Here is a 71,669-nt window from a genome sequence, read left to right on the forward strand (position 1 = left end):
AATTGCTTTGAATTTATTCTTATTTTATTTATTTATTATTGGATAGATACAGAGAAGAGTTGAGAGCGGATGGGGCATAAACAGGGAGCGAGATATAGAGAAACCTGCAGCCTTGTTTCACCACTTTTGAAGCTTTCCCCCTGCAAGTGGGGACCAGGCGTTTGAACCTGGGTCATTACACACTGTTATGTTAATGCTTAACCAGGTGCACTACCACCTGGCCCCTTTAAAATTACTTTTGTAAAATCACATTTTTTTTTGTTGAATTTTTCCCTTCAGTTTAAGGCCATGATACAGTGACATTCCCATTATCACTTGAAATTCTCCCCTTATGAAAACAATTGGTAAGCTATTAAAATGAAAATTTTGGCACAATGATATCTTATCATGAAATAATTTTAGAATAAAAATGTGGGGATATGGCAAGTCAAGCAGAGCTGACACCCTAATTGTCTCTCTGAGACCAGTAGGAGTTCACCCAAAAAACCTCCCTGTCCTTCTTCCCTCTCCTAAGACAACTTTGTTGGCAGTATTCTCCACCTGGCTCAAGGGTGGGAGCTGTTAACCAAAACTGCTAGACAGATTATAGTTAGGTTTCCATTTCCCACAGGCAAAAGAGTGTGGAGATTCCCCAAATCACAAATAGGTTAACTGTTGAGATTACATCAGCTTTTGCCCCAGCCTATACCTGGTAAGACCGCAACTTTCTTGTCCCCAGCTTTTTCCCACTTCACGATATTGACCTTTAAAATGATTGGTCCAAGCAACACTTCCTCTTCTCTGCCTGCTTGCTCGAGTATAAGAACACCCCCGTGAATCCCAATAAATGCATTACCCTTTGCCATAATGTCCAGAGTCTTCACTCTGCGTGCTCACCCCCACCGCTGCCTGTTCTCCTCTAGGACACCTCTCTGGTGGCCAACGGAGTGGTGGGCATGGAATGGACAAGGCAGGCCTTCCAGAGCTTTCCCCACATACAAATAATATAGATGATTACATATCAAATACAATATGTTCTCTAAACCTTACTTAACCATTAAAATAGATGAAATCTTCCCATTTGTTAACATGGAAGGACCTTGAGGAAATTATATTAGATAAGTAAGTCAGAAAAAAAAGACAGAACAAGTTCTTATGATTTCAGTCATATGTGGAATACAAAGAAAATAATAATCAGATAAAGAATAAATAAACATTGAAATTCTTACATTAGAGGGGAAGGAAAATGGACAGCTAGAACAGGTGGGAGGGACAATTGATCATTGATTCATGATGACTGTTACTTTGATAGAGTGTGGAGAAAGAAAATTTATTTTGTTTATAGTAAAGCCACAAAGAGTTTCCACTAAACATCCGCAGAAGTGTGAAATTGTATACCTTACAATACAAAGGGCTATACACCATTATGACATTTTATTTATTTATTTTTATTTTTTGTTAATGATTCAATATCGATTTACAAGATTGTAAGGGAGGTATAAATGCCATACAGTTCCCAACACCAGAGTTCTATGTCTCACTCCCTCCATTGGAAATTTCCCTATTGTTTATCCCTCCAGGAATATGAACCAAAATTCATAATGGGGAGCAGAAGGTAGGAATTATGGATTCTTTAATTGATTCTCCACTGTACATGGGCATTGGCAGGTTGATACATACCCCCCCCAGCCTATTCATATATTTCCCTAGTCGGGTAGGGCTTTGGAGAGGTGAAGCTCCAGAATACATTGGTGATATCATCTTCCCAGCTAAGTCGGGATGGAATCATATTAGCATGTGGAACTTGGTGGCTGAAATACAGTAAGACAGAAAATAGCATAAATGTTTAATAAACAAGAACCTTATGAATAGAGATGATGAAATTAGTCATCTTAGGGTAGAAGAAAGCTAGGAAGTTTATTTTAGGAATGTTCCTAGAGGCCTATGTATTTGTAATTTTGTTTGAGCTTGATAGTTAACATAGGGAGTAGATTAGAAATATTGTCTGGAAAGATGGTGTCAGAATTGAAAGTAGAACTAGTAATCAGGATTAGGGCAGAAAATTTCTCAAAAACTTGAAGAAGATATATCAATGAAATTAACTACCACAGTGAATTAACTTGGGACCCATATCCATTCATATTTAGCACAGGAGCCTGTACATCTGAGTCCCTGTTAGGCAGTACACGATCTATAGTCACAGCTGGAAACATTCTAGGCTATGCTCATTTCAGATCTACTTTTCCTTGAGTGTCAGAATAAGATGACAAAGCCTCCCTTCAGAGAGTGGGGCTATCCCTCCCATTGCTATTTTATAGTGAGGGTATGGTCCTGAAGAATCACACAAAAGGGCTTCTTCTTCTTCTAGCGTTTGCCCTTCTTCCGTAGCCAGTCATCAGCGTCAGGTTGAGCCTGATGTAAAGTTTCGAGACCTCCTTTGAATCTGGAGAGGTGGCAGTCGTTGACTATGTGGGTCATAGTCAAAAGGGCTTATAATGATGTTCTCAATGGGTGTGACCAGTGGCGATAGAAAGAAGGATCTATCAGAGTTCTAGGCACATATTATCTATAAAGAAATTTAAGGATGCCCTCTATAAGACCCTGAATAACGGGGTGACTTGATAGTGGCCAAAGAGGCCATTGTTAAGTCATCCAGTCTCTTTCCCTTATCCAGGTTTTGTAGTTACTTCTTTATTTGACAAGCTTAGTCTTTCTCTTTAGTAGTTAGAGTGTCCTTTGTTGTATCCAAACCCAGGCTTACACTATTACCACAATTTAAAAAATCAAAAAACCAGAAAGCCATTATGGAAGTGACTAAATAGGTAGAGCACAGGACTTGAATTCATGAGTCCAGGGCTCAATTCCATGTACTGAATATGCCAGAGTAGAGCTGTAGCCCCTTAATTTTTCAAAAATTATAAAAAGTAATATAAAATGGGCATAAATTCTAAAGACAGGCACATCATTATTTTAAAAATTGCTTGAGTTGGCAGAAAAGCTCACTTGGACTGTGTGTTTGCTTTGCCATCTATGTGACCCCCACCACACTGGAGGATGCTTTCTGTCTCTTTCTCTCTGTATTTACCTCTGTCTTTAAATTTGAAAATACTGGCCTGGCACTTCTGTATCTTTCACTTCAGTAAGTGTATGTATTCAGGATATTCAACTGCCCAGAATTAAGATGTTCATAGGCAAAAATTATTCAAGCTTTTCCTAAATTTCAACATTATTAAAATTAATTTAAATTTTAGGAAATTGTTAGAATATCATATCTGATAAAAAAAATTCGCTACTATAGTTAGAGGAGTACTTTGTAGATTTGACAAAAAAAAGTGTGGCCCATCAATATAGAAAGGTAATATAGCAGACTTCAAAGAAAATTCAACTCTACCAAACACAGTGCATAATGCATGAGCTACAAATTGGAAAGAAATATCTGAATATCACATATATATAAAGACATTCATATCTGTAATATAATTTTCAAGATTTATTTAAATCTTTGTTAATTATACAGAGAGTCAAAGCATCAGTCCGGTCTGGCCTATGTGATGGCAAGGCTCTAACTCTAGAACCTGGGATTGCAAGTCTTGTTCTCTCCTACTGTGCTGCCTACAGATGCTTTTTAAATGTCTGCATCCAACAGAAACACAACAAACAATCCAGTTATAAAATGGAAAGAATCGGGAGTCGGGCTGTAGCGCAGTGGGTTAAGCGCAGGTGGTGCAAAGTACAAAGACCGGCATAAGGATCCCGGTTCGAACCCCGACTCCCCACCTGCAGGGGAGTAGCTTCACAGGCTGTGAAGCAGGTCTACAGGTGTCCGTCTATCTTTCTCTCCTCCTCTCTGTCTTCCCCTCCTCTCCATTTCTCTCTGTCCTATCCAACAACGACAACAACAATAATAATAACTACAACAATAAAACAACAAGGGCAACAAAAGGGAATAAATAAATAAAATAAATATTTAAAATGGAAAGAATCAAAAGAAATTTCATTCAAGAGAATATATAGATGAAATAGGCAAAAGAAAAGATGCTAAATGTTTTAGCTATTAGGGAAAAGCAAGTAAAATATACACTGTGTTATTGCTATATATCTATTAAAATAACTAATGTTGGCAGGAATGTTAAGAAATTGACCCCTCATGTATTGCTTGTGGGAATGTAAAATGGGGCAGTCTGAAATATAATATATATTTTTTTTGGAAAAGTAAGCCGATGACTAAAATATGACTCAGTAATTGTACTCCTGGATATTTGTCATAGAGATATAAAAGCTAATGTCTGCACAAAATTCTGTACAATATTCATAGCCATACTAATTGTTATAGTTGAAAATTGGAAACAAGTCAGATGTCCTCCAACTGGCAAATAAACAAATGGAACATATATACAGTAAAATTTTATTCAGTGATGAAAACCTTGAATTATTGGTGTACTAATATCATGAATGTGTGATAAGGGAATTATACTAATTGAAAAATGTTGATCTCAAAGGTCAAAATATAGGATTATGTTTTTGTAGCAATATTAAGATTATGAAGCTATAGAAAACTTTTTTATGAAAAAAAAAACAATTATTTTATGAGGAACAAACTAATGTTGTTTGGCTTGAGAAGAGAGTAAAATAATTAAGTAGTGTATTAAGTAGTGTTTCCAAGAGAAACAAAGCAGAACAGGTGTGTGTGTGTGTGTGTGTGTGTGTGTGTGTGTGTGTGTGTGTGTGTGTTACTGTGTGTGTTGTATTTATTATGTATCTTCAAGGCCAGAGTGAATAGGAGTCCAAGGACAATGGTTTGCAGGGTCATCATTGTGACTACAGTTTGCCTTGAGACCTACAGATGACAAATTTATTTGACTAGTTATGTTGAATTCCTTCTAGGTTTGTGAATGCACCCTGGGTAGTAAGTGCCATCTTCTATATGGCAGCTGAAATAGATTAGATATGAATTAAAGGGTATTTCAAGATTCTTAGATAAATGGGTGAATGGAATTTCCTCCAAGTACACATATGGATTGTCTCCCATTGCATACCTGTTTGGACTAACCTCTTCCTGGACTATAGTATAGAGGAGATAGTGATGAGTTACAGAGACATTTAATGATCTGCAATTGGGGGTTCAGAGAGCTATCTCACTCACTAGGGCATATACCTTGTTATCTACATGCAGCCTAGGTTCAAGCCCCAGCACCATGTGGGAGGGATCCCTGGTGCTGTGACCTCTTTCCCTTTGTGTGTCTCTCTCTCTGAATATTAAAGCAGTCCAAGAGTATCAGAATTGTACATGGTTAAGATGTCCCAAACACACACGCACACACACACACACACACACACACACACACACACACACACACACACACACACTCAGCAAAGCTCCACAGGAATATCTTTGGGGTACAAATAGATGTTTCTTTTGGTGGATCCCTGGGCTGACAGAACTATTCTTGAACCATGATGGAGGTGGGGAGTTGAAAAAAAAATTAGAGGGATGACACCATACCTACAGACAAATAAAAATGATCAGGGCTATTATCTAAGGCAAAGGCAGATATGACTCTGTCCAGATTCCCTGACAAATGTTGCTGATAGGAGGGTGGAGGTCCACTATAACTAGACCCAAGTCTAAAAGGAGTTGAAGCTGATACTGGAACTGTAGTTGGACCAGAGTTGGTAAATTCCTTACTTGCATATGAGATTGCCTTCTCAAAATGGTCTTGCCGAGATTTTGAGCTTTTATGGTATTTTATAACACTGACCTGGTTATTTTTAGACAGAAGGAAAGAAAGAGAAACAGAGACAGAGACAAAAAGACACATCTGAAGCACTGTTCCACTTCTCATGAAGCTTCCCCATTACAGATATCAAGGGTTTAAACCCTAGTCCTCATACATGGTAACAGGGTTTCCCTAGTAGGAATTTTATTCTGTCTCTGGAACTCTTGTTTCTGGAACAAATACGGAGGATTAGAGGATCTAGTCACTAGAGGGGGCACATTCTTGCCTGAGGATATAACAGTTCCCATTAAAAGTCAAATAGAGCTTCCATCTGATCTGGTTCTTAAAACTACACAAAGACACTACTTCTCATGTGTTTTTATGAACAGAAACAGGTGGATGACTGATCAATTATTATTGCTGAAAGATATGAGTGTACCCATATACACAGAAAATTAAGATCAGTTGTATTTAAAATCTAAGCGTAATTCAAATTAAGAAAGCCTGTTAAAACACATGTTTCTACCTCACACCTCTAACTCCGGATTTTCTGAAGTAGTCAGTTAGGTTTAAATAATTAACAAATATAGGGATGTTGCTTGATACTACTGCTGAAGGGATTATACTTCAAATCCTTAACTAAATTTTCCTTCTACTCCTAGCTATTACAGTATGAAAATATTTCCTAAATGTGGCCTGTTCTGAGCTTTAACATCAGTACCACTAGATCTTTTTTATATTTTATTTATTAATTGGTTTATTGGTAGAGATAAATAGAAATCAAGAGGGAGGGAAGAGGGAGAGAGAAATAGAGACACCTGTAGCCCTGCTTCACCATTTGTGAAGCTTGCTCTCTACAGTTGGGGACTGGGGGCTTGAACCAAAGTCTTTGTTCATGGTTACATGTATGCTCAACCAGCTGTACCACTGACTGACCCCAGCATTACTAGATCTTATAACATAATGAAGACATAAAATGTTTCAGGATTCTTTACTAGAATATTTAATTTTCATTGTTTGACGAAGAAAGCTATTACCAAGACTAGGGGGCAGAAAAACTGGCTAGGGGGAGTGATCTCTTATAAACCTAACCCAACTTCCAATTGAAGAGTGCTATCAGAATTTGATATGACTTTGTTTCCAATACTGTACTAAAACTGCCTACTTAAGGCAAAAACTAAATTGGTCAAGCTCTGATTTACTTTGAAGTAACAGCTTCTTGCACACAATAAATGGTTAGTGTCTGGCTCCAGGATATAATAAAGCTGATCCACACCTCTGCACAAATCAGAGGCGACTCTTGCTAATATATGCATTTGCATTATCAGAGTAAAAGCCAGGTATTTCATTGAATTACAGAACACTTTCTGAGTTTCAGCCTTTGATAGTCAAACACACATTTCCAGTCAGTTATAAATGAAAAGGTTTGCATGTAATCCCAGCATTAACCACACTCAGTAGTCTAGCATCCAGAGTTGATTTCCTCTATTATCTTCTTATTTCTTTAACCTGTGTGTTTTGTTCAATTGACTAAATTCATCTGTATTAGGTATTTACATATAATTGCAAAGGCAAAAAAAAAAACATGTGAATGTAACAAAGAGATTAAAAATATCACCTTCTGAGCAAGTTCTATAAGCCAAGAAAGTGCTGTAGACCATAAATAATGATTCTAATGGGTATAACAAATTTTCCTTGTTGGTACTATTATCACTCATCACATGAGAAAACAGAAACTCAGGTACATTATAGCATTAGATTATGTTTATATACCTACTAACTACTGCATCATTAAGTAAAGTGGGTTTAATGTCTAATCCCATGAACTTTCCTCTACATTGACTTCTCTACGATGCATTCACTATAGTGGATATTTCAGTAGGGAAAATGATAATTGTCAAAAAAATGTCAAATTCATTACATAACTCTTCCTTTATATTCCTGATACTTGTGTCTTGGGTTTTTGTGTTTGTTTGTTATATCCAATGCTTACTGCTCTTTAAATGTAATGAGGGGCTAGCTCAGATTTGGATAATACACACAGCACAATAGTGCAGTACTCAAGTGAACTATTTTACAGGTCTTATTTGTACGTTTTTTAAAAAGATTATTATTTTTTTCTTTTTTCAAATTTCTTTATTGGTGGATTAATGGATTACAGTCAATAGTAAAATATAGTAGTGTGTACATGTATAACATTTCTCAGTTTTCCACATAACAATTCAACCCCCACTAGGTCCTTCTCTGCTATTATGCTCTAGGACCTGAACCCTTCCCCCAACCCCAGTCTTTTACTTTAGTGCAATATACCAACTCCAGTCCAAGTTCTGCTTAGTGCTTTCTTTTCTGATCTTGTTTTTCAACTTCTGTCTATGAGTGAGATCATCCCATATTTATCCTTCTATTTCTTTTTTTTAAATAATTTATTTCTTTACTGGGGAATTAATGTTTTACATTCAACAGTAAACAAAATAGTTTGTACATGCATAACATTCCCCAGATTCTCATTTAACAATACAATCCCCACTATGTCATTCATCATCTTTCATGGACCTATATTCTCCCCACCCATCCACCCACCCCAGAGTCTTTTACTTTGGTGTAATACTCCAATTCCATTTCAGGTTCGACTTGTGTTTTCTTTTCTAATCTTGTTTTTCAACTTCAGCCTGAGACTGAGATCATCCCATATTCATCCTTCTGTTTCTGACTTATTTCACTCAACATGATTTTTTCAAGGTCCATCCAAGATCGGCTGAAAATGGTGAAGTCACCATTTTTTACAGCTGAGTAGTATTCCATTGTGTATATATACCACAACTTGCTCAGCCACTCATCTGTTGTTGGACACCTGGGTTGCTTCCAGGTTTTGGATATTACAAATTGTGCTGCCAAGAACATATGTGTACACAGATCTTTTTGGATGGATGCGTTGGGTTCCTTAGGATATATCCCCAGGAGGGGAATTGCAGGGTCATAGGGTAGGTCCATTTCTAGCCTTCTGAGCGTTCTCCAGACTGTTCTCCACAGAGGTTGGACCAATTTACATTCCCACCAGCAGTGCAGGAGGTTTCCTTTGACCCCACACCCTCTCCAGCATTTGCTGCTGTTACCTTTTCTGATGTATGACATTCTCACAGGAGTGAAGTGATATCTCATTGTTGTCTTGATTTGCATTTCTCTGACAATCAGAGACTTGGAGCATTATTTCATGTGTTTCTCGGCCTTTTGGATCTCTTCTGTGGTGAATATTCTGTCCAAGTCTTCCCCCCATTTTTGGATGGGGTTATTTGTTGTCTTGTTGTTGAGTCTGGCAAGCTCTTTATATATGTTGGTTATTAAACTCTTATCTGATGTATGTCATGTAAAGATCTTCTCCCATTCTGTGAGGGGTCTCTTGGTTTGGGTAGTGGTTTCTTTTGCTGTGAAGAAGCTTTTTAATTTGATATAGTCCCATAGGTTTATACTTGCCTTAGTCTTCCTTGTAATTGGATTCGTTTCATTGTCTTTAAAATTTATGCGGAAAAAAGTTCTGCCAATATTTTACTCTAAGTATCTGTCTAACATAAGTACTCTGGTCTAACATCCAAGTCCTTGATCCACTTGGAATTTACTTTTGTATTTGGTGAAATACAGTGATTCAGTTTCATTCTTCTGCATGTTTCAACCCATTGTTTCCAACACCATTTGTTGAAGAGACTCTGCTTTCCCCATGTAATAGTCTGGGCCCCTTTGTCAAAGATTAGATGTCCATACGTGTGGGGCCTCATTTCTGGGCTCTCAATTCTATTCCACTGGTCAGTGTGTCTGTTCATGTTCCAGTACCAAGCAGTTTTGATGACAATGGCCCTATAATACAGTTTGAGATCTGGAGTGTGATGCCTTTGGTTCTGTTCTTTTTTCTCAAGATTGTTTTGGCAGTTATAGGTCTTTTCTGGTTCCAGATAAACATTTGTAGCATTTTTTCTATTCTCCTAAAAAAATGTGCTTGGGATCTTGATGGGGATAGCATTAAATTTGTAGATGGCTCTGGGTAATATATTCATTTTGATGATGTTAATTCTTCCGTGAACATGGGATATCTTTCCACTCTTTGTGTCTTTTTTGAAACAGTTATCAAAAATCTTCCCAAAAATAAAAGTCCTGGACTAGACGGTTTTACAAATGAATTCTACAAAACTTTCAAAGAAGAACTAATACCTCTACTTTTAAAAGTCTTCCAGAAGATTGAAGACATTGGAATACTCCCTGCCAGCTTCTATGAAGCCAACATCACCCTGATACCAAAAGCAGACAGGGACACAACCAAAAAAGAAAACTACAGACCAATATCTCTGATGAACATAGATGCAAAAATATTGAACAAAATTCTAGCCAACCGGATACAACAGCATATCAAAAATATTGTTCATCGTGACCAAGTGGGGTTTATCCCAGGCATGCAAGGTTGGTTTAATATATGTAAATCAATCAATGTGATCCACCACATCAACAAAAGCAAGACCAAAAACCACATGATCATATCAATAGATGCAGAGAAAGCCTTTGACAAAATACAACATCCCTTTATGATCAAAACACTACAAAAAATGGGAATAGATGGAAAATTCCTGAAGATAGTGGAGTCTATATATAGCAAACCTACAGCCAACATCATACTCAATGGTGAAAAACTAGAAGCGTTTCCCCTCAGATCAGGTACTAGACAGGGCTGCCCACTATCACTATTACTATTCAACATAGTGTTGGAAGTTCTTGCCATAGCAATCAGGCAGGAACAAGGAATTAAAGGCATACAGATTGGAAGAGAAGAAGACAAACTCTCCTAATTTGCAGATGACATGATAGTATACATGGAAAAACCTAAGGAATCCAGCAAGAAGCTTTTGGAAATCATCAGGCAATACAGTAATGTGTCAGGCTATAAAATTAACATTCAAAAATCAGTGGCATTCCTCTATGCAAACACTAAGTTAGAAGAAATTGAAATCCAGAAATCAGTTCCTTTTTCTATAGCAACAAAAACAATAAAATATCTAGGAGTAAACCTAACCAAAGAAGTGAAAGACTTGTATATTGAAAATTATGAGTCACTACTCAAAGAAATTGAAAGAGACACAAAGAAGTGGAAAGATATTCCATGTTCATGGGTTGGAAGAATTAAAAAGATTCTTAACAGGAATTACAGCAAAGAATCCATATAGTCCTTAGTTTCCCAGTATCAGTTTATCATGCAATAATTTATTCCAAAGAAAACATTTTAAGAAACCATAATTTGTGTTGTTATCTTATACATATAGAAGATTGGCAGGTGCGGTCGAGCGTAGACGTGGGAAAAGAACTTAGATGATGCCGCATCCCGACGATTATCTGGCGGGGCGATGTTGCTAAGAACTGGCAGCCATGGAACCGGGGTGGAATGGATGGTTACAGAAATTATCCTCATGGAGGAATATAATTTGGAATCGACTAAGTGGACATGGGGGCTACGGAACCATACTGGGGCACAGTATTCTGCAGTGGAATAGCATAATGCCAGAGATGATGATCGTAGTGTGGAAGCTCTCACGCCCCATGAGGAGCTGGCCAGTCTTGCAATGATGTTATTCCTCACGCCCACCTTTGCCGCAGTTTTTATGAGATGTTCGTGAAATGACAGAGTGCGATCGAGAGTAACACCAAGATAGACTGGCTGGGCTTCATGCCGGATTCTCGTATCGCCAAGCTGCACATTAAGCTCACGCGAGGCCGAGGCATGGTGTAGATGGAAAACAGATGATACCGTTTTTGCAGTGCTACGGATTAGTAGCCATTTTTTACATAATCAGATATCAGAGACATGTCTTTCGTGTTTTCTCGAGGATGTCTAACTTGGATGCCTGAGTTGCACAGCAGATGTTATCGGCGTAGATGTCTTCACCCACCCTGTCCAACGCTTGACGTCTCGTCATCCAATCTGGTCTCCTACGCCTACACTGAATTTCTCTGTTCCGGACTCTTGGAAACAGTGTTGGCAGTCAGCTGAGGTAAAGAACAAACACCTCATCAGAGACCCCTGCACACGTCAACCCGGCTTTGACCTAGCACCTTATGATTGGGCCCTCGTCAATCGCTATTCGAACAGGCCATGGCCTGTGCGCCGCTATGTTCCATCGCTGGGGATCCAGAGAAGACCTGCTCCTGCGGCTCCAGACAGACTATGACCCACATAGTCAACGACTGCCACCTCTCCAGATTCAAGGGAGGTCTCGAAACTTGACATCAGGCTCAACCTGATGCTGTTGACTGACTACGGAAGAAGGGCAAACGCTAGAAGAAGAAGAATCGCTGGGGAGCCAGAGACGAACTGCCCCTGAGGCTACAGACAGACTATGACCCACATAGTCAATGACTGCCACCTCTCCAGATTCAAAGGAGGTCTCGAAACTTTACATCAGGCTCAACCTGACACTGTTAACTGGCTACGGAAGAAGGGCAAACGCTAGTAGAAGAAGAACATATAGAAGATATATTTATGTTCATGTCTAGTTTCCCAAATAAGAGTAATGAGTAGATGATGAAGAAAATGTTCTGTCTCTCTCATCTGTGGTTTCCTTTGACAATGAATTCAAATCTTCACTAGACACAGGGACAGAGAATTGATCTATTAACCAGTTACCTAGTATACTGTATTAACAGGCCATGCACACATCTCGCCTTTCCTCTCTTAAGTAATTTTTCCTTACTTTTCCTTCCTTCCTTCCTTCCTTCCTTCCTTCCTTCCTTCCTTCCTTCTTTTCTTCCTCCTCCGTCCTATTCTTCTCTCTCTCTCTCTCTCTCTCCATCTCTCCCACTCTCCTTCTCTCCCTCCTCTCTCTTGCAGAAAGATTTTTTTTTGTCCAGAGCTAGGAAAGAGCTTGCTTGGATGGCGTGCTGATTTGCCTTATACATGGCTCAAATTCAAGCCACACCTCACTGTACTGATAGAAACTTTGATATTGTGGTCTCTTTCACTATCTTTCTGCCTTTATAACTCTCTGTCTCTATCATTTTTTAAAAACATCTTGTTCAGACAATAGAATTTTAGTTTGGACCTTAATCTTCCATTTGTGTTCCAGACATTGGAGAGTAGTATAGGAGTCAGGTTCATATAACAGAATAACCTATCCTTTGTCATTGAGCAAAATGTATGCATTTAGAAAATATATTATCTTTAATTTTTATTGAATAGAGACATCCAGAAATTGAGAGGGATGAAGGAGGTAGAGAGGGAGGGAGAGAGACAGAGAGACACCTGCATCCCTGCTTCACCACTTGTGAGGCTTTCCCCCTGCAGATGGGGACTGAGGGCTCGAACCTGGGTCCTTGAGCCTTGTAACAGGTGCACCACCACCTGGCCCCCTCATTTTCTGTCAAGGAACTTATGAGAGGTACAGGACTCTGGTAAGATTCTGGATTCTAGCACTTATACATTCTTAATGTAATATTGTCATTATCTTCTAATTATTATCACTGTAATAATCTTCTAATTATTATCAATATTGTAAATATTATCGATGTAATATTGTCATGAATTATTCATGACCTTAATTTTCATTTTTATTTATTTTATTATTTCATGGAGATAGAGAAACAGAGAAAGAAGAAAGAGAGGGAGAGGGATGGAAGGTGGGGGAGAGATAGAGATAGAGAGAGTGAAAGAGTGAGAGAGAGAGGCCATAGCACTTTAACTTCCTTCAATGTGATAAGGGTTGGACTTGAACTTGGGTTGTGCATATGACTAAGCAGTACACTACACAAGTGAGCTATTCCATGAACCCTGTTTTGTATTTTATCCACTATAAGTGGAGCTTCAAATCTGTTCAAGAGAAATAGGCTGTGGGGCACCTGGCTGAGCACACACATCACAATGCACAATGACCAAGGTACAAGCCAATGGTTCAACATGCAGGGAGGAAGATTCTCAAGCCGTGAAATGTTGCTCTAGGTATCTCTCTCCATGTCTCTCTACCCTCTCACCTTACCTCTGTCTCTATCAAAAAAAAACTTTAAAATTTTAAAATAGGTCAGTAATTTTAGTTATTTTAAAAAGATAAAATAGTTACTTTAATTAAATATTTGAAGTGAAGTGGTATATTAATATAAACTATGAATAGTATCCTTACACACCAAAAGTTTACAGTCCAAAAATATCAGCTATATAGAAAAATATATTCCCTCAGAGAGACATTAAACCTTTAATCATGGAGGCTTGATTTAAGTGTTTCTTTGCTATATGATCTTGGGCCCACTATTTGAACTTTTAGAACCCTGATATTCTCTGCAGCATTGACAAGGCTTATAACCCTTTAGTAGATACTTGGGAGAATTAAATGGCATAACGTTATCTTGCTTTGGAGACAGAAATATGTGTATCCCATGGGCATAAAGTAAAAAGTCAATATTGCTAATGAGAATCTGGGGAATGTTATGCATGTAAAAAAAAAAAAAGAAGTAAAAAAAAAAAAGTAAAAAGTCAGAGGATAACAAACCCGGAAAAATGTCTTCTTGTGGTCAGGTTTACTTAGAAATAGGAAGAAATGAATTTTATAATAAAACAAGCATGAATATATTGAGAAGTAGAAAGAAACCCCTACACAGACTTTCAGGGCAAAATAAGAGGCTTCAATCACTTTCTGTTCTTGTAGTGGGCTGCTTCAGGCAACACTTTTGGAAGCCCCAGAGGAATGTGATTTCACTAACCTCTGCCTTATGAGTATTTCAGTGGGAAAGTCACTAGAATGCAATGGAATTTGTGAAAATATCCTTAAACTATTAATATATCATGATGTTATTATTACTTATATCCAAGAAAAATAAATGCCAAAAGAGAGGCAGAAAGTTCCCTAGAGAGGACAACATAAAGAAACAATGTGACTGCAGACTGACAACAGAAGAGAACGCAAGATACTGCATCTGAGATGCTTTCAGGAGACATATGTAATCATCAATTCTTCAGAGCTTTCATTCTCAAACTTGAGTTTATGTACCACTCATCTTGAATACAGGTTTCAGGGACTCACCTTTGAGTATGTATGGAATGAGGTAACCGTTTTTGCAATTTAGTTTAGCCAAGTGATGTATTTGTACCATTTTATTAGGGGATTCATGGTTTTCTGTATAGTTGTTGATGAGTATGATGTTTCATCTCTCTTTGACAGGTGGTTGCAAAAGTTTCACCTACAACTTGGGTAGATACATTTTCACCATCATGCACCATTTTTGTATTATTATTTATAAAAAGGAAACACTGAAAAAAACATAGGATAAGAGGGGTACAACTTCCCACCACCAGAACTCCATATCCCATCCCTTTTCCTGATAGCTTTCCTATTCTTTATCCCTTTGAGAGTATGGACCCAGGGTCATTTTGTAGTGGAAAAGGTGGAAGGTCTGGCTTCTGTAATTGCTTCCCCACTGAACATGGGTGTTGGCAGGTCGATCCATACTCCCAGCCTGTCTCTCTCTTTCCCTAGTGGGGCAGGGCTCTGGGGAAGCGGGGCTCCAGGATACTTTGGTGGGGTCATCTACCCAGGGAAGTCCAGCTGGCATCATGCTAGCATCTGGAACCTGGTGGTTGAAGAAGCGTTAACATATAAAGCCAAACAAATTGTTGACTAATCATTAACCTAAAGGTCGGAATATTGCAGATGAAGATTTGGGGGTCTCTCTTTTGAATCTTTTTATTTTTATTATCTTTATTTACTTATTGGATAGAGACAGGGAGAAATCGAGAGGAAAGGGGGAGCGAGAGAAGGAGAGAGATATAGTGACACCTGCAGCACTGCTTCATCACTCCTGAAGCTCCCACTTCTTGCAGGTGGGGACCAGGGGCTCAAACCTGGGTCATTGCACATTGTAACATGTGCAATCAACCAATTGTTGCCACCACCTGTCACTGGGGTCTCCCATTTGTAGATAGTTAGTAGGCCTATTTTAGTTATATTCCAAAGGGCCCATGAGTATACTAGTTTTTTTTTTTTTTTTTTTTTTCCTGAGCCTGACATCTGATATGCAGGTGGACCCAGGTTATTGTCTGGGGAGATGATGTCATGGTTGGAAAAAGAGCTAGAAAGCTGGAAAAGGGAAGAGAGTAGCTCCCAAATGTGGGAAAGTTGTATAAATATTGTAAACCCCTTTGATTTGATCTGGGGCCTATATTTAGATTAGGATGCTTGTGTTGTTGACTCAAAAAAGCCTATCGTCGTCCCAATATTTCCATTTCAAAAATAAATAAAAGTAAAAAAGCCACCATTATCAGCAATATTTCCTAACTCCAGCTACATTTAAATTATATGATTCTTGGGCCCATGTCTATATTACAATGATTATATTACAAACATAATAACATACCAAAGTGGGGGTTGGTCTATAGCACAGCGTGTAAAGCACACATGATGCCGAGCACAGGGACTGGTGAAAGGATCCCACTTCCAGCACCCGGTTTGCCACCTGCAGGGGGGTCGATTCACAAACGGTGAAGCAGGTGTGCAGGTGTCTATCTTTTTCTCCCCTTCTCTTCCCCTCCTCTCTCAATTTATCTCTTTCCTATCCAACAACAACAGCAATAGCAACAATAAAAACAACAACAAGGACAACAAGAGCAACAAAAATGAGGAAAAAAATGCCTTTACTAGCAGTAAATTCATAGTGCAGGCACCAAGCCCAGTAATAACCCTGGAGGCAAAAAAAAAAAAAAAAGTACCAGAGTTTTTCCTTGTGTAGGTGAAATTATGATGATCAACATTTTTAGTTTTCCTAAGGCTGAGTAAATTTCCTGAGGTATATATTTTTCCCAGAGCATTGCTCTGCTTTATAGCAGTACAAGGCATTGCATCTGGGATCTTACAGCCTTATGCATGAAGTTTTTTTTTTTTTTTTTTGCATAACCATTAAGCTACTTCCCCTATTCATGAGATGAGAGAATTTCAGTCCCACTTAAACTGGGGCAGTTGCTCAACCTATATATGGAGTCCCATAGATCTTCTAGATAAATAAGTCGTTCCATCTATTTGTGTAAGGTGATGGAAAACGAACATAAGTTTTGAGTTTTCTAACCATCTTTTAGCACAAGAAAAGGTTAAAGCCAGAACTAGCTTATTGAATCCACTTTACATTAAAGAGGGGAGATATACCTTTCATAGCACCACTAAGTGCTGCAGATATAACACTATGAAGAATAAACAAAATTTTGGGAGTTATACAATTGGTAATCATGGTTGTTGATCCCTCCATAAATTAGCTATGCAACTTTGGGTAAGGTATTTTGTCTATTTGAAATTTAGTTTATTTTTATGTAAAGTGTGCGAATAAAGTTGAGAGAGCTTTTGTATTAATCCATGAAATAATCACAATCATATCTAATACAATAGTAAAGTTTACATTAATATTAATATGTGTTTCGTGTTTATTTTTTTCAGACAAGCTGGAACCCTAGACATGTATTATTCTAATGCACCCACAACATTTTTTCACTAAAATACTGAGAGAGAGAGAGAGAGAGAGAGAGAGAGAGAACGAGAGAGAGAGAGAGGAGAGTAATTATAGCATCAAAACTGTCATTTTCATGTGGTGCTTGGGCTTGAACAAGGGCTGCTCAACTGACAAGGCATGCATCCTTCCCAGTAAGCTATCCCTCCTCCACTTCCTTTCTTTACTTAAGATAATAATATGATAACACAGAGGCTTTAGGGAGTAGTATTGTTTCAGAAAGGAAAACACTATGCAGAGCTTGGATTGGAGTTGGTGTACTTTATCAAAGTAAAAGAGTCTGGGGTAGGGGGAGGGTTGAGGTCCTGGAACATAATGGCAGAGGAGGACCTAGAGGGGATTGAATACCCTAACCCATTGTTATGTGGAAATGTTATACATATACACACTACTGTATTTTACTGTCAACTGTAAACCATTAATCACCCAATAAAGAAAAACACCAATTATGTCATCTCAAGTCATATTCTCTGATTTACTTTTATTTACAGTGGTTCTTTGTTTCTATAGGTGTGAAAGAATTTCACATTAAAATTGGCATGATACATTTCCTTAATAATAATTTAAAATGTCATGTGAAACTACCTATGTCAGACAATTAAGCGGAGCAACTGTGTGGACACCATTATTATAATATGGATGTTAGCATTATAACTGGATGTTAGCATTATAAATTTTTAATTTCTATTTTTCATATTTTACCTGGATTTTATAGATTACCCTGGGTATTATCAGTTCTCTCAGAGGTAGAAAACTAGTATGATTTAACTGATTAATGTGGTGAACACAGACACATCTGCAGAATAGAGGAGGTGGGGGGGGGTCACCACCAGAAGTTCAGTTACTTGTTGTGTTATCTGTCTTGATGTATGAAAGGAATTATACAAATATTTCTTATAAATATTGACAAAAAAGAAGTGTAGTGAAAAGAAAGAAAATGAGGCCAAAAAAACTTGGGCTGGCCAAAAAAAAAAAACACAACAAAGAAATACATTAAGTTGAACAGTGAGAATCCATCTTAAAGCAATTAGGATGAAAGGTGAAGGTGAAGGTGAATAGTGCAGTTGGAAATACTAACCCTTCAAACATCACAGTTCTAATCAACTTCAGGAAAAAAAAAATACACTGAGTTCCATATGTTTTGTAAACATGTTAGGAAATCATCCTAGAATGGTATTCCATTTTTTTTACCATGTGGTTAAACAAAAATGGAGAGATGTGATATTGTATCCATGAGACAAAAATTTCCTAATAAAAAATAAAATAATAAAAGATATTCTAATAAATAAAATTAAAAGCTCAAGCTAAAAACTGTGAATAGTCCTGAACTATTCCAAATCTTGTAGCTCTTAACTGACAATACATAAACTTACAGGCATGCAATTAGTAGTATTACTTCTAAAAGACTAAAATTCTAGGAAACCCTACTTTGCGTTTTCATTCTCTAAATTTTGGGAATTTCTGTCAGATTCTTCATCCTGGTCTGTCCTTACTCACATGTCTGAAACTGTAAGTTTAGACAAAGAATATGATATCACACTGACAGCCTTAAAAATTAGAGTTTCAATAGACTTAATTTTGTAGATGGTAGATTAGAGTCACACACAGACATTTTTATGGGTATGAGCGTCCAATGTTTGCTGTAAGAAAGTCCTACAAACTAGTAGCTCTGTTTAACAATAGAGTAGTTTAAATTAATGGAGGCATATACTCAGTGTTTTGGAGACTATCATTTCTAAACCAAGGTATTGTCAGGATCGTATCTCTTTTAAAATTTCTAAAATAATATTATTTTTTACTTCTTACAGATTTTTAAGGCACAGAAAAAAATTTTTTATAACCTTTTAACTCCAATATCTGCCCCTGTCATCACATAGTTTCATCTAGTGTGTGTGTCTCACTATTTTTTTTTCATTCATATTCCATCAAGGTCTACCTGAGTAACATTCTCCAAACTTTATTTTATCCCAAAGAATTTATTTTCAAAGAAATAAAATCATGCTCATAGGTACTAAATATTAGAAAATACACACGATTTATAAGGTATATTTCAATCTATAGCATTATACTTCTTTGGAAAGCCTCCATCACTGTGTGGTTTCAGATAAATGTAATTTTGATTCTAAACAAATCTTCTAATTATGGGGGAGGCACAATGCATTGTGTTTAATTAAATTTGGACATAGTACTAATAGATCATTTCATGTGGCTTCTGTTTATATAAAACAAATTTTATATTGACAAGTTCAGTTACCATTGAATGAATTTTGTCTCTCAGTCATAGTTTTTGAAGGCTAACCACAATGTGAAGTGGTACCACAGGTCCTACTAAAGGCATTATGTACCAAGGTATCAGCATTCTTTATAAAATAATTATATATGCAGGGCCAGACAATGGTTAAGCACACGCATTCCAGTGTGCAGGGACCCATGTTCAAGACCTTGTTTCCCACATGCTGGGGGAAAGCTTCATAATGATGAAGCAGGGCTGCAGGTGTCTCTCTCCATCTCTATCTCTCCCTCCTCTCTCAATTTCTCTCTGCCTCTATCCAAGAATAAATAAATAAAACTAAAAAATACAATTATATATATATATATATATATATATATATATATGACATGTTTAGGCTAAACAATATCAAGAAATTATCATTCCTACTTACTGAGTAGAAAAATTATTGAAAAAAATTAATATATAGTAATACAATGCATACTGGATGACTTCCAGTAATTCCTTAAACTATTACTTATTGAATCAAATAATTGCTTATTTCTTATCAGAGTGACTGCCAAATATTTTGATAGGCAAAAATTTGCTTTTTATTTACATAAATTTTGATCACATGTGGTTTTCTCCTTTTGTAATACAAAATAAATAACACACAGACTTGTCTAAGATTTAAAAAATGAGGGGTTTATTCATAAAAAGCACTGTGAAAGTAAGTGAGCTACCTGAGACACCAGACATGAAGATGTCAGGATAAAGATCAATCAGGACATACACCAGCAAGAGAATGACATGAAAGACATGATCCAAAGAGCCTAAACTTTTCCAGGTCCTTGCTTATATAGTCTTTTGTACCCAAATCCTTTGTGAGTTTGCATAAGTCCTAGTCTACTCTGTATTCAGGATAACTTCAGCTGTACGCTAACTATGTCCAGAATCCTATGTGAGGCCCTGTTCTGTGACAGTTCTCAAAAAACAAATTAGGATGGGAGAAAAAGATTTACATGTCTTTTTAAGTACTGAGATTACTGTCAATTCTTCCAAATAAGTCTTCCTAAAGTCATCCATCAAGAACATGATTGAAATGGTTCATATCAATCCTCAAAAACTGACTGTGGATGGAGTAGAAGCAGACTTGTTCTTGCTCTTCCCATCAACACATCAAGTGTATTTTCCAGTAGAAGGTAAGAATTCATGGAGGACTAAAGAAAGCAAAGGTTTTCATTGATGGGCAGAGAGTTTTTCAGATTTTCATTGTTTCACATGGGTGAGGAGTGGACCAAATTTCTACCTACTGTAAATCAAGCAGTTCAAGGTGATTTTGAAATATGTGTCCTGGAGTTTGAAGAATTTCAGGTAATGTTACTTGATTTCCACTTGAAAATAAACTCAGTGGATAAAATTTACCTGGCAAATACAAACAGAACACTTCACTTTGGTAGAAGTACTTCTAGAGCTTTTTGCATGTAAAAATACCTTTCTGTTTGCTGTGCCTCACATGGAGAGAACACAGAAAGGCAGTTTTCTCATTACCATATTAAACACATATATGCATAATTTGAATAGTTCATGTCACGAAGTTTGTATTACTGAAGTCAAAGTACATCTGAGAATATCTAGTGATATAAAATACCTTGTCATTTTTTTTAGCTTTTTAATGACTCAGTTATCTTATACTTTTCTCCTTTTGCTTTCAAAGTATATCAGCCTAAGATTTGGCCTTTACAAACACTGAAATCATTATCAGTACTATAAAGCTGTTCATTCCATTTATATTAGATCATAAAATGGGTACTAATTGGCATTAACATTACTGAAAAGGAAAATGTTTCACTGACCTCCTTTAAAATCAGAACACAAGACTGTGCTCTGAAATTTTAAGTTATATTTTATCTCGTCATAATATTCTATCATAAAGCTGACCTCCAGGTGTTCCAAGTAGGTTTTCTCTACCTATTAAGTTTCTAAAGAGTCACTCATATGCAAGCTTATGATCTGATACATTAGCCACAAGACACTGAAAATATGCTCCCAGGCCCCAGTTTGTAAAGCAAAACATTATATTATCACATCAAGTTCGTCTTTTTCTTTCAAAACAGATGATAAGCATAGACTATCTCATTAATCTTTGTTCTAGTATCTGTTCTACCATCATCTTTGCCATCATTTTTGAAGTAGATTTGCCGGGATAGCCTGAGGGTACTTCTTCCCGAGCTAGTGCTCTCTGGCTTGGAGAGAACTCAACTGGAGCGGATCTAGGCTGCTGCGTGGGAGAGGGATCAGGAACTCGTGCCGCACTAACTTCCGCAAGAGATACACTCTGGAACTCTCAGAGCCGGAAAGCAATTTCCAAGTGTCTTTAATCAGAAGAGCAGCTGTTTTTATACTCTCCAAGTAGGGTGGAAACAGGATGTGACAGAGAGGGTGGAGAGAAAAGTGACTGGTGAAAATCAGAGTGTGACAAGGAGGGGGCAGAACAGGTGAGAATCCTATCACTGAACCACCAATGCCCTGGAGGGAGTGCTTTATGTAAATGTAAAAGTGATTTATGTAAATAGACCAAAGCTTTGGATCAGTAAATCCCTATATAGGCATATGGTTAAGCAGAAGCCAGGGGGAGGTGGCATACTACCCAACAGTAACAAACTATAGAAAGGATCCCCGAAAGTATAGTCTTCCCCTTTAGCTTTCTACCACGTCGCTGTAACCTGGACAAAAAGGGGGCCCCACATGTACTTAATGCAACCCTTCACGGGGGGGGGGGGGGGGGGGGGGGATGGCGGTGGGGAGTGGGATGGGGCTGCCAATGGAGCCGATCGCTAAGCAGACGCACTACTACCCCACGCAGGCCCAGGTTCAAGCCCCCACGCCCCCATCCGCAAGAGCCATGCATCACGGTCAGACAGGCACAGCACGATTGCAGGCCTTTCTCCTTGAACTTCTATCCTACCAACGAACGAGCGCACACCACCCGGCCCCACCCTGACCACCAGCTGGAACAGAGTTCCAGCTGGCAGGAGTTCCGGACCCCATCAATCACCCAAACAAACCCGCATGGAACGGGGTGGAGAGGCCCACCCTCAACCCGATACCCACAGGAGAAATTGTTATGGGCCCCAAAACAGACAACACCACCACATCGTGTCAGCTTTTAATACTTTTACTGAGTAGAGACAAACCAAGAAAAGAGCAGCATGTAAAGGAATGACACCTGTAGCCGTTTCACCACTTGTGAAGATTCCCGCTGCCACTGCCCCCATCCCCACAGCCACATCATTGTCACCAGCTGTTGGCTTGTTACGGCTACACCGCCTCAGAGCTCCTTCATTTTGCCAGCCAGGCAATCTGCAGCTCCTTTAGTTACATCCAGCTCCGCGAAGCTAGAGGCTCTAGCAGGCTCTTGCTCCAGCTGCTGCTCCTGCTCCTCCTCCTGCTCAGGCTGAGGCTTCTGCTCATGCTAATCTGGCTCCAGCTTGGGCTCCTGCTCCAGCTGCTGCTCCTGCCATGAACTCGACCAGCCAACAGCTCACAGACTGGCGGGCTCCTGCGACACAGCCCATGTAGACCACCAGAGGTTTGGGATCCAGCTCCAGCTCCCCCCCGCAGAATACTGCCAGTCAGCAGCTGAGACTCTAGCAGGCTCCGGCTCTGGCCACTGCACAGCTCAGCCTGCCAGGAGCGCCTGCAGATCACCATGGGCTCCAGCTCCAGCTCCCCGGTGAATGCCTAGGCCATCCAACAGCTTGCTCACTCTCGGTGGGCTCAGGTTCAGACTCTTCCTGCGGCACAGCTCAGCCTGGAGCAGCTCACTCGAACTACAGCAGGCTCTGGCTCCTCAAGCAACACAGCTTGGCCTGCAACAGCTTGCTCACTCCAGGGGGCTCACAGCTCTTCACACAGCACAGCCCTGCCTATAACAGCTCGCTCAGACTCTGGCGGGCTCCAGCTCCTTGTGGCAGCACAGCTCAGCCTGCAAAAAGCTCACGCAGACCCCGGCAGGCACCAGCTTCCACTGGGAACTCGGCCTCTAGCTGACAGCTCGCTTTCTCTTGGTGGATTCGGGTTCTGGTTGCCCCTGCGGCACAACTCAGTCTGCAACAGCTCGCTCAGACTCTGGCAGGCTCTGGCTCCCGCTCATCATGCAATACTGTTCGGCCCGCAAAAGCTCGTGCAGACTCTGGCGGTCCCTGACTTACACAGCCCTTACAGGTCAGGCTCGAAGCTCTGTCTGACTCAGTCTCCCTGTGTAACAGCCTCTGTACCAACCCACGGGCCGCCACAAAGAGCCTCCCGGGACATAATGAAGGCTCCTGGAAACACCTGTTCAGAGGTGTCCCAGTAGGAAATGCAATGGCGACTGCCCGCAGGGGAGCCTCTTATATAGGATGAGTGGGCGGGGCTAGCCTCGCTTTATGCAAAGCAGGGATTGGCGAGTGTGCGTGCCTTTGATTGGTGGACACTTCTCTACGCTGATTGGTGACCTTTCCCTCCTGCACCTCCCACTCACGTGGTCCCCACTGCGCCTGCACAGGCCTAGCCAGGCCTGGCCTGCCAAGGAGCCAGTGCATGGACCCTGCTCTCCGTGACGGTCCCCCGTGGAAATGGGGTGTTACCGGACTTGGGGTGGCCCCAGGTCTGCACTTTCCTCCGGTGGCCTCCACCACCCTCTGGACAGGCTGGGTACACGTGTGCCCACAGCTCGCATGGACTGCTGGTGCCTGGGACAGGGGGTGGTGGGGGAAGCAGGAGCGGGGAGGGGAGGGAGAGGGTGTGGTGTGGGGCGGGGCGGGGGGCCCCTCCCACTGCTCTTCTGCGGGTGCCTCTGCACTTCTAGAGGAAGGGGTGGTCTCCCCTCAAAGGTCCAAAGACTGAGATTGGCAAGGACCAGTGAACCCTCAGAGTTGCTGTTGGGACAGACATCCATTGAAGAATAGGCGCTTGAAACACTGCGCATATAGGAGAACAGCAGTGGCAGAGGATAAGGAGAAGCTCAGAAAACGTGAGCTAGAGGAAGTTGAGGCCATACTCAGGAAGCAGTTCTGTTTTGACAGCTCACAAAAAATCAACTGTGCTGGCCACTTGGGAAACCAGCAGAGTTCAACCAACAGCCCTCTACCAGGGTGACCTTGGCCAGGCTGAGCATGGTTGTGGGGGTGGTGCCAACCAAGCTGAGGTGGTGCATGCGTTCCAGGGCACAGCTTGACTCACTCTGGGCTTCTGCCTCATCGATTAGCTTTGGTGTGGCTGCTGCCTCTAGTAGCTCTGAGTTTCCATGTGAAGTCCTCGTGTCCTGCGCAGAGAGGTCCCCATCGACTACCTGGAGATTCTGGGGCAATGTGCCCAGCAAGCACATGCTCTAAGTACAGATCCTTCAGATGCCCAGGTCGCCATGAGGTGCCTGGAAAGAGCACTGAGCAGCCTTTCAGGTTCCCTCTCCCTCCCCACCCTGCTCCTGCTCACCCCCACCCCCGTGTCCCAGGCACCAGCAGTCCATGTGAGCTGTGGGCACACGTGTACCCAGCCTGTCCAGAAGGTGGTGGAGGCCACCGGAGGAAAGTGCAGACCTGGGGCCACCCCAAGTCCGGTAACACCCCATATCCAGGGGGAACGGTCACGGAGAGCAGGGTCCATGCGCTGGCTTCTGGGCAGGCCAGGCCTGCCTAGGCCCCTGCAGGCGCAGTGGGGACAATGTGGGTGGGAGGTGAGGGAGGGAAAGCTCACCAATCAGCATAGAGAAGTGTCCACCAATCACAGGCACGCACACTCGCCAATCCCTGCTTTGCATAAAGCGAGGCTAGCCCCGCCCACTCATCCTATATAAGCGGCTCCCCTGCGGGCAGTCGCCATTGCATTTCCTACTGGGACACCTCTGAACAGGTGTTTCCAGGAGCCTTCATTATGTCCCGGGAGGCTCTTTGGGGCGGCCCGTGGGCCGGTACAAAGGCTGTTACACAGGGAGACTGAGAGTCAGACAGAGCTGCGAGCCTGACCTGTAAGGGCTGTGTAAGTCAGGGACCGCCAGAGTCTGCACGAGCTGTTGCGGGCCGAGCTGTATTGCGTGACGAGCCGGAGCCAGTGCCTGCCAGAGTCTGAGCGAGCTGTTGCCGACCGAGCTGTGCCGCAGGGGGAGCCAGAACCCGAATCCACCAAGAGAAAGCGAGCTGTCAGCTGGAGGCCGAGTTCCCAGTGGAAGCTGGAGCCTGCAGGGGTCTGCGTGAGCTTTTGGCAGGCTGAGCTGTGCTGCCACAAGGAGCTGGAGCCCGCCAGAGTCTGAGAGAGCTGTTACAGGCCGGGCTGTGCTGTGTGAAGAGCTGGAGCCCCCTGGAGTGAGCAAGCTGTGTTGCTTGAGGAGCCAGAGCCTGCCATAGTTCGAGTGAGCTGCTCCAGGCTGAGCTGTGCCACAGGAAGAGCCTGAACCCGAGCCCACCAAGAGTGAGCGAGCTGTTGGATGGCCTAGGCATGGCCTAGGCATTCACGGGGGAGCTGGAGCTGGAGCTGGGGCCCACGGGGATCTGCAGGCGCTCTTGGCAGGCTGAGCTGTGCGGTGGCCAGAGCCTGTGCCCGCTGGAGTCTGAGCTGTTGACTGGCCGAATTCTGCGGGGGGAGCTGGAGCTGGAGCTGGAGCTGGAGCTGGAGCTGGAGCCCGAGCCTGTGGTGGTCTACATGGCTTGTGTCCCAGGAGCAGGAGCACGCCAGTCTGTGAGCTGTTGACTGGTCGAGTTCACGGCAGGAGCAGCAGCCAGAGCAGGAGCCCGAGCCAGAGCAGCAGCTGGAGCAGGAACCTCAGCTGGAGCAGGAGGAGCCGGAGCCCGCCACGCCAGACTCTTGGAGCTGTTGCTGGCTGAGCTGTTCATGGCCGGAACAGGAGGCTGCTGGAGCACTGTGCAGCTCTGACCCTGTGGCGAGATGCTGCCTTTGGGGTTGGGGGAGCAGTGTCCCCACTGCTACAGAGCCTGTAGCCTCGTGGAGCTCCGCGGAGCTGGCTGTAACACTAAAGGAGCTGCTGACTGCCTAGCTGACAAGCTGAAGGAGCTCTGAGGCGGTGTCGCTGAAACAAGCCTACAGCTGTGGACGATGATGTGGCGGTGGGGACGGGGAGGGGGGCAGCGGCAGTAGGGGAAGCTTCACAAGTGGTGAAGCAGGGCTGCAGGTGTCATTCCCTTTACATGCTGCTCTTTTCTTGGTTTGTCTCTACTCAATAAAAAGTATTAAAAGTTGACACGATGTGGTGTTAAGCCTGTTTGGGGGCCCATAACAATTTCTCCTGTGGGTATCGGGTTGAGGGTGGGCCTCTCCACCCCCTTCCATGCGCGTTTGTTTGGGTGATTGATGGGGTCCGGTACTCCTGGCAGCTGGAACTCTGTTCCAGCTGGCACTCGGGGTGTGTGTGTGTGTGTGTGTGTGTGTGTGTGTGTGTGTGTGTGTGCGCGCGCGCTCGTTCGTTGGTAGGATAAAAGTTCAAGGAGAAAGGCCGGCAATCGTGCTGTGCCTGTCCATCCGTGATGCATGGCTCTTGTGGATAGGGGCGTGGGGTTTGAACCTGGGCCTGCTAGGGGTAGTAGTGCGTCTGCTTAGCGATCGACTCCATCGGCAGCCCCATCCCACCTCCCCACTCCCATCCCACCCCACAACCACCCCCTCCCCCGGGAAGGGTTGCATTAAGTACGTGTGGGGCCCCCTTATGTCCAAATTGCAGCGACGTGGTAGAAAGCTGAAGGGGAAGACTATACTTTCGGGGATCCTTTCTATAGTTTGTTACTAGAGAAAGCTAAAGGGGAGTTCCGCTTCCCGACTGTTGGGAGCCCCTGAGCCCAGTTCCTGGGATGTTACAGAAAGGGCCCTGCCAAGTCCCTCATGAGGTCCCACCACATCCTGGCAGCCTGGAAAAGCAGCAGGAGACACGTGGGTGCTCCGTGGGACTCTGCCTTTTGGGGCAGGGTGTGGGGAGTGTCAGGTCTGGCCTGAGGACCGATTGAGTACCTGTTCACACCATTCCAGGAAGGTCCCTACTGGACAGACCGAGAAGCTCCCTGGGGAAGTTGTGGCTCCATGCCCAGTCATTGCAAGAGGCTGCCTCAGTCACTGGGTCTCTATGAAACATTAAACATGTCCTCCGGACTTCACAGGGGAGTGACTCTTCCAGCATCTTTGATACGATACTGCCTGATGAAATGCAGTTCTGCGCAGGAGCAGGGACCGTTAAGTATTGAATTGGTCCAAGGGCAGCAGAGTTCAACCAACAGTCCTCTACCAGGGTGACCTTGGCCAGGCTGAGCATGGTTGTGGGGGTGGTGCCAACCAAGCTGAGGTGGTGCATGCGTTCCAGGGCACAGCTTGACTCACTCTGGGCTTCTGCCTCATCGATTAGCTTTGGTGTGGCTGCTGCCTCTAGTAGCTCTGAGTTTCCATGTGAAGTCCTCGTGTCCTGCGCAGAGAGGTCCCCATCGACTACCTGGAGATTCTGGGGCAATGTGCCCAGCAAGCACATGCTCTAAGTACAGATCCTTCAGATGCCCAGGTCGCCATGAGGTGCCTGGAAAGAGCACTGAGCAGCCTTTCAGGTTCCCTCTCCCTCCCCACCCTGCTCCTGCTCACCCCCACCCCCGTGTCCCAGGCACCAGCAGTCCATGCGAGCTGTGGGCACACGTGTACCCAGCCTGTCCAGAAGGTGGTGGAGGCCACCGGAGGAAAGTGCAGACCTGGGGCCACCCCAAGTCCGGTAACACCCCATATCCAGGGGGAACGGACACGGAGAGCAGGGTCCATGCGCTGGCTTCTGGGCAGGCCAGGCCTGCCTAGGCCCGTGCAGGCGCAGTGGGGACAATGTGGGTGGGAGGTGAGGGAGGGAAAGCTCACCAATCAGCATAGAGAAGTGTCCACCAATCACAGGCACGCACACTCGCCAATCCCTGCTTTGCATAAAGCGAGGCTAGCCCCGCCCACTCATCCTATATAAGCGGCTCCCCTGCGGGCAGTCGCCATTGCATTTCCTACTGGGACACCTCTGAACAGGTGTTTCCAGGAGCCTTCATTATGTCCCGGGAGGCTCTTTGGGGCGGCCCGTGGGCCGGTACAAAGGCTGTTACACAGGGAGACTGAGAGTCAGACAGAGCTGCGAGCCTGACCTGTAAGGGCTGTGTAAGTCAGGGACCGCCAGAGTCTGCACGAGCTGTTGCGGGCCGAGCTGTATTGCGTGACGAGCCGGAGCCAGTGCCTGCCAGAGTCTGAGCGAGCTGTTGCCGACCGAGCTGTGCCGCAGGGGGAGCCAGAACCCGAATCCACCAAGAGAAAGCGAGCTGTCAGCTGGAGGCCGAGTTCCCAGTGGAAGCTGGAGCCTGCAGGGGTCTGCGTGAGCTTTTGGCAGGCTGAGCTGTGCTGCCACAAGGAGCTGGAGCCCGCCAGAGTCTGAGAGAGCTGTTACAGGCCGGGCTGTGCTGTGTGAAGAGCTGGAGCCCCCTGGAGTGAGCAAGCTGTGTTGCTTGAGGAGCCAGAGCCTGCCAGTTCGAGTGAGCTGCTCCAGGCTGAGCTGTGCCACAGGAAGAGCCTGAACCCGAGCCCACCAAGAGTGAGCGAGCTGTTGGATGGCCTAGGCATTCACGGGGGAGCTGGAGCTGGAGCTGGGGCCCACGGGGATCTGCAGGCGCTCTTGGCAGGCTGAGCTGTGCGGTGGCCAGAGCCTGTGCCCGCTGGAGTCTGAGCTGTTGACTGGCCGAATTCTGCGGGGGGAGCTGGAGCTGGAGCTGGAGCTGGAGCTGGAGCTGGAGCCCGAGCCTGTGGTGGTCTACATGGCTTGTGTCCCAGGAGCAGGAGCACGCCAGTCTGTGAGCTGTTGACTGGTCGAGTTCACGGCAGGAGCAGCAGCCAGAGCAGGAGCCCGAGCCAGAGCAGCAGCTGGAGCAGGAACCTCAGCTGGAGCAGGAGGAGCCGGAGCCCGCCACGCCAGACTCTTGGAGCTGTTGCTGGCTGAGCTGTTCATGGCCGGAACAGGAGGCTGCTGGAGCACTGTGCAGCTCTGACCCTGTGGCGAGATGCTGCCTTTGGGGTTGGGGGAGCAGTGTCCCCACTGCTACAGAGCCTGTAGCCTCGTGGAGCTCCGCGGAGCTGGCTGTAACACTAAAGGAGCTGCTGACTGCCTAGCTGACAAGCTGAAGGAGCTCTGAGGCGGTGTCGCTGAAACAAGCCTACAGCTGTGGACGATGATGTGGCGGTGGGGACGGGGAGGGGGGCAGCGGCAGTAGGGGAAGCTTCACAAGTGGTGAAGCAGGGCTGCAGGTGTCATTCCCTTTACATGCTGCTCTTTTCTTGGTTTGTCTCTACTCAATAAAAAGTATTAAAAGTTGACACGATGTGGTGTTAAGCCTGTTTGGGGGCCCATAACAATTTCTCCTGTGGGTATCGGGTTGAGGGTGGGCCTCTCCACCCCCTTCCATGCGCGTTTGTTTGGGTGATTGATGGGGTCCGGTACTCCTGGCAGCTGGAACTCTGTTCCAGCTGGCACTCGGGGTGTGTGTGTGTGTGTGTGTGTGTGTGTGTGTGTGTGTGTGTGCGCGCGCGCGCGCTCGTTCGTTGGTAGGATAAAAGTTCAAGGAGAAAGGCCGGCAATCGTGCTGTGCCTGTCCATCCGTGATGCATGGCTCTTGTGGATAGGGGCGTGGGGTTTGAACCTGGGCCTGCTAGGGGTAGTAGTGCGTCTGCTTAGCGATCGACTCCATCGGCAGCCCCATCCCACCTCCCCACTCCCATCCCACCCCACAACCACCCCCTCCCCCGGGAAGGGTTGCATTAAGTACGTGTGGGGCCCCCTTATGTCCAAATTGCAGCGACGTGGTAGAAAGCTGAAGGGGAAGACTATACTTTCGGGGATCCTTTCTATAGTTTGTTACTAGAGAAAGCTAAAGGGGAGTTCCGCTTCCCGACTGTTGGGAGCCCCTGAGCCCAGTTCCTGGGATGTTACAGAAAGGGCCCTGCCAAGTCCCTCATGAGGTCCCACCACATCCTGGCAGCCTGGAAAAGCAGCAGGAGACACGTGGGTGCTCCGTGGGACTCTGCCTTTTGGGGCAGGGTGTGGGGAGTGTCAGGTCTGGCCTGAGGACCGATTGAGTACCTGTTCACACCATTCCAGGAAGGTCCCTACTGGACAGACCGAGAAGCTCCCTGGGGAAGTTGTGGCTCCATGCCCAGTCATTGCAAGAGGCTGCCTCAGTCACTGGGTCTCTATGAAACATTAAACATGTCCTCCGGACTTCACAGGGGAGTGACTCTTCCAGCATCTTTGATACGATACTGCCTGATGAAATGCAGTTCTGCGCAGGAGCAGGGACCGTTAAGTATTGAATTGGTCCAAGGGCAGCAGAGTTCAACCAACAGTCCTCTACCAGGGTGACCTTGGCCAGGCTGAGCATGGTTGTGGGGGTGGTGCCAACCAAGCTGAGGTGGTGCATGCGTTCCAGGGCACAGCTTGACTCACTCTGGGCTTCTGCCTCATCGATTAGCTTTGGTGTGGCTGCTGCCTCTAGTAGCTCTGAGTTTCCATGTGAAGTCCTCGTGTCCTGCGCAGAGAGGTCCCCATCGACTACCTGGAGATTCTGGGGCAATGTGCCCAGCAAGCACATGCTCTAAGTACAGATCCTTCAGATGCCCAGGTCGCCATGAGGTGCCTGGAAAGAGCACTGAGCAGCCTTTCAGGTTCCCTCTCCCTCCCCACCCTGCTCCTGCTCACCCCCACCCCCGTGTCCCAGGCACCAGCAGTCCATGCGAGCTGTGGGCACACGTGTACCCAGCCTGTCCAGAAGGTGGTGGAGGCCACCGGAGGAAAGTGCAGACCTGGGGCCACCCCAAGTCCGGTAACACCCCATATCCAGGGGGAACGGACACGGAGAGCAGGGTCCATGCGCTGGCTTCTGGGCAGGCCAGGCCTGCCTAGGCCCGTGCAGGCGCAGTGGGGACAATGTGGGTGGGAGGTGAGGGAGGGAAAGCTCACCAATCAGCATAGAGAAGTGTCCACCAATCACAGGCACGCACACTCGCCAATCCCTGCTTTGCATAAAGCGAGGCTAGCCCCGCCCACTCATCCTATATAAGCGGCTCCCCTGCGGGCAGTCGCCATTGCATTTCCTACTGGGACACCTCTGAACAGGTGTTTCCAGGAGCCTTCATTATGTCCCGGGAGGCTCTTTGGGGCGGCCCGTGGGCCGGTACAAAGGCTGTTACACAGGGAGACTGAGAGTCAGACAGAGCTGCGAGCCTGACCTGTAAGGGCTGTGTAAGTCAGGGACCGCCAGAGTCTGCACGAGCTGTTGCGGGCCGAGCTGTATTGCGTGACGAGCCGGAGCCAGTGCCTGCCAGAGTCTGAGCGAGCTGTTGCCGACCGAGCTGTGCCGCAGGGGGAGCCAGAACCCGAATCCACCAAGAGAAAGCGAGCTGTCAGCTGGAGGCCGAGTTCCCAGTGGAAGCTGGAGCCTGCAGGGGTCTGCGTGAGCTTTTGGCAGGCTGAGCTGTGCTGCCACAAGGAGCTGGAGCCCGCCAGAGTCTGAGAGAGCTGTTACAGGCCGGGCTGTGCTGTGTGAAGAGCTGGAGCCCCCTGGAGTGAGCAAGCTGTGTTGCTTGAGGAGCCAGAGCCTGCCATAGTTCGAGTGAGCTGCTCCAGGCTGAGCTGTGCCACAGGAAGAGCCTGAACCCGAGCCCACCAAGAGTGAGCGAGCTGTTGGATGGCCTAGGCATTCACGGGGGAGCTGGAGCTGGAGCTGGGGCCCACGGGGATCTGCAGGCGCTCTTGGCAGGCTGAGCTGTGCGGTGGCCAGAGCCTGTGCCCGCTGGAGTCTGAGCTGTTGACTGGCCGAATTCTGCGGGGGGAGCTGGAGCTGGAGCTGGAGCTGGAGCTGGAGCCCGAGCCTGTGGTGGTCTACATGGCTTGTGTCCCAGGAGCAGGAGCACGCCAGTCTGTGAGCTGTTGACTGGTCGAGTTCACGGCAGGAGCAGCAGCTAGAGCAGGAGCCCGAGCCAGAGCAGCAGCTGGAGCAGGAACCTCAGCTGGAGCAGGAGGAGCCGGAGCCCGCCACGCCAGACTCTTGGAGCTGTTGCTGGCTGAGCTGTTCATGGCCGGAACAGGAGGCTGCTGGAGCACTGTGCAGCTCTGACCCTGTGGCGAGATGCTGCCTTTGGGGTTGGGGGAGCAGTGTCCCCACTGCTACAGAGCCTGTAGCCTCGTGGAGCTCCGCGGAGCTGGCTGTAACACTAAAGGAGCTGCTGACTGCCTAGCTGACAAGCTGAAGGAGCTCTGAGGCGGTGTCGCTGAAACAAGCCTACAGCTGTGGACGATGATGTGGCGGTGGGGACGGGGAGGGGGGCAGCGGCAGTAGGGGAAGCTTCACAAGTGGTGAAGCAGGGCTGCAGGTGTCATTCCCTTTACATGCTGCTCTTTTCTTGGTTTGTCTCTACTCAATAAAAAGTATTAAAAGTTGACACGATGTGGTGTTAAGCCTGTTTGGGGGCCCATAACAATTTCTCCTGTGGGTATCGGGTTGAGGGTGGGCCTCTCCACCCCCTTCCATGCGCGTTTGTTTGGGTGATTGATGGGGTCCGGTACTCCTGGCAGCTGGAACTCTGTTCCAGCTGGCACTCGGGGTGTGTGTGTGTGTGTGTGTGTGTGTGTGTGTGTGTGTGTGCGCGCGCGCTCGTTCGTTGGTAGGATAAAAGTTCAAGGAGAAAGGCCGGCAATCGTGCTGTGCCTGTCCATCCGTGATGCATGGCTCTTGTGGATAGGGGCGTGGGGTTTGAACCTGGGCCTGCTAGGGGTAGTAGTGCGTCTGCTTAGCGATCGACTCCATCGGCAGCCCCATCCCACCTCCCCACTCCCATCCCACCCCACAACCACCCCCTCCCCCGGGAAGGGTTGCATTAAGTACGTGTGGGGCCCCCTTATGTCCAAATTGCAGCGACGTGGTAGAAAGCTGAAGGGGAAGACTATACTTTCGGGGATCCTTTCTATAGTTTGTTACTAGAGAAAGCTAAAGGGGAGTTCCGCTTCCCGACTGTTGGGAGCCCCTGAGCCCAGTTCCTGGGATGTTACAGAAAGGGCCCTGCCAAGTCCCTCATGAGGTCCCACCACATCCTGGCAGCCTGGAAAAGCAGCAGGAGACACGTGGGTGCTCCGTGGGACTCTGCCTTTTGGGGCAGGGTGTGGGGAGTGTCAGGTCTGGCCTGAGGACCGATTGAGTACCTGTTCACACCATTCCAGGAAGGTCCCTACTGGACAGACCGAGAAGCTCCCTGGGGAAGTTGTGGCTCCATGCCCAGTCATTGCAAGAGGCTGCCTCAGTCACTGGGTCTCTATGAAACATTAAACATGTCCTCCGGACTTCACAGGGGAGTGACTCTTCCAGCATCTTTGATACGATACTGCCTGATGAAATGCAGTTCTGCGCAGGAGCAGGGACCGTTAAGTATTGAATTGGTCCAAGGGCAGCAGAGTTCAACCAACAGTCCTCTACCAGGGTGACCTTGGCCAGGCTGAGCATGGTTGTGGGGGTGGTGCCAACCAAGCTGAGGTGGTGCATGCGTTCCAGGGCACAGCTTGACTCACTCTGGGCTTCTGCCTCATCGATTAGCTTTGGTGTGGCTGCTGCCTCTAGTAGCTCTGAGTTTCCATGTGAAGTCCTCGTGTCCTGCGCAGAGAGGTCCCCATCGACTACCTGGAGATTCTGGGGCAATGTGCCCAGCAAGCACATGCTCTAAGTACAGATCCTTCAGATGCCCAGGTCGCCATGAGGTGCCTGGAAAGAGCACTGAGCAGCCTTTCAGGTTCCCTCTCCCTCCCCACCCTGCTCCTGCTCACCCCCACCCCCGTGTCCCAGGCACCAGCAGTCCATGCGAGCTGTGGGCACACGTGTACCCAGCCTGTCCAGAAGGTGGTGGAGGCCACCGGAGGAAAGTGCAGACCTGGGGCCACCCCAAGTCCGGTAACACCCCATATCCAGGGGGAACGGACACGGAGAGCAGGGTCCATGCGCTGGCTTCTGGGCAGGCCAGGCCTGCCTAGGCCCGTGCAGGCGCAGTGGGGACAATGTGGGTGGGAGGTGAGGGAGGGAAAGCTCACCAATCAGCATAGAGAAGTGTCCACCAATCACAGGCACGCACACTCGCCAATCCCTGCTTTGCATAAAGCGAGGCTAGCCCCGCCCACTCATCCTATATAAGCGGCTCCCCTGCGGGCAGTCGCCATTGCATTTCCTACTGGGACACCTCTGAACAGGTGTTTCCAGGAGCCTTCATTATGTCCCGGGAGGCTCTTTGGGGCGGCCCGTGGGCCGGTACAAAGGCTGTTACACAGGGAGACTGAGAGTCAGACAGAGCTGCGAGCCTGACCTGTAAGGGCTGTGTAAGTCAGGGACCGCCAGAGTCTGCACGAGCTGTTGCGGGCCGAGCTGTATTGCGTGACGAGCCGGAGCCAGTGCCTGCCAGAGTCTGAGCGAGCTGTTGCCGACCGAGCTGTGCCGCAGGGGGAGCCAGAACCCGAATCCACCAAGAGAAAGCGAGCTGTCAGCTGGAGGCCGAGTTCCCAGTGGAAGCTGGAGCCTGCAGGGGTCTGCGTGAGCTTTTGGCAGGCTGAGCTGTGCTGCCACAAGGAGCTGGAGCCCGCCAGAGTCTGAGAGAGCTGTTACAGGCCGGGCTGTGCTGTGTGAAGAGCTGGAGCCCCCTGGAGTGAGCAAGCTGTGTTGCTTGAGGAGCCAGAGCCTGCCATAGTTCGAGTGAGCTGCTCCAGGCTGAGCTGTGCCACAGGAAGAGCCTGAACCCGAGCCCACCAAGAGTGAGCGAGCTGTTGGATGGCCTAGGCATTCACGGGGGAGCTGGAGCTGGAGCTGGGGCCCACGGGGATCTGCAGGCGCTCTTGGCAGGCTGAGCTGTGCGGTGGCCAGAGCCTGTGCCCGCTGGAGTCTGAGCTGTTGACTGGCCGAATTCTGCGGGGGGAGCTGGAGCTGGAGCTGGAGCTGGAGCTGGAGCTGGAGCCCGAGCCTGTGGTGGTCTACATGGCTTGTGTCCCAGGAGCAGGAGCACGCCAGTCTGTGAGCTGTTGACTGGTCGAGTTCACGGCAGGAGCAGCAGCCAGAGCAGGAGCCCGAGCCAGAGCAGCAGCTGGAGCAGGAACCTCAGCTGGAGCAGGAGGAGCCGGAGCCCGCCACGCCAGACTCTTGGAGCTGTTGCTGGCTGAGCTGTTCATGGCCGGAACAGGAGGCTGCTGGAGCACTGTGCAGCTCTGACCCTGTGGCGAGATGCTGCCTTTGGGGTTGGGGGAGCAGTGTCCCCACTGCTACAGAGCCTGTAGCCTCGTGGAGCTCCGCGGAGCTGGCTGTAACACTAAAGGAGCTGCTGACTGCCTAGCTGACAAGCTGAAGGAGCTCTGAGGCGGTGTCGCTGAAACAAGCCTACAGCTGTGGACGATGATGTGGCGGTGGGGACGGGGAGGGGGGCAGCGGCAGTAGGGGAAGCTTCACAAGTGGTGAAGCAGGGCTGCAGGTGTCATTCCCTTTACATGCTGCTCTTTTCTTGGTTTGTCTCTACTCAATAAAAAGTATTAAAAGTTGACACGATGTGGTGTTAAGCCTGTTTGGGGGCCCATAACAATTTCTCCTGTGGGTATCGGGTTGAGGGTGGGCCTCTCCACCCCCTTCCATGCGCGTTTGTTTGGGTGATTGATGGGGTCCGGTACTCCTGGCAGCTGGAACTCTGTTCCAGCTGGCACTCGTGTGTGTGTGTGTGTGTGTGTGTGTGTGTGTGTGTGTGTGTGTGCGCGCGCGCTCGTTCGTTGGTAGGATAAAAGTTCAAGGAGAAAGGCCGGCAATCGTGCTGTGCCTGTCCATCCGTGATGCATGGCTCTTGTGGATAGGGGCGTGGGGTTTGAACCTGGGCCTGCTAGGGGTAGTAGTGCGTCTGCTTAGCGATCGACTCCATCGGCAGCCCCATCCCACCTCCCCACTCCCATCCCACCCCACAACCACCCCCTCCCCCGGGAAGGGTTGCATTAAGTACGTGTGGGGCCCCCTTATGTCCAAATTGCAGCGACGTGGTAGAAAGCTGAAGGGGAAGACTATACTTTCGGGGATCCTTTCTATAGTTTGTTACTAGAGAAAGCTAAAGGGGAGTTCCGCTTCCCGACTGTTGGGAGCCCCTGAGCCCAGTTCCTGGGATGTTACAGAAAGGGCCCTGCCAAGTCCCTCATGAGGTCCCACCACATCCTGGCAGCCTGGAAAAGCAGCAGGAGACACGTGGGTGCTCCGTGGGACTCTGCCTTTTGGGGCAGGGTGTGGGGAGTGTCAGGTCTGGCCTGAGGACCGATTGAGTACCTGTTCACACCATTCCAGGAAGGTCCCTACTGGACAGACCGAGAAGCTCCCTGGGGAAGTTGTGGCTCCATGCCCAGTCATTGCAAGAGGCTGCCTCAGTCACTGGGTCTCTATGAAACATTAAACATGTCCTCCGGACTTCACAGGGGAGTGACTCTTCCAGCATCTTTGATACGATACTGCCTGATGAAATGCAGTTCTGCGCAGGAGCAGGGACCGTTAAGTATTGAATTGGTCCAAGGGCAGCAGAGTTCAACCAACAGTCCTCTACCAGGGTGACCTTGGCCAGGCTGAGCATGGTTGTGGGGGTGGTGCCAACCAAGCTGAGGTGGTGCATGCGTTCCAGGGCACAGCTTGACTCACTCTGGGCTTCTGCCTCATCGATTAGCTTTGGTGTGGCTGCTGCCTCTAGTAGCTCTGAGTTTCCATGTGAAGTCCTCGTGTCCTGCGCAGAGAGGTCCCCATCGACTACCTGGAGATTCTGGGGCAATGTGCCCAGCAAGCACATGCTCTAAGTACAGATCCTTCAGATGCCCAGGTCGCCATGAGGTGCCTGGAAAGAGCACTGAGCAGCCTTTCAGGTTCCCTCTCCCTCCCCACCCTGCTCCTGCTCACCCCCACCCCCGTGTCCCAGGCACCAGCAGTCCATGCGAGCTGTGGGCACACGTGTACCCAGCCTGTCCAGAAGGTGGTGGAGGCCACCGGAGGAAAGTGCAGACCTGGGGCCACCCCAAGTCCGGTAACACCCCATATCCAGGGGGAACGGACACGGAGAGCAGGGTCCATGCGCTGGCTTCTGGGCAGGCCAGGCCTGCCTAGGCCCGTGCAGGCGCAGTGGGGACAATGTGGGTGGGAGGTGAGGGAGGGAAAGCTCACCAATCAGCATAGAGAAGTGTCCACCAATCACAGGCACGCACACTCGCCAATCCCTGCTTTGCATAAAGCGAGGCTAGCCCCGCCCACTCATCCTATATAAGCGGCTCCCCTGCGGGCAGTCGCCATTGCATTTCCTACTGGGACACCTCTGAACAGGTGTTTCCAGGAGCCTTCATTATGTCCCGGGAGGCTCTTTGGGGCGGCCCGTGGGCCGGTACAAAGGCTGTTACACAGGGAGACTGAGAGTCAGACAGAGCTGCGAGCCTGACCTGTAAGGGCTGTGTAAGTCAGGGACCGCCAGAGTCTGCACGAGCTGTTGCGGGCCGAGCTGTATTGCGTGACGAGCCGGAGCCAGTGCCTGCCAGAGTCTGAGCGAGCTGTTGCCGACCGAGCTGTGCCGCAGGGGGAGCCAGAACCCGAATCCACCAAGAGAAAGCGAGCTGTCAGCTGGAGGCCGAGTTCCCAGTGGAAGCTGGAGCCTGCAGGGGTCTGCGTGAGCTTTTGGCAGGCTGAGCTGTGCTGCCACAAGGAGCTGGAGCCCGCCAGAGTCTGAGAGAGCTGTTACAGGCCGGGCTGTGCTGTGTGAAGAGCTGGAGCCCCCTGGAGTGAGCAAGCTGTGTTGCTTGAGGAGCCAGAGCCTGCCATAGTTCGAGTGAGCTGCTCCAGGCTGAGCTGTGCCACAGGAAGAGCCTGAACCCGAGCCCACCAAGAGTGAGCGAGCTGTTGGATGGCCTAGGCATTCACGGGGGAGCTGGAGCTGGAGCTGGGGCCCACGGGGATCTGCAGGCGCTCTTGGCAGGCTGAGCTGTGCGGTGGCCAGAGCCTGTGCCCGCTGGAGTCTGAGCTGTTGACTGGCCGAATTCTGCGGGGGGAGCTGGAGCTGGAGCTGGAGCTGGAGCTGGAGCTGGAGCCCGAGCCTGTGGTGGTCTACATGGCTTGTGTCCCAGGAGCAGGAGCACGCCAGTCTGTGAGCTGTTGACTGGTCGAGTTCACGGCAGGAGCAGCAGCCAGAGCAGGAGCCCGAGCCAGAGCAGCAGCTGGAGCAGGAACCTCAGCTGGAGCAGGAGGAGCCGGAGCCCGCCACGCCAGACTCTTGGAGCTGTTGCTGGCTGAGCTGTTCATGGCCGGAACAGGAGGCTGCTGGAGCACTGTGCAGCTCTGACCCTGTGGCGAGATGCTGCCTTTGGGGTTGGGGGAGCAGTGTCCCCACTGCTACAGAGCCTGTAGCCTCGTGGAGCTCCGCGGAGCTGGCTGTAACACTAAAGGAGCTGCTGACTGCCTAGCTGACAAGCTGAAGGAGCTCTGAGGCGGTGTCGCTGAAACAAGCCTACAGCTGTGGACGATGATGTGGCGGTGGGGACGGGGAGGGGGGCAGCGGCAGTAGGGGAAGCTTCACAAGTGGTGAAGCAGGGCTGCAGGTGTCATTCCCTTTACATGCTGCTCTTTTCTTGGTTTGTCTCTACTCAATAAAAAGTATTAAAAGTTGACACGATGTGGTGTTAAGCCTGTTTGGGGGCCCATAACAATTTCTCCTGTGGGTATCGGGTTGAGGGTGGGCCTCTCCACCCCCTTCCATGCGCGTTTGTTTGGGTGATTGATGGGGTCCGGTACTCCTGGCAGCTGGAACTCTGTTCCAGCTGGCACTCGGTGTGTGTGTGTGTGTGTGTGTGTGTGTGTGTGTGTGTGTGTGCGCGCGCGCGCGCTCGTTCGTTGGTAGGATAAAAGTTCAAGGAGAAAGGCCGGCAATCGTGCTGTGCCTGTCCATCCGTGATGCATGGCTCTTGTGGATAGGGGCGTGGGGTTTGAACCTGGGCCTGCTAGGGGTAGTAGTGCGTCTGCTTAGCGATCGACTCCATCGGCAGCCCCATCCCACCTCCCCACTCCCATCCCACCCCACAACCACCCCCTCCCCCGGGAAGGGTTGCATTAAGTACGTGTGGGGCCCCCTTATGTCCAAATTGCAGCGACGTGGTAGAAAGCTGAAGGGGAAGACTATACTTTCGGGGATCCTTTCTATAGTTTGTTACTAGAGAAAGCTAAAGGGGAGTTCCGCTTCCCGACTGTTGGGAGCCCCTGAGCCCAGTTCCTGGGATGTTACAGAAAGGGCCCTGCCAAGTCCCTCATGAGGTCCCACCACATCCTGGCAGCCTGGAAAAGCAGCAGGAGACACGTGGGTGCTCCGTGGGACTCTGCCTTTTGGGGCAGGGTGTGGGGAGTGTCAGGTCTGGCCTGAGGACCGATTGAGTACCTGTTCACACCATTCCAGGAAGGTCCCTACTGGACAGACCGAGAAGCTCCCTGGGGAAGTTGTGGCTCCATGCCCAGTCATTGCAAGAGGCTGCCTCAGTCACTGGGTCTCTATGAAACATTAAACATGTCCTCCGGACTTCACAGGGGAGTGACTCTTCCAGCATCTTTGATACGATACTGCCTGATGAAATGCAGTTCTGCGCAGGAGCAGGGACCGTTAAGTATTGAATTGGTCCAAGGGCAGCAGAGTTCAACCAACAGTCCTCTACCAGGGTGACCTTGGCCAGGCTGAGCATGGTTGTGGGGGTGGTGCCAACCAAGCTGAGGTGGTGCATGCGTTCCAGGGCACAGCTTGACTCACTCTGGGCTTCTGCCTCATCGATTAGCTTTGGTGTGGCTGCTGCCTCTAGTAGCTCTGAGTTTCCATGTGAAGTCCTCGTGTCCTGCGCAGAGAGGTCCCCATCGACTACCTGGAGATTCTGGGGCAATGTGCCCAGCAAGCACATGCTCTAAGTACAGATCCTTCAGATGCCCAGGTCGCCATGAGGTGCCTGGAAAGAGCACTGAGCAGCCTTTCAGGTTCCCTCTCCCTCCCCACCCTGCTCCTGCTCACCCCCACCCCCGTGTCCCAGGCACCAGCAGTCCATGCGAGCTGTGGGCACACGTGTACCCAGCCTGTCCAGAAGGTGGTGGAGGCCACCGGAGGAAAGTGCAGACCTGGGGCCACCCCAAGTCCGGTAACACCCCATATCCAGGGGGAACGGACACGGAGAGCAGGGTCCATGCGCTGGCTTCTGGGCAGGCCAGGCCTGCCTAGGCCCGTGCAGGCGCAGTGGGGACAATGTGGGTGGGAGGTGAGGGAGGGAAAGCTCACCAATCAGCATAGAGAAGTGTCCACCAATCACAGGCACGCACACTCGCCAATCCCTGCTTTGCATAAAGCGAGGCTAGCCCCGCCCACTCATCCTATATAAGCGGCTCCCCTGCGGGCAGTCGCCATTGCATTTCCTACTGGGACACCTCTGAACAGGTGTTTCCAGGAGCCTTCATTATGTCCCGGGAGGCTCTTTGGGGCGGCCCGTGGGCCGGTACAAAGGCTGTTACACAGGGAGACTGAGAGTCAGACAGAGCTGCGAGCCTGACCTGTAAGGGCTGTGTAAGTCAGGGACCGCCAGAGTCTGCACGAGCTGTTGCGGGCCGAGCTGTATTGCGTGACGAGCCGGAGCCAGTGCCTGCCAGAGTCTGAGCGAGCTGTTGCCGACCGAGCTGTGCCGCAGGGGGAGCCAGAACCCGAATCCACCAAGAGAAAGCGAGCTGTCAGCTGGAGGCCGAGTTCCCAGTGGAAGCTGGAGCCTGCAGGGGTCTGCGTGAGCTTTTGGCAGGCTGAGCTGTGCTGCCACAAGGAGCTGGAGCCCGCCAGAGTCTGAGAGAGCTGTTACAGGCCGGGCTGTGCTGTGTGAAGAGCTGGAGCCCCCTGGAGTGAGCAAGCTGTGTTGCTTGAGGAGCCAGAGCCTGCCATAGTTCGAGTGAGCTGCTCCAGGCTGAGCTGTGCCACAGGAAGAGCCTGAACCCGAGCCCACCAAGAGTGAGCGAGCTGTTGGATGGCCTAGGCATTCACGGGGGAGCTGGAGCTGGAGCTGGGGCCCACGGGGATCTGCAGGCGCTCTTGGCAGGCTGAGCTGTGCGGTGGCCAGAGCCTGTGCCCGCTGGAGTCTGAGCTGTTGACTGGCCGAATTCTGCGGGGGGAGCTGGAGCTGGAGCTGGAGCTGGAGCTGGAGCTGGAGCCCGAGCCTGTGGTGGTCTACATGGCTTGTGTCCCAGGAGCAGGAGCACGCCAGTCTGTGAGCTGTTGACTGGTCGAGTTCACGGCAGGAGCAGCAGCCAGAGCAGGAGCCCGAGCCAGAGCAGCAGCTGGAGCAGGAACCTCAGCTGGAGCAGGAGGAGCCGGAGCCCGCCACGCCAGACTCTTGGAGCTGTTGCTGGCTGAGCTGTTCATGGCCGGAACAGGAGGCTGCTGGAGCACTGTGCAGCTCTGACCCTGTGGCGAGATGCTGCCTTTGGGGTTGGGGGAGCAGTGTCCCCACTGCTACAGAGCCTGTAGCCTCGTGGAGCTCCGCGGAGCTGGCTGTAACACTAAAGGAGCTGCTGACTGCCTAGCTGACAAGCTGAAGGAGCTCTGAGGCGGTGTCGCTGAAACAAGCCTACAGCTGTGGACGATGATGTGGCGGTGGGGACGGGGAGGGGGGCAGCGGCAGTAGGGGAAGCTTCACAAGTGGTGAAGCAGGGCTGCAGGTGTCATTCCCTTTACATGCTGCTCTTTTCTTGGTTTGTCTCTACTCAATAAAAAGTATTAAAAGTTGACACGATGTGGTGTTAAGCCTGTTTGGGGGCCCATAACAATTTCTCCTGTGGGTATCGGGTTGAGGGTGGGCCTCTCCACCCCCTTCCATGCGCGTTTGTTTGGGTGATTGATGGGGTCCGGTACTCCTGGCAGCTGGAACTCTGTTCCAGCTGGCACTCGGGGTGTGTGTGTGTGTGTGTGTGTGTGTGTGTGTGTGTGTGTGTGCGCGCGCGCGCGCTCGTTCGTTGGTAGGATAAAAGTTCAAGGAGAAAGGCCGGCAATCGTGCTGTGCCTGTCCATCCGTGATGCATGGCTCTTGTGGATAGGGGCGTGGGGTTTGAACCTGGGCCTGCTAGGGGTAGTAGTGCGTCTGCTTAGCGATCGACTCCATCGGCAGCCCCATCCCACCTCCCCACTCCCATCCCACCCCACAACCACCCCCTCCCCCGGGAAGGGTTGCATTAAGTACGTGTGGGGCCCCCTTATGTCCAAATTGCAGCGACGTGGTAGAAAGCTGAAGGGGAAGACTATACTTTCGGGGATCCTTTCTATAGTTTGTTACTAGAGAAAGCTAAAGGGGAGTTCCGCTTCCCGACTGTTGGGAGCCCCTGAGCCCAGTTCCTGGGATGTTACAGAAAGGGCCCTGCCAAGTCCCTCATGAGGTCCCACCACATCCTGGCAGCCTGGAAAAGCAGCAGGAGACACGTGGGTGCTCCGTGGGACTCTGCCTTTTGGGGCAGGGTGTGGGGAGTGTCAGGTCTGGCCTGAGGACCGATTGAGTACCTGTTCACACCATTCCAGGAAGGTCCCTACTGGACAGACCGAGAAGCTCCCTGGGGAAGTTGTGGCTCCATGCCCAGTCATTGCAAGAGGCTGCCTCAGTCACTGGGTCTCTATGAAACATTAAACATGTCCTCCGGACTTCACAGGGGAGTGACTCTTCCAGCATCTTTGATACGATACTGCCTGATGAAATGCAGTTCTGCGCAGGAGCAGGGACCGTTAAGTATTGAATTGGTCCAAGGGCAGCAGAGTTCAACCAACAGTCCTCTACCAGGGTGACCTTGGCCAGGCTGAGCATGGTTGTGGGGGTGGTGCCAACCAAGCTGAGGTGGTGCATGCGTTCCAGGGCACAGCTTGACTCACTCTGGGCTTCTGCCTCATCGATTAGCTTTGGTGTGGCTGCTGCCTCTAGTAGCTCTGAGTTTCCATGTGAAGTCCTCGTGTCCTGCGCAGAGAGGTCCCCATCGACTACCTGGAGATTCTGGGGCAATGTGCCCAGCAAGCACATGCTCTAAGTACAGATCCTTCAGATGCCCAGGTCGCCATGAGGTGCCTGGAAAGAGCACTGAGCAGCCTTTCAGGTTCCCTCTCCCTCCCCACCCTGCTCCTGCTCACCCCCACCCCCGTGTCCCAGGCACCAGCAGTCCATGCGAGCTGTGGGCACACGTGTACCCAGCCTGTCCAGAAGGTGGTGGAGGCCACCGGAGGAAAGTGCAGACCTGGGGCCACCCCAAGTCCGGTAACACCCCATATCCAGGGGGAACGGACACGGAGAGCAGGGTCCATGCGCTGGCTTCTGGGCAGGCCAGGCCTGCCTAGGCCCGTGCAGGCGCAGTGGGGACAATGTGGGTGGGAGGTGAGGGAGGGAAAGCTCACCAATCAGCATAGAGAAGTGTCCACCAATCACAGGCACGCACACTCGCCAATCCCTGCTTTGCATAAAGCGAGGCTAGCCCCGCCCACTCATCCTATATAAGCGGCTCCCCTGCGGGCAGTCGCCATTGCATTTCCTACTGGGACACCTCTGAACAGGTGTTTCCAGGAGCCTTCATTATGTCCCGGGAGGCTCTTTGGGGCGGCCCGTGGGCCGGTACAAAGGCTGTTACACAGGGAGACTGAGAGTCAGACAGAGCTGCGAGCCTGACCTGTAAGGGCTGTGTAAGTCAGGGACCGCCAGAGTCTGCACGAGCTGTTGCGGGCCGAGCTGTATTGCGTGACGAGCCGGAGCCAGTGCCTGCCAGAGTCTGAGCGAGCTGTTGCCGACCGAGCTGTGCCGCAGGGGGAGCCAGAACCCGAATCCACCAAGAGAAAGCGAGCTGTCAGCTGGAGGCCGAGTTCCCAGTGGAAGCTGGAGCCTGCAGGGGTCTGCGTGAGCTTTTGGCAGGCTGAGCTGTGCTGCCACAAGGAGCTGGAGCCCGCCAGAGTCTGAGAGAGCTGTTACAGGCCGGGCTGTGCTGTGTGAAGAGCTGGAGCCCCCTGGAGTGAGCAAGCTGTGTTGCTTGAGGAGCCAGAGCCTGCCATAGTTCGAGTGAGCTGCTCCAGGCTGAGCTGTGCCACAGGAAGAGCCTGAACCCGAGCCCACCAAGAGTGAGCGAGCTGTTGGATGGCCTAGGCATTCACGGGGGAGCTGGAGCTGGAGCTGGGGCCCACGGGGATCTGCAGGCGCTCTTGGCAGGCTGAGCTGTGCGGTGGCCAGAGCCTGTGCCCGCTGGAGTCTGAGCTGTTGACTGGCCGAATTCTGCGGGGGGAGCTGGAGCTGGAGCTGGAGCTGGAGCTGGAGCTGGAGCCCGAGCCTGTGGTGGTCTACATGGCTTGTGTCCCAGGAGCAGGAGCACGCCAGTCTGTGAGCTGTTGACTGGTCGAGTTCACGGCAGGAGCAGCAGCCAGAGCAGGAGCCCGAGCCAGAGCAGCAGCTGGAGCAGGAACCTCAGCTGGAGCAGGAGGAGCCGGAGCCCGCCACGCCAGACTCTTGGAGCTGTTGCTGGCTGAGCTGTTCATGGCCGGAACAGGAGGCTGCTGGAGCACTGTGCAGCTCTGACCCTGTGGCGAGATGCTGCCTTTGGGGTTGGGGGAGCAGTGTCCCCACTGCTACAGAGCCTGTAGCCTCGTGGAGCTCCGCGGAGCTGGCTGTAACACTAAAGGAGCTGCTGACTGCCTAGCTGACAAGCTGAAGGAGCTCTGAGGCGGTGTCGCTGAAACAAGCCTACAGCTGTGGACGATGAGGTGGGGACGGGGAGGGGGGCAGCGGCAGTAGGGGAAGCTTCACAAGTGGTGAAGCAGGGCTGCAGGTGTCATTCCCTTTACATGCTGCTCTTTTCTTGGTTTGTCTCTACTCAATAAAAAGTATTAAAAGTTGACACGATGTGGTGTTAAGCCTGTTTGGGGGCCCATAACAATTTCTCCTGTGGGTATCGGGTTGAGGGTGGGCCTCTCCACCCCCTTCCATGCGCGTTTGTTTGGGTGATTGATGGGGTCCGGTACTCCTGGCAGCTGGAACTCTGTTCCAGCTGGCACTCGGTGTGTGTGTGTGTGTGTGTGTGTGTGTGTGTGTGTGTGTGTGTGCGCGCGCGCTCGTTCGTTGGTAGGATAAAAGTTCAAGGAGAAAGGCCGGCAATCGTGCTGTGCCTGTCCATCCGTGATGCATGGCTCTTGTGGATAGGGGCGTGGGGTTTGAACCTGGGCCTGCTAGGGGTAGTAGTGCGTCTGCTTAGCGATCGACTCCATCGGCAGCCCCATCCCACCTCCCCACTCCCATCCCACCCCACAACCACCCCCTCCCCCGGGAAGGGTTGCATTAAGTACGTGTGGGGCCCCCTTATGTCCAAATTGCAGCGACGTGGTAGAAAGCTGAAGGGGAAGACTATACTTTCGGGGATCCTTTCTATAGTTTGTTACTAGAGAAAGCTAAAGGGGAGTTCCGCTTCCCGACTGTTGGGAGCCCCTGAGCCCAGTTCCTGGGATGTTACAGAAAGGGCCCTGCCAAGTCCCTCATGAGGTCCCACCACATCCTGGCAGCCTGGAAAAGCAGCAGGAGACACGTGGGTGCTCCGTGGGACTCTGCCTTTTGGGGCAGGGTGTGGGGAGTGTCAGGTCTGGCCTGAGGACCGATTGAGTACCTGTTCACACCATTCCAGGAAGGTCCCTACTGGACAGACCGAGAAGCTCCCTGGGGAAGTTGTGGCTCCATGCCCAGTCATTGCAAGAGGCTGCCTCAGTCACTGGGTCTCTATGAAACATTAAACATGTCCTCCGGACTTCACAGGGGAGTGACTCTTCCAGCATCTTTGATACGATACTGCCTGATGAAATGCAGTTCTGCGCAGGAGCAGGGACCGTTAAGTATTGAATTGGTCCAAGGGCAGCAGAGTTCAACCAACAGTCCTCTACCAGGGTGACCTTGGCCAGGCTGAGCATGGTTGTGGGGGTGGTGCCAACCAAGCTGAGGTGGTGCATGCGTTCCAGGGCACAGCTTGACTCACTCTGGGCTTCTGCCTCATCGATTAGCTTTGGTGTGGCTGCTGCCTCTAGTAGCTCTGAGTTTCCATGTGAAGTCCTCGTGTCCTGCGCAGAGAGGTCCCCATCGACTACCTGGAGATTCTGGGGCAATGTGCCCAGCAAGCACATGCTCTAAGTACAGATCCTTCAGATGCCCAGGTCGCCATGAGGTGCCTGGAAAGAGCACTGAGCAGCCTTTCAGGTTCCCTCTCCCTCCCCACCCTGCTCCTGCTCACCCCCACCCCCGTGTCCCAGGCACCAGCAGTCCATGCGAGCTGTGGGCACACGTGTACCCAGCCTGTCCAGAAGGTGGTGGAGGCCACCGGAGGAAAGTGCAGACCTGGGGCCACCCCAAGTCCGGTAACACCCCATATCCAGGGGGAACGGACACGGAGAGCAGGGTCCATGCGCTGGCTTCTGGGCAGGCCAGGCCTGCCTAGGCCCGTGCAGGCGCAGTGGGGACAATGTGGGTGGGAGGTGAGGGAGGGAAAGCTCACCAATCAGCATAGAGAAGTGTCCACCAATCACAGGCACGCACACTCGCCAATCCCTGCTTTGCATAAAGCGAGGCTAGCCCCGCCCACTCATCCTATATAAGCGGCTCCCCTGCGGGCAGTCGCCATTGCATTTCCTACTGGGACACCTCTGAACAGGTGTTTCCAGGAGCCTTCATTATGTCCCGGGAGGCTCTTTGGGGCGGCCCGTGGGCCGGTACAAAGGCTGTTACACAGGGAGACTGAGAGTCAGACAGAGCTGCGAGCCTGACCTGTAAGGGCTGTGTAAGTCAGGGACCGCCAGAGTCTGCACGAGCTGTTGCGGGCCGAGCTGTATTGCGTGACGAGCCGGAGCCAGTGCCTGCCAGAGTCTGAGCGAGCTGTTGCCGACCGAGCTGTGCCGCAGGGGGAGCCAGAACCCGAATCCACCAAGAGAAAGCGAGCTGTCAGCTGGAGGCCGAGTTCCCAGTGGAAGCTGGAGCCTGCAGGGGTCTGCGTGAGCTTTTGGCAGGCTGAGCTGTGCTGCCACAAGGAGCTGGAGCCCGCCAGAGTCTGAGAGAGCTGTTACAGGCCGGGCTGTGCTGTGTGAAGAGCTGGAGCCCCCTGGAGTGAGCAAGCTGTGTTGCTTGAGGAGCCAGAGCCTGCCATAGTTCGAGTGAGCTGCTCCAGGCTGAGCTGTGCCACAGGAAGAGCCTGAACCCGAGCCCACCAAGAGTGAGCGAGCTGTTGGATGGCCTAGGCATTCACGGGGGAGCTGGAGCTGGAGCTGGGGCCCACGGGGATCTGCAGGCGCTCTTGGCAGGCTGAGCTGTGCGGTGGCCAGAGCCTGTGCCCGCTGGAGTCTGAGCTGTTGACTGGCCGAATTCTGCGGGGGGAGCTGGAGCTGGAGCTGGAGCTGGAGCTGGAGCTGGAGCCCGAGCCTGTGGTGGTCTACATGGCTTGTGTCCCAGGAGCAGGAGCACGCCAGTCTGTGAGCTGTTGACTGGTCGAGTTCACGGCAGGAGCAGCAGCCAGAGCAGGAGCCCGAGCCAGAGCAGCAGCTGGAGCAGGAACCTCAGCTGGAGCAGGAGGAGCCGGAGCCCGCCACGCCAGACTCTTGGAGCTGTTGCTGGCTGAGCTGTTCATGGCCGGAACAGGAGGCTGCTGGAGCACTGTGCAGCTCTGACCCTGTGGCGAGATGCTGCCTTTGGGGTTGGGGGAGCAGTGTCCCCACTGCTACAGAGCCTGTAGCCTCGTGGAGCTCCGCGGAGCTGGCTGTAACACTAAAGGAGCTGCTGACTGCCTAGCTGACAAGCTGAAGGAGCTCTGAGGCGGTGTCGCTGAAACAAGCCTACAGCTGTGGACGATGATGTGGCGGTGGGGACGGGGAGGGGGGCAGCGGCAGTAGGGGAAGCTTCACAAGTGGTGAAGCAGGGCTGCAGGTGTCATTCCCTTTACATGCTGCTCTTTTCTTGGTTTGTCTCTACTCAATAAAAAGTATTAAAAGTTGACACGATGTGGTGTTAAGCCTGTTTGGGGGCCCATAACAATTTCTCCTGTGGGTATCGGGTTGAGGGTGGGCCTCTCCACCCCCTTCCATGCGCGTTTGTTTGGGTGATTGATGGGGTCCGGTACTCCTGGCAGCTGGAACTCTGTTCCAGCTGGCACTCGGGGTGTGTGTGTGTGTGTGTGTGTGTGTGTGTGTGTGTGTGTGTGCGCGCGCGCGCGCTCGTTCGTTGGTAGGATAAAAGTTCAAGGAGAAAGGCCGGCAATCGTGCTGTGCCTGTCCATCCGTGATGCATGGCTCTTGTGGATAGGGGCGTGGGGTTTGAACCTGGGCCTGCTAGGGGTAGTAGTGCGTCTGCTTAGCGATCGACTCCATCGGCAGCCCCATCCCACCTCCCCACTCCCATCCCACCCCACAACCACCCCCTCCCCCGGGAAGGGTTGCATTAAGTACGTGTGGGGCCCCCTTATGTCCAAATTGCAGCGACGTGGTAGAAAGCTGAAGGGGAAGACTATACTTTCGGGGATCCTTTCTATAGTTTGTTACTAGAGAAAGCTAAAGGGGAGTTCCGCTTCCCGACTGTTGGGAGCCCCTGAGCCCAGTTCCTGGGATGTTACAGAAAGGGCCCTGCCAAGTCCCTCATGAGGTCCCACCACATCCTGGCAGCCTGGAAAAGCAGCAGGAGACACGTGGGTGCTCCGTGGGACTCTGCCTTTTGGGGCAGGGTGTGGGGAGTGTCAGGTCTGGCCTGAGGACCGATTGAGTACCTGTTCACACCATTCCAGGAAGGTCCCTACTGGACAGACCGAGAAGCTCCCTGGGGAAGTTGTGGCTCCATGCCCAGTCATTGCAAGAGGCTGCCTCAGTCACTGGGTCTCTATGAAACATTAAACATGTCCTCCGGACTTCACAGGGGAGTGACTCTTCCAGCATCTTTGATACGATACTGCCTGATGAAATGCAGTTCTGCGCAGGAGCAGGGACCGTTAAGTATTGAATTGGTCCAAGGGCAGCAGAGTTCAACCAACAGTCCTCTACCAGGGTGACCTTGGCCAGGCTGAGCATGGTTGTGGGGGTGGTGCCAACCAAGCTGAGGTGGTGCATGCGTTCCAGGGCACAGCTTGACTCACTCTGGGCTTCTGCCTCATCGATTAGCTTTGGTGTGGCTGCTGCCTCTAGTAGCTCTGAGTTTCCATGTGAAGTCCTCGTGTCCTGCGCAGAGAGGTCCCCATCGACTACCTGGAGATTCTGGGGCAATGTGCCCAGCAAGCACATGCTCTAAGTACAGATCCTTCAGATGCCCAGGTCGCCATGAGGTGCCTGGAAAGAGCACTGAGCAGCCTTTCAGGTTCCCTCTCCCTCCCCACCCTGCTCCTGCTCACCCCCACCCCCGTGTCCCAGGCACCAGCAGTCCATGCGAGCTGTGGGCACACGTGTACCCAGCCTGTCCAGAAGGTGGTGGAGGCCACCGGAGGAAAGTGCAGACCTGGGGCCACCCCAAGTCCGGTAACACCCCATATCCAGGGGGAACGGACACGGAGAGCAGGGTCCATGCGCTGGCTTCTGGGCAGGCCAGGCCTGCCTAGGCCCGTGCAGGCGCAGTGGGGACAATGTGGGTGGGAGGTGAGGGAGGGAAAGCTCACCAATCAGCATAGAGAAGTGTCCACCAATCACAGGCACGCACACTCGCCAATCCCTGCTTTGCATAAAGCGAGGCTAGCCCCGCCCACTCATCCTATATAAGCGGCTCCCCTGCGGGCAGTCGCCATTGCATTTCCTACTGGGACACCTCTGAACAGGTGTTTCCAGGAGCCTTCATTATGTCCCGGGAGGCTCTTTGGGGCGGCCCGTGGGCCGGTACAAAGGCTGTTACACAGGGAGACTGAGAGTCAGACAGAGCTGCGAGCCTGACCTGTAAGGGCTGTGTAAGTCAGGGACCGCCAGAGTCTGCACGAGCTGTTGCGGGCCGAGCTGTATTGCGTGACGAGCCGGAGCCAGTGCCTGCCAGAGTCTGAGCGAGCTGTTGCCGACCGAGCTGTGCCGCAGGGGGAGCCAGAACCCGAATCCACCAAGAGAAAGCGAGCTGTCAGCTGGAGGCCGAGTTCCCAGTGGAAGCTGGAGCCTGCAGGGGTCTGCGTGAGCTTTTGGCAGGCTGAGCTGTGCTGCCACAAGGAGCTGGAGCCCGCCAGAGTCTGAGAGAGCTGTTACAGGCCGGGCTGTGCTGTGTGAAGAGCTGGAGCCCCCTGGAGTGAGCAAGCTGTGTTGCTTGAGGAGCCAGAGCCTGCCATAGTTCGAGTGAGCTGCTCCAGGCTGAGCTGTGCCACAGGAAGAGCCTGAACCCGAGCCCACCAAGAGTGAGCGAGCTGTTGGATGGCCTAGGCATTCACGGGGGAGCTGGAGCTGGAGCTGGGGCCCACGGGGATCTGCAGGCGCTCTTGGCAGGCTGAGCTGTGCGGTGGCCAGAGCCTGTGCCCGCTGGAGTCTGAGCTGTTGACTGGCCGAATTCTGCGGGGGGAGCTGGAGCTGGAGCTGGAGCTGGAGCTGGAGCTGGAGCCCGAGCCTGTGGTGGTCTACATGGCTTGTGTCCCAGGAGCAGGAGCACGCCAGTCTGTGAGCTGTTGACTGGTCGAGTTCACGGCAGGAGCAGCAGCCAGAGCAGGAGCCCGAGCCAGAGCAGCAGCTGGAGCAGGAACCTCAGCTGGAGCAGGAGGAGCCGGAGCCCGCCACGCCAGACTCTTGGAGCTGTTGCTGGCTGAGCTGTTCATGGCCGGAACAGGAGGCTGCTGGAGCACTGTGCAGCTCTGACCCTGTGGCGAGATGCTGCCTTTGGGGTTGGGGGAGCAGTGTCCCCACTGCTACAGAGCCTGTAGCCTCGTGGAGCTCCGCGGAGCTGGCTGTAACACTAAAGGAGCTGCTGACTGCCTAGCTGACAAGCTGAAGGAGCTCTGAGGCGGTGTCGCTGAAACAAGCCTACAGCTGTGGACGATGATGTGGCGGTGGGGACGGGGAGGGGGGCAGCGGCAGTAGGGGAAGCTTCACAAGTGGTGAAGCAGGGCTGCAGGTGTCATTCCCTTTACATGCTGCTCTTTTCTTGGTTTGTCTCTACTCAATAAAAAGTATTAAAAGTTGACACGATGTGGTGTTAAGCCTGTTTGGGGGCCCATAACAATTTCTCCTGTGGGTATCGGGTTGAGGGTGGGCCTCTCCACCCCCTTCCATGCGCGTTTGTTTGGGTGATTGATGGGGTCCGGTACTCCTGGCAGCTGGAACTCTGTTCCAGCTGGCACTCGGTGTGTGTGTGTGTGTGTGTGTGTGTGTGTGTGTGTGTGTGTGCGCGCGCGCTCGTTCGTTGGTAGGATAAAAGTTCAAGGAGAAAGGCCGGCAATCGTGCTGTGCCTGTCCATCCGTGATGCATGGCTCTTGTGGATAGGGGCGTGGGGTTTGAACCTGGGCCTGCTAGGGGTAGTAGTGCGTCTGCTTAGCGATCGACTCCATCGGCAGCCCCATCCCACCTCCCCACTCCCATCCCACCCCACAACCACCCCCTCCCCCGGGAAGGGTTGCATTAAGTACGTGTGGGGCCCCCTTATGTCCAAATTGCAGCGACGTGGTAGAAAGCTGAAGGGGAAGACTATACTTTCGGGGATCCTTTCTATAGTTTGTTACTAGAGAAAGCTAAAGGGGAGTTCCGCTTCCCGACTGTTGGGAGCCCCTGAGCCCAGTTCCTGGGATGTTACAGAAAGGGCCCTGCCAAGTCCCTCATGAGGTCCCACCACATCCTGGCAGCCTGGAAAAGCAGCAGGAGACACGTGGGTGCTCCGTGGGACTCTGCCTTTTGGGGCAGGGTGTGGGGAGTGTCAGGTCTGGCCTGAGGACCGATTGAGTACCTGTTCACACCATTCCAGGAAGGTCCCTACTGGACAGACCGAGAAGCTCCCTGGGGAAGTTGTGGCTCCATGCCCAGTCATTGCAAGAGGCTGCCTCAGTCACTGGGTCTCTATGAAACATTAAACATGTCCTCCGGACTTCACAGGGGAGTGACTCTTCCAGCATCTTTGATACGATACTGCCTGATGAAATGCAGTTCTGCGCAGGAGCAGGGACCGTTAAGTATTGAATTGGTCCAAGGGCAGCAGAGTTCAACCAACAGTCCTCTACCAGGGTGACCTTGGCCAGGCTGAGCATGGTTGTGGGGGTGGTGCCAACCAAGCTGAGGTGGTGCATGCGTTCCAGGGCACAGCTTGACTCACTCTGGGCTTCTGCCTCATCGATTAGCTTTGGTGTGGCTGCTGCCTCTAGTAGCTCTGAGTTTCCATGTGAAGTCCTCGTGTCCTGCGCAGAGAGGTCCCCATCGACTACCTGGAGATTCTGGGGCAATGTGCCCAGCAAGCACATGCTCTAAGTACAGATCCTTCAGATGCCCAGGTCGCCATGAGGTGCCTGGAAAGAGCACTGAGCAGCCTTTCAGGTTCCCTCTCCCTCCCCACCCTGCTCCTGCTCACCCCCACCCCCGTGTCCCAGGCACCAGCAGTCCATGCGAGCTGTGGGCACACGTGTACCCAGCCTGTCCAGAAGGTGGTGGAGGCCACCGGAGGAAAGTGCAGACCTGGGGCCACCCCAAGTCCGGTAACACCCCATATCCAGGGGGAACGGACACGGAGAGCAGGGTCCATGCGCTGGCTTCTGGGCAGGCCAGGCCTGCCTAGGCCCGTGCAGGCGCAGTGGGGACAATGTGGGTGGGAGGTGAGGGAGGGAAAGCTCACCAATCAGCATAGAGAAGTGTCCACCAATCACAGGCACGCACACTCGCCAATCCCTGCTTTGCATAAAGCGAGGCTAGCCCCGCCCACTCATCCTATATAAGCGGCTCCCCTGCGGGCAGTCGCCATTGCATTTCCTACTGGGACACCTCTGAACAGGTGTTTCCAGGAGCCTTCATTATGTCCCGGGAGGCTCTTTGGGGCGGCCCGTGGGCCGGTACAAAGGCTGTTACACAGGGAGACTGAGAGTCAGACAGAGCTGCGAGCCTGACCTGTAAGGGCTGTGTAAGTCAGGGACCGCCAGAGTCTGCACGAGCTGTTGCGGGCCGAGCTGTATTGCGTGACGAGCCGGAGCCAGTGCCTGCCAGAGTCTGAGCGAGCTGTTGCCGACCGAGCTGTGCCGCAGGGGGAGCCAGAACCCGAATCCACCAAGAGAAAGCGAGCTGTCAGCTGGAGGCCGAGTTCCCAGTGGAAGCTGGAGCCTGCAGGGGTCTGCGTGAGCTTTTGGCAGGCTGAGCTGTGCTGCCACAAGGAGCTGGAGCCCGCCAGAGTCTGAGAGAGCTGTTACAGGCCGGGCTGTGCTGTGTGAAGAGCTGGAGCCCCCTGGAGTGAGCAAGCTGTGTTGCTTGAGGAGCCAGAGCCTGCCATAGTTCGAGTGAGCTGCTCCAGGCTGAGCTGTGCCACAGGAAGAGCCTGAACCCGAGCCCACCAAGAGTGAGCGAGCTGTTGGATGGCCTAGGCATTCACGGGGGAGCTGGAGCTGGAGCTGGGGCCCACGGGGATCTGCAGGCGCTCTTGGCAGGCTGAGCTGTGCGGTGGCCAGAGCCTGTGCCCGCTGGAGTCTGAGCTGTTGACTGGCCGAATTCTGCGGGGGGAGCTGGAGCTGGAGCTGGAGCTGGAGCTGGAGCTGGAGCCCGAGCCTGTGGTGGTCTACATGGCTTGTGTCCCAGGAGCAGGAGCACGCCAGTCTGTGAGCTGTTGACTGGTCGAGTTCACGGCAGGAGCAGCAGCCAGAGCAGGAGCCCGAGCCAGAGCAGCAGCTGGAGCAGGAACCTCAGCTGGAGCAGGAGGAGCCGGAGCCCGCCACGCCAGACTCTTGGAGCTGTTGCTGGCTGAGCTGTTCATGGCCGGAACAGGAGGCTGCTGGAGCACTGTGCAGCTCTGACCCTGTGGCGAGATGCTGCCTTTGGGGTTGGGGGAGCAGTGTCCCCACTGCTACAGAGCCTGTAGCCTCGTGGAGCTCCGCGGAGCTGGCTGTAACACTAAAGGAGCTGCTGACTGCCTAGCTGACAAGCTGAAGGAGCTCTGAGGCGGTGTCGCTGAAACAAGCCTACAGCTGTGGACGATGATGTGGCGGTGGGGACGGGGAGGGGGGCAGCGGCAGTAGGGGAAGCTTCACAAGTGGTGAAGCAGGGCTGCAGGTGTCATTCCCTTTACATGCTGCTCTTTTCTTGGTTTGTCTCTACTCAATAAAAAGTATTAAAAGTTGACACGATGTGGTGTTAAGCCTGTTTGGGGGCCCATAACAATTTCTCCTGTGGGTATCGGGTTGAGGGTGGGCCTCTCCACCCCCTTCCATGCGCGTTTGTTTGGGTGATTGATGGGGTCCGGTACTCCTGGCAGCTGGAACTCTGTTCCAGCTGGCACTCGGGTGTGTGTGTGTGTGTGTGTGTGTGTGTGTGTGTGTGTGTGTGCGCGCGCGCGCGCTCGTTCGTTGGTAGGATAAAAGTTCAAGGAGAAAGGCCGGCAATCGTGCTGTGCCTGTCCATCCGTGATGCATGGCTCTTGTGGATAGGGGCGTGGGGTTTGAACCTGGGCCTGCTAGGGGTAGTAGTGCGTCTGCTTAGCGATCGACTCCATCGGCAGCCCCATCCCACCTCCCCACTCCCATCCCACCCCACAACCACCCCCTCCCCCGGGAAGGGTTGCATTAAGTACGTGTGGGGCCCCCTTATGTCCAAATTGCAGCGACGTGGTAGAAAGCTGAAGGGGAAGACTATACTTTCGGGGATCCTTTCTATAGTTTGTTACTAGAGAAAGCTAAAGGGGAGTTCCGCTTCCCGACTGTTGGGAGCCCCTGAGCCCAGTTCCTGGGATGTTACAGAAAGGGCCCTGCCAAGTCCCTCATGAGGTCCCACCACATCCTGGCAGCCTGGAAAAGCAGCAGGAGACACGTGGGTGCTCCGTGGGACTCTGCCTTTTGGGGCAGGGTGTGGGGAGTGTCAGGTCTGGCCTGAGGACCGATTGAGTACCTGTTCACACCATTCCAGGAAGGTCCCTACTGGACAGACCGAGAAGCTCCCTGGGGAAGTTGTGGCTCCATGCCCAGTCATTGCAAGAGGCTGCCTCAGTCACTGGGTCTCTATGAAACATTAAACATGTCCTCCGGACTTCACAGGGGAGTGACTCTTCCAGCATCTTTGATACGATACTGCCTGATGAAATGCAGTTCTGCGCAGGAGCAGGGACCGTTAAGTATTGAATTGGTCCAAGGGCAGCAGAGTTCAACCAACAGTCCTCTACCAGGGTGACCTTGGCCAGGCTGAGCATGGTTGTGGGGGTGGTGCCAACCAAGCTGAGGTGGTGCATGCGTTCCAGGGCACAGCTTGACTCACTCTGGGCTTCTGCCTCATCGATTAGCTTTGGTGTGGCTGCTGCCTCTAGTAGCTCTGAGTTTCCATGTGAAGTCCTCGTGTCCTGCGCAGAGAGGTCCCCATCGACTACCTGGAGATTCTGGGGCAATGTGCCCAGCAAGCACATGCTCTAAGTACAGATCCTTCAGATGCCCAGGTCGCCATGAGGTGCCTGGAAAGAGCACTGAGCAGCCTTTCAGGTTCCCTCTCCCTCCCCACCCTGCTCCTGCTCACCCCCACCCCCGTGTCCCAGGCACCAGCAGTCCATGCGAGCTGTGGGCACACGTGTACCCAGCCTGTCCAGAAGGTGGTGGAGGCCACCGGAGGAAAGTGCAGACCTGGGGCCACCCCAAGTCCGGTAACACCCCATATCCAGGGGGAACGGACACGGAGAGCAGGGTCCATGCGCTGGCTTCTGGGCAGGCCAGGCCTGCCTAGGCCCGTGCAGGCGCAGTGGGGACAATGTGGGTGGGAGGTGAGGGAGGGAAAGCTCACCAATCAGCATAGAGAAGTGTCCACCAATCACAGGCACGCACACTCGCCAATCCCTGCTTTGCATAAAGCGAGGCTAGCCCCGCCCACTCATCCTATATAAGCGGCTCCCCTGCGGGCAGTCGCCATTGCATTTCCTACTGGGACACCTCTGAACAGGTGTTTCCAGGAGCCTTCATTATGTCCCGGGAGGCTCTTTGGGGCGGCCCGTGGGCCGGTACAAAGGCTGTTACACAGGGAGACTGAGAGTCAGACAGAGCTGCGAGCCTGACCTGTAAGGGCTGTGTAAGTCAGGGACCGCCAGAGTCTGCACGAGCTGTTGCGGGCCGAGCTGTATTGCGTGACGAGCCGGAGCCAGTGCCTGCCAGAGTCTGAGCGAGCTGTTGCCGACCGAGCTGTGCCGCAGGGGGAGCCAGAACCCGAATCCACCAAGAGAAAGCGAGCTGTCAGCTGGAGGCCGAGTTCCCAGTGGAAGCTGGAGCCTGCAGGGGTCTGCGTGAGCTTTTGGCAGGCTGAGCTGTGCTGCCACAAGGAGCTGGAGCCCGCCAGAGTCTGAGAGAGCTGTTACAGGCCGGGCTGTGCTGTGTGAAGAGCTGGAGCCCCCTGGAGTGAGCAAGCTGTGTTGCTTGAGGAGCCAGAGCCTGCCATAGTTCGAGTGAGCTGCTCCAGGCTGAGCTGTGCCACAGGAAGAGCCTGAACCCGAGCCCACCAAGAGTGAGCGAGCTGTTGGATGGCCTAGGCATTCACGGGGGAGCTGGAGCTGGAGCTGGGGCCCACGGGGATCTGCAGGCGCTCTTGGCAGGCTGAGCTGTGCGGTGGCCAGAGCCTGTGCCCGCTGGAGTCTGAGCTGTTGACTGGCCGAATTCTGCGGGGGGAGCTGGAGCTGGAGCTGGAGCTGGAGCTGGAGCTGGAGCCCGAGCCTGTGGTGGTCTACATGGCTTGTGTCCCAGGAGCAGGAGCACGCCAGTCTGTGAGCTGTTGACTGGTCGAGTTCACGGCAGGAGCAGCAGCCAGAGCAGGAGCCCGAGCCAGAGCAGCAGCTGGAGCAGGAACCTCAGCTGGAGCAGGAGGAGCCGGAGCCCGCCACGCCAGACTCTTGGAGCTGTTGCTGGCTGAGCTGTTCATGGCCGGAACAGGAGGCTGCTGGAGCACTGTGCAGCTCTGACCCTGTGGCGAGATGCTGCCTTTGGGGTTGGGGGAGCAGTGTCCCCACTGCTACAGAGCCTGTAGCCTCGTGGAGCTCCGCGGAGCTGGCTGTAACACTAAAGGAGCTGCTGACTGCCTAGCTGACAAGCTGAAGGAGCTCTGAGGCGGTGTCGCTGAAACAAGCCTACAGCTGTGGACGATGATGTGGCGGTGGGGACGGGGAGGGGGGCAGCGGCAGTAGGGGAAGCTTCACAAGTGGTGAAGCAGGGCTGCAGGTGTCATTCCCTTTACATGCTGCTCTTTTCTTGGTTTGTCTCTACTCAATAAAAAGTATTAAAAGTTGACACGATGTGGTGTTAAGCCTGTTTGGGGGCCCATAACAATTTCTCCTGTGGGTATCGGGTTGAGGGTGGGCCTCTCCACCCCCTTCCATGCGCGTTTGTTTGGGTGATTGATGGGGTCCGGTACTCCTGGCAGCTGGAACTCTGTTCCAGCTGGCACTCGGGGTGTGTGTGTGTGTGTGTGTGTGTGTGTGTGTGTGTGTGTGTGTGCGCGCGCGCTCGTTCGTTGGTAGGATAAAAGTTCAAGGAGAAAGGCCGGCAATCGTGCTGTGCCTGTCCATCCGTGATGCATGGCTCTTGTGGATAGGGGCGTGGGGTTTGAACCTGGGCCTGCTAGGGGTAGTAGTGCGTCTGCTTAGCGATCGACTCCATCGGCAGCCCCATCCCACCTCCCCACTCCCATCCCACCCCACAACCACCCCCTCCCCCGGGAAGGGTTGCATTAAGTACGTGTGGGGCCCCCTTATGTCCAAATTGCAGCGACGTGGTAGAAAGCTGAAGGGGAAGACTATACTTTCGGGGATCCTTTCTATAGTTTGTTACTAGAGAAAGCTAAAGGGGAGTTCCGCTTCCCGACTGTTGGGAGCCCCTGAGCCCAGTTCCTGGGATGTTACAGAAAGGGCCCTGCCAAGTCCCTCATGAGGTCCCACCACATCCTGGCAGCCTGGAAAAGCAGCAGGAGACACGTGGGTGCTCCGTGGGACTCTGCCTTTTGGGGCAGGGTGTGGGGAGTGTCAGGTCTGGCCTGAGGACCGATTGAGTACCTGTTCACACCATTCCAGGAAGGTCCCTACTGGACAGACCGAGAAGCTCCCTGGGGAAGTTGTGGCTCCATGCCCAGTCATTGCAAGAGGCTGCCTCAGTCACTGGGTCTCTATGAAACATTAAACATGTCCTCCGGACTTCACAGGGGAGTGACTCTTCCAGCATCTTTGATACGATACTGCCTGATGAAATGCAGTTCTGCGCAGGAGCAGGGACCGTTAAGTATTGAATTGGTCCAAGGGCAGCAGAGTTCAACCAACAGTCCTCTACCAGGGTGACCTTGGCCAGGCTGAGCATGGTTGTGGGGGTGGTGCCAACCAAGCTGAGGTGGTGCATGCGTTCCAGGGCACAGCTTGACTCACTCTGGGCTTCTGCCTCATCGATTAGCTTTGGTGTGGCTGCTGCCTCTAGTAGCTCTGAGTTTCCATGTGAAGTCCTCGTGTCCTGCGCAGAGAGGTCCCCATCGACTACCTGGAGATTCTGGGGCAATGTGCCCAGCAAGCACATGCTCTAAGTACAGATCCTTCAGATGCCCAGGTCGCCATGAGGTGCCTGGAAAGAGCACTGAGCAGCCTTTCAGGTTCCCTCTCCCTCCCCACCCTGCTCCTGCTCACCCCCACCCCCGTGTCCCAGGCACCAGCAGTCCATGCGAGCTGTGGGCACACGTGTACCCAGCCTGTCCAGAAGGTGGTGGAGGCCACCGGAGGAAAGTGCAGACCTGGGGCCACCCCAAGTCCGGTAACACCCCATATCCAGGGGGAACGGACACGGAGAGCAGGGTCCATGCGCTGGCTTCTGGGCAGGCCAGGCCTGCCTAGGCCCGTGCAGGCGCAGTGGGGACAATGTGGGTGGGAGGTGAGGGAGGGAAAGCTCACCAATCAGCATAGAGAAGTGTCCACCAATCACAGGCACGCACACTCGCCAATCCCTGCTTTGCATAAAGCGAGGCTAGCCCCGCCCACTCATCCTATATAAGCGGCTCCCCTGCGGGCAGTCGCCATTGCATTTCCTACTGGGACACCTCTGAACAGGTGTTTCCAGGAGCCTTCATTATGTCCCGGGAGGCTCTTTGGGGCGGCCCGTGGGCCGGTACAAAGGCTGTTACACAGGGAGACTGAGAGTCAGACAGAGCTGCGAGCCTGACCTGTAAGGGCTGTGTAAGTCAGGGACCGCCAGAGTCTGCACGAGCTGTTGCGGGCCGAGCTGTATTGCGTGACGAGCCGGAGCCAGTGCCTGCCAGAGTCTGAGCGAGCTGTTGCCGACCGAGCTGTGCCGCAGGGGGAGCCAGAACCCGAATCCACCAAGAGAAAGCGAGCTGTCAGCTGGAGGCCGAGTTCCCAGTGGAAGCTGGAGCCTGCAGGGGTCTGCGTGAGCTTTTGGCAGGCTGAGCTGTGCTGCCACAAGGAGCTGGAGCCCGCCAGAGTCTGAGAGAGCTGTTACAGGCCGGGCTGTGCTGTGTGAAGAGCTGGAGCCCCCTGGAGTGAGCAAGCTGTTGCAGGCCAAGCTGTGTTGCTTGAGGAGCCAGAGCCTGCCGTAGTTCGAGTGAGCTGCTCCAGGCTGAGCTGTGCCGCAGGAAGAGCCTGAACCTGAGCCCACCAAGAGTGAGCAAGCTGTTGAATAGCCGAGGCATTCACCGGGGAGCTGGAGCTGGGGCCCATGGTGATCTGCTGGCGCTCTTGGCAGGCTGAGCTGTGCAGTGGCCAGAGCCTGACTCTGCTAGAGTCTCAGCTGCTGGCTGACTGTTTTCTGTGGGGGGAGCTGGAGCTGGAGCCCAAGCCTGCGGTGGTCTACATGGGCTGTGTCGAAGGAGCCCGCCAGTCTGAGCTGTTGACTGGTCGAGTTCATGGCAGGAGCAGCAGCTGGAGCAGGAGCCCAAGCCTGCGGTGGTCTACATGGGCTGTGTCAAAGGAGCCCGCCAGTCTGAGCTGTGTTGACTGGTCGAGTTCATGGCAGGAGCAGCAGCTGTAGCAGGAGCCCAAGCCGGAGCCAGAGCAGCAGCATGAGCAGGAGCCTCAGCCTGAGCAGGAGGAGGAGCAGGAGCTGCAGCAGGAGCAGCAGCCGGAGCAAGAGCCTGCCAGAGCCTCTAGCTTCGTGGAGCTGGATGTAACTCTAAAGGAACTGCAGATCGCCTGGCTGACAAAATGAAGGAGCTCTGAGGCGGTGTCGCTGTAACAAGCCAACAGCTGGTGACGATGATGTGGCTGTGGGGATGGGGGCAGTGGCAGCAGGAATCTTCACAAGTGGTGAAACAGGGCTACAGGTGTCATTCCTTTACATGCTGCTCTTTTCTTGGTTTGTCTCTACTCAGTAAAATTATTAAAAGCTGACACGATGTGGTGGTGTTTTCTGTTTTGGGGCCCATAACAATTTCTCCTGTGGGTATCGGGTTGAGGGTGGGCCTCTCCACCCCCTTCCATGCGGGTTTGTTTGGGTGATTGATGGGGTCCGGAACTCCTGCCAGCTGGAACTCTGTTCCAGCTGGTGCTCAGGGTGGGGCCGGGTGGTGTGCGCTCATTAGTTGGTAGGATAGAAGTTCAAGGAGAAAGGCCTGCAATCGTGCTGTGCCTGTCTGACCGTGATGCATGGCTCTTGTGGATAGGGGCGTGGGGCTTGAACCTGGGCCTGCGTGGGGTAGTAGTGCGTCTGCTTAGCGATCGGCTCCATTGGCAGCCCCATCCCACCACCCACTCCCCACTGCCATCCGACCCCCCAACAACCCCCCCCCTGGTGAAGGGTTGCATTAAGTACATGTGGGGCCCCCTTTTTGTCCAGGTTACAGCGACGTGGTAGAAAGCTAAAGGGGAAGACTATACTTTCGGGGATCCTTTCTATAGTTTGTTACTGTTGGGTAGTATGCCACCTCCCCCTGGCTTCTGCTTAACCATATGCCTATATAGGGATTTACTGATCCAAAGCTTTGGTCTATTTACATAAATCACTTTTACATTTACATAAAGCACTCCCTCCAGGGCATTGGTGGTTCAGTGATAGGATTCTCGCCTGTTCCATCCCCTCCTTGTCACACTCTGATTTTCACCAGTCACTTTTCTCTCCACCCTCTCTGTCACATCCTGTTTCCACCCTACTTGGAGAGTATAAAAACAGCTGCTCTTCTGATTAAAGACACTTGGAAATTGCTTTCCGGCTCCGAAAGTTCCAGAGTGTATCTCCTGCGGAAGTTAGGGCGGCATGAGTTCCTGATCCCTCTCCCATGCAGCAGCCTAGATCGGCTCCAGTTGAGTTCTCTCCAAGCCAGAGAGCACTAGCTCGGGAAGAAGTACCCTCAGGCTACCCCGGCATCTGGCGCCCGGAACAGGGACACGTAAGCAGCAGATTTACAAGAAGACATCTTAGATAAGTACACACCTTTTGGGTATCTGCAATACTGTGTTAAGGCACTGTGATTTTTTTTCTTTTTTATTGTTTTCCTGAGATCTCTCCACCATGGAAAATCTTTTCCAAATTCTGCATTCTTTTTCCAGTATACAATTTTTATATATCTGGGACATTTTTCTCGGAGCTTCACCTTATATCCCGTTGATCATCATAGCAGCTTTTAAGGGATGTATAGGGCAACCTCTCAAAAGGCTTAAGGACCTAGAGGCTGAGGTCCAAGAGATAAAGGAAGTTATCATAGAACTTAACCAGCACCTTAAAAACAAGAAGAAGCAAAGGCCTGTCATGATCTTGACCCACCCTAATTCCTCTGCATCTTGCCCTGAGGCCCCTATTTTGGCATCTTGCCCTGAGGCCCCTATTTTGGCAGACACATGTCCGAATTCTCCTTTGGACTCCACAGCCACTTCTTTGGCCACCCCCATTTTGGCAGACACGTGTCCGGAACCTCCTGCTGCCTCCACGGCTGCTTCTTCGCCCACCCCTGTTTTGACAGACACATGTCCGAATTCTCCTGTAGCCTCCAAAACCACTTCTTCGGCCACTTGTCCAGAAGCTTCCACTTAGGTGACTCCTCCTACCGCTACACACTTATCAGAGCAAGTCCACACATTTCCGGTCAATGTTGCCTCCAATAGACAAAAACCTCAGGTCTGGTATCCATATTCCGCCACAGACCTGAAGGAACTAGGCCAGGCTATCAAGGATGACGGTATTCATGCCCCATGAACCAGGTCCATTTTACAAGGCCTGCTTCAGAACCTTAATACCCCCCAAGATTGGAGGGATGTGACTCCTGCTACGCTCCCAGGCCCCCTCTTCCTGCAATGGGAGGCATTCTTTCGCGACGAATGTTTACAACAATCGTGGAAAAATATTCAAAATCAGCCAGAGGGTAATTTTGATGCATTGTTTGGAACAAGCCAATTAGAAACAGAGATTCAACAGGTGGAATCCAAGTTTCCACCGGGGTATTTTGATCAAGTACGCCTGTGTGCATTAAAAGCATGGGAGCGATTAACACCACCCATGGGAGCAGCCTCAGCCCCCATTCTCTACCTGCAACAAGAACCTGATGAATCCCTCGCTAAATTCATTGCCAGGGTCCAGTCGAGTTTGGAAAGGAAGAGTTATAATCCTGACGCTCGTTTTCTCCTCCTGCAATCCATAGTCTGGGATGGAATGCTTCTGCATTTTCGACAGGCCTGTATCACTCTTAAAAATGAACACCCAGATACTTGGATTCTAGCTACACAGGATCTCAGATCAAGCTCTTTTCAAGGACCTATGTTACAGGCCTATGCAGCTACCTTACATAAGCAAAAAGGGGCTTGCTTTCAGTGTGGTCGCCAAGGGCATTGGCGTAACCAATGTCCAGAAAATAGACCGCGACCCCTCCTCCAGTCAGGGCGACCCCACCTCCTGTCAGGGCAATCCCACCTCCAGACACGGTATCAGAGACCACGAATGCCTTGTCCCAGATGCCAGAAAGGATTTCACTGGAGGAGAGATTGTTGGTCAAGGTTCCATAGGAACGGCACACCTCTGCCAAATGTAAACAGGGATTTAAACTAGGTATGGGGCTTCCCTTAGCCCCGCCCCCAAGAGGGAAGGAAGCAGGTCGCCCGCTTGGTGTTGTGCCCTTCTTCCACAAACAGAAGCCCAGCTTGGGACCCAATCCATCGCTACACCCACCACGCCAAATAACAATAACAGAGGGTGAGCAGAAGGAGGAACCCGCGGTATGTTGGAACTTCCAGCATAGAAATAACCGGCTGGAGCAAGAGAACAGCTCAAATTCAGAGCCTGAGATTTTATGGACCACCCCTGTTTAAGAAAGGGGTCACCCAACTATGACAGTAAAGATTGGTAATATTCCTTTTAAGTGTTTGATTGACACAGGAGCAGAGAAGACAATATTAAGACAAGCAGAGGTTCCCCAGAGTTGGGAACTCCTCCCAGGACCATGCTTACATGGTGTTGGAGGATTGACTCAGGCATTCCGCACATGAGATTCCCTTGTGTGGGAAGATCCAGAAGGGACTACCGGACGCTTTCAACCTTTAATAGCTGATATAAGCACCAATTTATTGGGAAGAGACTTGCTGGAATCTTTAGATGTAGTGATATCCTCAGACACCTCTGCAGGACACCACACTCACTCCTGTGAGAGTGCTAGACCCAACCAGCACCCCCAATACTAACTGCCACTGTTCGTAACAGAACTCCCCGCTTAGATTGGCTTTCTAATGAGCCTGTCTGGGTGGAACAGTGGCCTTTGCCTAGGGAGAAGCTAGAAATTTTAAAAGAACTCGTCCAAGAGCATTTATCTTTGGGACACATTTGTCATTCTCAGAGCCCATGGAATACTCCAGTCTTTGTGATTAAAAAACGCTCAGGAAAATGGCGCCTCCTCCAAGATCTTCGTGCAGTTAATAAAACCATACAGGTTTGGGGCTACCCCCAAAGGGGTTTGCCTCTTGCTTCCGCAATTCCCACAGGAATTCCAATCATAGCTATTGATATACAGGATTGTTTTTTCTCTATTCCATTACACCCACAAGATTGTAAACGTTTTGCTTTCTCTGTTCCTTCTATTAATAATGCCAGCCCTGCCGATAGATTTGAATGGGTGGTACTGCCCCAGGGCATAGCTAATAGTCCTACTATTTGTCAAGAGATTGTTAAATCTGCCCTTTTTCCATATATTCATAAGGGCCTTAAGGTTTTTCATTATATAGATGATGTGTTGATATGGGGAGAATTAGATACAGATCTCTCCGCCCTACGTGATTTTCTAATCCCTGCCTTAAAGAGAAGTGGACTTAATGTAGCTCCTGAGAAGATACAGCTAATCCCTCCAATATCTTTCTTAGGCTCAGAGATTTCCCTAACGCAGATTCGTCCTTTAAAACCTTGTGTTACTTTTCCTTCTAATCTCACTCTTGCTTCTTTACAAAGTTTTCTTGGAAATTTGAATTGGCTTACACAGTATCTTTATCTGCCTACGAGCTGCCTGCAACCACTGTTCGCTCTGTTAAAAGGAAACAAACAGCCCTCCTCAAAGCATATGTTAACCCCCGAAGCCTCCTTGGCTCTGGAAAAAGTTAACCAGGCTCTCCAGGACATGCACCTCGTTCGGTTCTCCCCCTCCTCTCCAGTAAATCTTCTAATCTTTAACTCCACCCCCACGGTAGTGGGGGCATTGTGGCAGAAACATGGTGTTCTCGAATGGCTTCATACGCCAGTAGGCGGAGCTCCAAGACTCCTTACCGAGATTGATGCCTTAGCATTTATGGTTCACCAAGGAAGAAACAGATTGGTTCAGGTCTTAGGAAAGGAACCAGATTCAATCATTCTTTCCTTTTCTTTCACTGATACAGAATGGCTCATATGCCACCATTCTCGTTTTGCCATAAGTTTAATGGGTTTTCCAGGACAATTAGATAATCATTTTCCCTCTAATAATTTGATAGCTTCTTTACCTCTGTTGCCTCTACTAGGACCTAAACTTTTCTCTCGAGATCCCATCCCTTCTGCTCCTACAGTGTTCACTGATGGTGGAAAAAAGGGAGCTGCTGCCCTTATATATTATCCAGACCAGCAATACCCCAAACCTCTCTTTACTGAACTTCCTGATAATTCCCCTCAGTACAAAGAACTTTATGCTGTTTTCCTTGCATTAAAAGCTGTACCAGAATCCTTCAACCTTTTTTCTGACAGTGTGTATACTGTTAACTTACTTCCATGGCTTGCTCAATCTTATGTAAGAATTGATTACAATCCACTTTCTTCTCTTTTAATTCAAATTGCCTCTATGCTCTGTTCTCGAACCCATCCACTATATGTTCAGCACCTATATTCCCACAGCCCTCTTCTTGGTCCCCTGTCCGAAGGGAATGCTGCAGACGACCACCTTGCCTCCACAGGAATTCTCCTAGTCTCTGTCTCTAATCTTGCTGACTTTCATTCCCTAACCCATGTTAATCTTAAAGGTCTTCGAGCTCGATTTCCTGATATTCCTCTGACACAGTTAAAACGTATTCTTGCTACATGTTCCTCCTGTGCAGGTCTAATCAAAACACCTGCTATTCAGACTCTGGGGGTTAATCCTCGAGGTTTAAAAGCCAATGCTCTTTGGAAAATTGATGTTACCCACATACCTAACTTTGGCAAACAAAAATATGTGTTCGTCTCAATTGATACCTTCTCTAAGTTTATGTGGGCTACAGCTCAGACTGGAGAAAACTCAAAAAAGCTTATAAGCCATATGCTCTCCTGTTTTGCTGTAATGGGATTACCTCTTCAACTTAAAACGGATAATGGAAATGCTTTTACCAGCAAACAATTTAAAGATTTTTGTTCCCTCTGGAACATTACTCATACTACAGGCATTCCGTATAATCCACAGGGACAAGGCATTGTTGAGAGGGCCCATCAAACTCTTAAGGCTCAATTAAATAAATAAAAAGGGGAAATGTACCCCCTAATATCCAGCTGGCAAAAGCCTTAACTACATTAAATCTCTTTAATATTTACAAAAACTCAGACCAACCTCCTATAATTCTTCATTGGTAAACACCACCCACCCTCCCAGCTATTAAAGTCAAATGGAAAGACCCACTTGATAAAATTTGGAAAGGACCTGACCCCCTGTTGACTATGGGGAGGGGTTTCGCATGTATTTTTTCACAAAATTACTCCAAGCCTGTTTGGGTTCCTGCCCGCCATGTCCGGCAATACCCACATGATGGCGCTGATATCCCTGAAGAACAAGAAACACTGCAAGAAGACTGGCTTCAAGAGGACTGGCAACAGGATGCACCCCAGGATCCATAATACAGCATTGCAGAATCAAAAAAAAAATCTGATTCACAGAACTCTCCCCCCCCCCCGAATGAATGTCTTATGCTATGACTGGCCAGTTGTGTTTTGTGAGTGAGTGAGTGAGTGAAAAAAAAATTGAGTGAGTTGAGTGACCAAAATTTTTGTATGAACCATTGTGCTCAGAGTACTCTGAAAGTTAACTGACTTTATATAAAATGGCTGGACGCAGCCATGGTTTCTGGAGACGTCCAGAAACAGTCCAAAAATTGTTCATTCCCCTTTTTGAATTTTTTTTAAGTTTTGATATAAATATGAAATGTTTAGTCTTAAACTGTGTGAGTAAAGATGGTTCAACTATGACAGTAGATCTAAATTCGCATTTGAAATGATATATCTTATTTACAAGTTTTTCTCCTCCTGTGTGTTATAAACTATATGTTTAATATGCGTGTTTCAAGTTTGATAAACATTAACTTAACAGTTAAATTGTAACTTCAAAGCTACATTTTTACGAGAAGAGGTAAAATCAATTCATTTAAGTAACTGAGTGTTTAAGGTAAAACTCTAAATATTCAATGTGACAGTTCATCATCTCCTAAGTTAAAATACAAATCCTCTATACAGGACATTTTTGGAGGGCCCCCAAAATGTCCTGTAAGCTATCTTGTGGAAATTAATCCACAACAAATTTGGCATCAATCCGATATTGTAAATGTACCAAAAAAAAAAATGTCACTAAAATGTGTTAACTCTAGTAACCTGAGTTTGCTTAAAAACCCAATGTAAAAATAGTTAAGAATCAATATATGTGACTTAAATTCGATATGAAAATTTTGCTATATAAAGACTGCTACATGAGGTCACATAAGATGACCTTTACACGAAATTATAAAGATACCTAAACCAATTATAATCATTGAGTTATCAATTGTAGTAAACTTCTAATTTGTTACCAAGTTTTTTCATAAGTAATTGACTATAGCTATGACATGCCTTTGCATAAAGAAGCATCTGCTCATATAGAATCCCAAGAAATCCATCTTGGACCCCTGACCTCTGACATCACCCACAATTACAGCCATCCCCCGAAACCCATGATGAGACCTGACACGATCTGGAGAACCTGATTCACAGACTCCAAAGGACAAGACTTTCCTACTGCCTTTCTCTCAACCATCGGTGTCTGCTCTTCCTGCTTCTGTTTCGCCCACCATGTTTTGGCGGTTCCAGATCACTCTCTACAGAGAAGAAAAGTTCCAGTGGCCGTCCTCCTCCATCAAGATAGACGTGTGGCATTTATTTCCTGGCCGTTGACATTGGACTGATGCTTCTATAGAACTTGCTGGACACTCCTTTTATATTGCTGGACTTCTTGAAGAATGACTGTAGCAGTTCATAGAGCTTTCCGCCAGCTGACTCGGGATTTTGCAATGCTAGATCACCCCTCTAGCCCCTCAGCTTATCAGGCCCCCACTCCTCCACCCATCAGGCTCACTCTGTCTCTTGCTACTCTTACTTATCCCTCCCTGTCTTGTGCTAGTTCCTTTTGAAGACACTTACACACTATCATTCTGCTTTCTTCCCAACAGGTTTCTGTTCACCCCTACACTGCTATTCCCCTGACAGAGATGAAGCCTTTTACAAACATTGACCCAGTTCTATATGGCCATTAAGTAAGAGGAAGATGTTGGGGAATTGTGAGGATATGGTTGAGCTTGGAAGGGCTTGAGCCTAAGGGGTGTGTCAATCCTGTTAGTCTCTCTCTCCATGGAGAGGTTGAGCAAGGAGGGACAGTAGAACCCCAAAAAAGGTGTGCCTCTTATCAGTCTCCCTGCCTCACAAAGTGCCCCGCACTCCTGATACTATGGCAAATAGTTAAAAAGAAAGGGGGAGATGTTGGGTAGTATGCCACCTCCCCCTGGCTTCTGCTTAACCATATGCCTATATAGGGATTTACTGATCCAAAGCTTTGGTCTATTTACATAAATCACTTTTACATTTACATAAAGCACTCCCTCCAGGGCATTGGTGGTTCAGTGATAGGATTCTCGCCTGTTCCACCCCCTCCTTGTCACACCCTGATCCCCTCCTTGTCACACTCTGATTTTCACCAGTCACTTTTCTCTCCACCCTCTCTATGTCACATCCTGTTTCCACCCTACTTGGCAAGTATATATAAAGACAGCATTGTGAGTTTTACAGTACTTTGAGTTTAACTCAGCTCGGCTTAGATAGTGCTGCGTCCTGCATGAATAAAGAGATACTGCCTACAACTCAACCATGAGTCCCTGGTCGTCTGTTACCCGCCCGTGAAGCCAGCCTGGCGAAACAACATAGCCCAGCGAAAACAACATAGAGTGATATCTAAAATTGTTGATAAGTCAATGAGTAAATGTCACATTTCCTGTTTTCTAATATGGAATAAGGAGAGGAAATAATAATAGTAATAATAATAATAGTGAGTAGGAGGAGGAAGAGGAGAAACACATTTCTGGGAACTGGTTGCATTTAGTGACTTTTCTCAATCATTTTAGAATCATGAATCAAATCAGAAAGGTATGCTGGAGAAAGTAAACATAAAGATCTGAAATTTACACTTTGTGACTCCAGTTAGATTTTGAAGAGGAAAACCCCCATGGTTTTATTTGTTCCAATTGGCATTATGACTTAGGTAGCCTTCTCATGTGAAATACCATGGCTGTGTGGTGGTGTCCACATTAGCAGCAGTGCTCTTCTTCTTCTTCTAGTGTTTGCCCTTCTTCAGTAACCAGTCAACAGCGTCAGGTTGAGCCTGATGTAAAGTTTTGAGAACTCCTTTGAATCTGGAGAGGTGGCAGTCGTTGACTATGTGGGTCATAGTCTGTCTGTAGCCGCAGGGGCAGTTCGGGTCTTCTCTGGCTCCCCAGCGATGGAACATAGCGGCGCACCGGCCATGGCCTATTCGATAGCAATTGAGGAGGGCCCAATCATAACGTGCTAGGTCAAAGCCGGGTTGACGCTTGCAGGGGTCTGTGATGAGGTGTTTGTTCTTTAACTCAGCTGACTGCCAACTCTGAGTGCTCTAGTAGGACTGAAGTAATAAGGTGAACTCTGGTTGCCCACCAAGTATGCTGTTCACATTTAGGCACTGGTGTCACATATTTTATACTTTATTCTGTTTATACTTTCACAGGTTTCTAGGAGGAGCTAACTAATTAAAATCTTGTGAGACCACATTCTCCTGAAGATTCCCAGAGACTCACTGACTGAAATTGCATTAATATGCTGGGAATTGGAAGTCCTCTGCTCTGCATGCTGGCAAGGCAAACCTTGAAGGAGTTTCACTCTTTGCAAACTTGAGACCTTTTCACTCTTTGCTAACTTGAGACCTTGGTTCAAACCTGTGCCTCATGACACTGGGTGAAATTACTGTGATATTATATTTCATCTTTTATCTCTGTCTTACTATTTTTGTGTGAAAATTTTGGACCATAGAGGTGAAACCCTCTCTTGTCTTTAAATACCGCAATGAGTTCCTGAGGACAATGTTCCACTTTAAGAACTGCTTATTTTATCTTTCTTCATATACGCCCAACAAGAAAATATTGTGCCATCTCAGCAGTCTTGCTTTCTTCCACCCTCTTGGTCCAGAGACTTCCTCAGGCTAATATTGATGACATCCTAACTTTTTTTGCTCTGTTTTATGGAGGAGCCACCATGTAGCTTTCAAGGACTTTGAAACAAGGACTTTGATATCATAGATGTACATGTTTGAATTCTACCAGAAATGATTGCATGTGGTGACACTTACATAACACATCTCAGTTCTGACTTTCTGGGGTTTTGGAGACTAAACCTGGTACCTCCAGACTTGAGCCATGAAATTCTAATGCATAGCCATTGTACTAACAGCCAGATTGAGGCAGTGTCCTAAACTCATATTCTAGTTCCTTATCTCATGAACATTATGAAAATCAAATGAAATTATAGATTTGAACTGGCTAGATCATTTTGCGGTACATAATATGTAGATGATCAGTTAATGCTATCCAAAGCATTTACTGTTATTTTGTTGTTCAAAATGCTAACTTTTGGGGCCAGGTGGTGCTGCACCTGGTTGTGTGCAGATGTTACAATGTGCAAGGACCCAGGTGTCCCCACCTGCAGGCGTGGAAATCTTGCAAGTGGTGAAGCAGTGTTGCAGGTGTCTCTCTCCTTTTCTGTTACCCCCTTTCCCTCTTATTTCTGGCTGTCTCTATCCAGTAAATAAATACACATAATAAAAAAGAAAGAAAATAGATGAATAAATATGCTAACTTTATTTAAAATAGAAAAAGAGAGATAATATAGCACTGAAGTTTATCCAGTTCCACGAGGACCAGTGGCTCAGCCTAGATTACAAGCATGACAAATCAAGTATCTTCCCTGGGAAGCTCTTCCTTGCCTTCTTCCCCACCCCCACTCCCAACTATTCTGTAGTCTATCTTTTTGGATTTCAGAGAACACGCATAAAAGTTTGCTACCATCCTACTTAAGAACCTGACTCACCTAGGTAAAAATTAAGACTTAGATGTTGGAGTACATACTTAAGAATTTTTTCCACGTGGAAGTGGACTAATGCTCTTTCACTGGATGTCATGATATTCTACTGCCTTTAACACTGTTTTTGCATATCTTGGTATGTTCCTTTTCTATAAGGAGAGATCATCACTCTCACCCATTTTTTTCTTTTTTTTAATTTATAAAAAGGAAACATTGACAAAACCATAAGATAAGAGGGGTACAACTTCACACAGTTCCAGATTTCAGTCTGGGGGGGGACTAGTATAGTCATA

The sequence above is a fragment of the Erinaceus europaeus genome, chromosome X (assembly GCF_950295315.1).
Source record: "Erinaceus europaeus chromosome X, mEriEur2.1, whole genome shotgun sequence".
In the NCBI taxonomy this organism is placed as follows: domain Eukaryota; kingdom Metazoa; phylum Chordata; class Mammalia; order Eulipotyphla; family Erinaceidae; genus Erinaceus; species Erinaceus europaeus.